The sequence below is a fragment of the Spea bombifrons genome, chromosome 10 (assembly GCF_027358695.1).
Source record: "Spea bombifrons isolate aSpeBom1 chromosome 10, aSpeBom1.2.pri, whole genome shotgun sequence".
Classification (NCBI taxonomy): domain Eukaryota; kingdom Metazoa; phylum Chordata; class Amphibia; order Anura; family Pelobatidae; genus Spea; species Spea bombifrons.
In genome coordinates, this window is record NC_071096.1 from 31,788,459 (window position 1) to 31,860,547 (window position 72,089).

The 72,089-nt window shown below is 42.0% G+C and overlaps 2 protein-coding genes across 3 annotated transcripts; both read left to right on the forward strand.

Moving 5' to 3' along the window:
- The first annotated feature begins 2,610 nt into the window (after positions 1-2,610).
- On the forward strand, positions 2,611-23,629 carry CDH5 (cadherin 5). Its single transcript, XM_053448656.1, has 12 exons — positions 2,611-2,740; positions 15,899-16,114; positions 16,642-16,930; positions 17,449-17,565; positions 17,980-18,147; positions 18,287-18,474; positions 18,560-18,813; positions 19,210-19,346; positions 19,825-19,946; positions 20,835-20,943; positions 22,241-22,489; positions 22,974-23,629. Exons 2-12 carry the CDS (start codon positions 15,920-15,922, stop codon positions 23,456-23,458), a joined length of 2,313 nt encoding a protein of 770 aa, XP_053304631.1. The 5' UTR covers positions 2,611-2,740; positions 15,899-15,919; the 3' UTR covers positions 23,459-23,629.
- Positions 23,630-30,999: 7,370 nt separating this feature from the next.
- BEAN1 (brain expressed associated with NEDD4 1) lies at positions 31,000-36,097 on the forward strand. Of its 2 annotated transcripts, none has more exons than XM_053448657.1 (4): positions 31,000-31,189; positions 32,913-33,116; positions 33,551-33,674; positions 35,443-36,097. In XM_053448657.1, the coding sequence occupies exons 1-4, from the start codon at positions 31,156-31,158 to the stop codon at positions 35,753-35,755; spliced, it is 675 nt and encodes a 224-aa protein (XP_053304632.1). In that variant the 5' UTR covers positions 31,000-31,155; the 3' UTR covers positions 35,756-36,097. The 2 variants fall into 2 exon arrangements, with proteins under 2 accessions (XP_053304632.1, XP_053304633.1); XM_053448658.1 differs by having other exon boundaries at positions 31,000-31,180.
- Positions 36,098-72,089: the final 35,992 nt, after the last annotated feature.

The window sequence follows — 72,089 nt, forward strand, 5'->3', positions numbered from 1 at the left end:
ATATTACATTTTTTTTTTTAGCATGAGTCAAACGTGGAGGTATTTGCATTACGAGAGGAAGCATAATCACTGTGGTTATTGGAAGAGTCCTTACTCAGACTGTGAGTCACAAGCAAACAAGTCTGGGAAATCCTGAGATGCCCTCAGTGGGGTAGATTATACATACACTCCAGACATATACTGTATGTAAATATATAACCACATACATACACATATGGTTTTACATATCAGGACATAATAACAATCCCCCGTTTCTTAGCAGGTCCAAAAATTAGGTTAATACCTCAGATGAAAGCAACACATGACATATTTCACTGTGTCATGATTTATTCAACAAAAACGAAGCCAAAATGGAGAAGCCATGTGTGAAAACCCATTTGTTTAGCTCTCTTAAGGTCCCGTCACAGAATTTCAATTGGGTTGTGGTCTGGGCCATAGCAACACCTTGTTTTTTTTTTCTTTTTCAACCATTCTGTCGTTTGAAAGATAATTATGTGCTGATGTGTAAAAACAAAGAATTCAAAGAGGGTGTTTTATTTATTTTTTTTAGATATGAAACTTATACAGGGTAATCACGAGTAAAAGTAGATCCAGAGTGAGTATGACTCCCCCCCATGAGATAGCGTTACTTTCGAAGTGGGTTTTTTTTTATTGTCTCCTTCTTAATCAACTAATATGGGTTTGTGGAATGGTTGGACTATATATCTTTTTTTCCAACCTAATTAACTATGTAACAAGAAATAGGGCCAGCCTGCCACGTGAGGTGGAAGCACAGTGGGGTCGTGCAACACGATGTTAGGAGACCCTACAGGAGCGACACTGTAGCTTGCGACGCATTGCACAAGAGTGTGCGAGTGAGAGTGTTGGTATATGTGACAGTAAGTGAGAGTGTGAGTAAGTTAGATAGAGCCAGCCACTTGGCTTTGTTTGCGCCCCTGGGCCAAATGGTGCCCTGATACATTTACAGGTCCCAGCATGGTTCAAATTTTCTGATATAGTGTATGAAGTCCTCCTCAACTCAGTGTGGTTTGACACGAAATAAAATCAATGTACGGTATATTTGCGTGTGTAATCCAATTTTATACATTAAGATGCCCTACAGAAGATTACCTATATTATAAGTGCTCCAGTCCACTGGTCCGTACTAACACATCTTATCAATAATCTCTGTGTCATCTCTATGCAAGTTTGTGCATTTATTTTCAGAAGTAATTACAGGCCGGCCATATATCTAAAATATAAGATCAAAGAAAAATGAGCCACCCTGAAGCATTATTTATCAAAGTCAACATACACACGTGAGTTAAAGGGACGTAATTCAGCAAGGTGTCAGTGACGATTTGGAACATTATCCATCGAGAGCACAAATAAGGTTTTCTTTCAAAATTGCGATGTTTATGTAGCCATTTTCTTGAAGGTAAATTAATCCTGTCTGAAAGGCTACTTTTGTTGCTATGATTAACATAATGGAACTGCAGTGTTCAGGCTTGTTCGTGTCTACAGGACCCCATGCTATTACGTCAATTAGATTGTAAGCTCATAGGACCTTGGGACTACTGTAACATAGCAACAGGGTTCGGCCTATTGTTTTGTTTCAAAAGAATCATGTTCTTGTCCAATATTAGTCATTTGTTTAAATAGACAGGTATTAATCATGGGTACTGAGTATTTTTCCGCTATGAAAAGCAGTGGAGATATTGGGAGTTATGGAATACCTGCAGGGAATTAATGATACTTAGTATATAATATGCAGGACATGATAAAAATAAAAACACTAAATGTGACGTCAGATCAGACCCGTCTAGTTGCCTGTTATTCCTGCTGTAAAGACTCCAACCTTAATCAGTCGTTGGTCTCGTCTTAGATTCAGGAGCCATATGCCTATCCCATGTATGATTAATACCCTCACTACTACTGCTGCGAGGCTGTTCCCTTTATCTACCACTCTCTCGGCAGAGTAAAAGTTCCTTACATTACATCTAAGCCTCTGACCCTCTAGTTCTAGATGATAGCCTCTTGTTCTAACGTTTCTCCTCCTTGGAAGTAAAAATCTCTCCTGTACTTTGTTAAATCCAATTAAGTATTTCTATCACATCCACCCTCTCTCATCTTTCCTCCCAGAAACTGCTGTGAAGTGACCCTATATCCTTCCACACTGCAATTCCCAGAACCCTCAGCCATGATCAAGCGTATCCTGTCCGATCGAACAAGAAGCTCAAAGACCCGCAAGCAGTTGCAATACATCAGGCTGGTATTGTAACGCGGCAAAGTAACTATGAAAGTGTGGCTTTTATTGTGAGTACAACGTCATCACTTGGGTCTGATCCAGAGTGTGCGTGGTTCCATTATGTCATCCACATTGGTTGTCTTATGAGGACAGCGAAAGCAAGATGTTAACTGGCTTCTGCTTTCCTTATAAGTTCACATTGTGAATTTATGTGCAATAAACAAAAAAAAAACCTGAATTGAGTTTATCTGGTTTCCTCCACTCAGCTCCATGGCTTCAAGCCTCAGCTATGCTTGGAACAATCAGAGGAAGGAAGTTAAAGAGCCAGCCTGACTCCCACCCTGAAAAGTGGACAAATGTACAGATTCAGGGAAGTTACCCACTCCACCGGCCGACCACGCTCCATGCAGGGACTCCTTTGTTCACAGTGATTTTTTGTTGGTAACTTTTGGATTATCACCTATTTTCCGCTCATCCCAGTGAAAGCGTCCATTCCTGGAACTTGTGACTCCGGTAAGCAACTGCACATAATACGTACTTTCTAATAATATGTGTGTTGCTTTTGTTAACATTCAGTTGCTAAACTGTGATCCGTTGACACTAATCAAAGCATGTACTTGGGCCGAGGAACCTAAACTCGAGGACGTGTTTACCAGAAATGATTAGTGGACCTGTCTAACCCAAACATGCCATGTCCAGGAGCTCTTGGTTTAAAACCAGTAGAATGTTCTTGCTTTAGACTGGATGATGAGAAGTCTTTCAGAATGTCATTGATTTGGCTGTTGGGTTCACATCTGGGTTACTAATTATATTTGTCCATTACTATTCATAAGTGCAGGAGTTGGGGCTTCTATATAAGAATTTAAATCAAGTGCTTAGGGCTCCCTGTGATCTAGAGTACTAATCCGAAAAGATGAGACCCATAGAAGCGAGACCTAAAATTCTCGTAAGTTACCATAATGTATTATTATTATTATTATTATTATTGTTATTTACTGTTTGATATAGTGCCATAAGATTCCTCAGCGTTGTAAAAAGAGCAGACAGGACGTAACAATTAGTATATAACTTAACACGATGACATACAGAAACAACAAATGAGGAGGGGCCTGCTCAAAAGAGCTTACAATCTTTAATGCAAATCTGCAAATGTTGCATTCCTTATTTATTTAATTATTATTATTATTTGTTTCAAAGCTGGGTCCCAATAAATAATTTAGGCTCTAGGGCCCCAATACACCTAGAGGAGCCCCAGCATAAGTGTTACTGTGCTTGTAGGGGAAAAGTATTCCAAAGGAACCCAGTTTTGTCTAGAGCCATGGACACCATGTATGGGGGCCCCGAAAGCTATAGGCGTCCATAAATATTTATTGCGTACGTACATTGTTTTTTATGTGGGTTTGTTGGAGGCTTCGGCTTTGTGCTCCACTTTATTTTCTATGTAATCTCATCTGTTTCTGCGCTACCTGCTAGGATACAGAACAGATGAATTCATTCCAAAGAATGATGAAGACAGTAGACTTTTATCGCATACTTTCTTTGTTACATTAGAGTATAACAATAATGATAACTGCTTATCGAGAAGGGTACGGCTGTATGGATAAAGCCTGGACTTTTAGAGAATTGCTCTGTGTCCAAAATGAATCCTCTGCCATTCTTTGCGAGGAAATAAAGTTGCCTGAGCATAGTGGGAATTGTAGTTTACAAGAGATCCTTTGCGGGTTATTTGTTAACAATCTAAAGGTTTGTTGGAAATTGATACTCCGGTCTATACTTAGAACAGGTGCCTCCAAATCCAAGCCCTGGGTTTAGATCTCATATGTGCCTGGGCCTATGTATCCGTGATATATATAAGTCCCATTTGCTTCTTATAGGATAGCCGAGGATCATGGGAGTTGTAGTTCAGCAACAGCTGGAAAGCTATAGGTTGATTGCTACGATAACTGCGGATGAGATCGTTTCCACCATCACTCTTTTTTTTATTTATGGTTATCCCGGAATCCGTCGCATTTTCTAATGTGATAAAAGTCATTCCGAATTAAGGAAGTCCGATGTTTTGGTTTATAAATCCCCTGCTTCAACACAGGTGATGAATGTTTTAACACAAAGGTTTGCTGTGTTAAAGCAGGGATTTTACAGAACCACTACAGATTTTGGAAGCTTCTGATGATATCTTTTGTGTCTCTGAAATGCAAACCTTTTATTTAACAATATAATATAATCTATCGCTGGTTCGGTGGTGGATCCGCTGGAGCACCACTTTCAAAAATCACCGCAAATGTGCACTCCATGACGCCAGAATAATCCCAAAAATGTTATTGTTTCTATTACAGCTGCTAAAATACCTTGTGATGGATTGTATCGGGCAGGTTTAATGCCAGGGGGGTTATTCCAGGACCGATACACATCCTGCTTTTGTTTCAAAACAAAAAAGGGAAACAGGATACGTTGTCAGCCATCACTTCCATAGATTGAAACGCAGCGGCTGCCTCTTCTCTCTCATTGGCAACAAGGTGCAATCAGAGCTGATTTTACATAGAAACAACCCAATTTTGGGTTTGCTTGCTGGGGGGGGGGCTACATCCTGTACAGCATTATAACAAATCATTTTTATACAAAACAATTATGTGGGGAGCCGAATACTCATATAGCACACTTGGCATACAAATTAACCAGGGCTTAGGGAGTCATATTTAAATTCTTTTATCATCTTTTGAAGTGATGTGGCCAAGAGAGAGCACAGCCAGGGACCCCTAGGCGTCTGTTAACCCCCTCCCCGTAGATCACTATGTTATAAAATGTAATTAATTCTCATAAACTTAAGGGTCTAAGTTAAAAAAAAAAATTACACCCATCGTTATTCCAGTGATGGGATCGTAAGGGTTTACCAGTAAAAACAGGGTTAGATCAGTAGGAAACAAGAGCCTACAAGGAGATGTCCACCCTTAGCGATATACATCTGGAATATGTAAGGAATAGAATCATAAAATAACTTTTTAAGACACTAGAGCACTAAGATCAGGATCATTAACATTTAGATCTTGATTTATAGAACAACAAAGTAAGTGAACTTGAAACTCTAGGTAGTTGTACATATCCGCATTGTCCGAGGAGCCCACGGTTTGAATATTTGTCCTCTGCTGAAGATCTTGTTCGCTATATTTTATCCATAAACTCATTTTTTTCCCCCAAAAGTTGAATCCTGTGAATATTTTGTGATTTGTAATATTATTATTATTATTATTATTAATGTGAAAATTTAGAAGAGAAGCCTTTCTAAAGAGGCTGCTTCCTGCTTCCTTCACCGCTCAAAAAAACACTTACTTGCCTTAACTTTTGAAAATAATAAATGGCGTCCGCGTAACACCTAATTAATGTTTTACGGCAGCGAGGCCAAGAAATCCTACGCGTTTTTGCTCCTTGAAGACACCGATGTTTCTATATGTTTTACGACCGTCCCTGTTTTTGCAAATAAAACACTTTTGCTAGACAGAAAATGTTAATAATTCTTCATTTGATTGATTCATTTATGAATCTCATTTTGAGCCATAAAAGGATTTTATAGATTATATTACCTGTGAAGTTTTGTGAGCCCTGCCAGACAAATAAATATTGTATAAATGTCACATAACCACATTAAGGTTTTCAATTGTCGTGTCCTATTGTGTCACAACAAAGAGAATTTAAGCTTGAGTGTTTGCCAGTGTTGCGCGGTGTTCTGTCTTCTATGAAGTAGCTTTAACCACATGCAGGCCTGGACTGGGCATCTGGCACACACCGGCATTCCTCCCAACTGCCCTGCCTTGGGTGGGACAGTCCCAAATTTGCTTCTCTATCCTGCTGTTTCGGCGAGCTCTACCTTTGTACCGCTTTTCGTGACAGGGGTGTCGGGACAGCGCAATTTGGGAGCGCAGTCCTGCAATCCCAATTTCATTCTCCTGTGTCTTTGACACTAGAGAATGCATATTATGCCAGTTTGAGTGACACTCTACCTCCCAGGCTCTGTCCCCCTCTCCCCCTACGTCCTGATTCACCAGGGGTAGAAGTTGGGTGGTATCCACAAGACGAATGTGGGCTGCTGGCCGATAGTGCCCCATACTCATACCTGGGAACTCTCCGGGTTTGACCCGGAGATTGCTGGATGAGCTTTGCTCCTCCGGTACTCCAGGTCAAGACCCAAATCCTCCGGGGTCTTGACACACCCTGCTCCCCGCCCATTTTTTCCTTTAAATGGGGGTGTCTCCTGCTGCCGTCAGTGAAAACGCCCCCTGACGTCAGCGGGAACTCCCCCCAACGTCAGCGGGAACTTCCATTAACTTCCATTAACGTCAGCTGACATCAGTGTGTAATCCTGGCTGCCTTCCGGAGCCCAGAAGTTCCATGGTATACCCATACTTACCCGATCTACCCAACCAGCAGCAGATGTTGACCTGCAGTGTGCGGCCGCCGGCTGGATATAGGCTGCCACATGCAGCGTGAGTTTACAAACGTTACGTTTGACCATGCGTATCCAGCCATATCATTTGGCAGCTGTTGGCCTTAAAGTGCCAGGGCCGCTTAGTCGCCCACAGCGTGGCCCTGACCACACAAGACAGCCCACTCCCTTTTTTGTATAAAAGCGTTTGATGTGCATTTAAGCTGCAGGAAATATGTTTCTATAAATCACTTTAAACCCATTTAAACCATTTAAATCATTGGTGCTTAAGAGTTTTAGGAGAGACCTTATTGCCCATGTTTGAAGATATGTGTTTTAAATACGAATTCTTGGGCACCATTCCAATCAACCATTTTGAGCCAAGAAAAATAGTTAATCAAGTTTTTTTGTGTAATAAATCACGATGCCTAAATATATTTAATATCAAAATTCGAATGTAGATGTAATGGAACTGACCCTTTAAATATCACCTCTTTTATCCTGTTATAATAAACACCCGGGTTCTTATAGGTGTTTTTAAACAACTCTTCGCGTTCCAAGACATTTTAGAGGGTTCCAGCGGCATCGGCCACCGAGCGAGTGTATAGCAGTGAAATCTAGTATTCAAAAGCATAATTTATTTTGTTAAAGAGAAATTTTATACAGATCTTCTAGTAAAAGGAGATGTCTTCCTGAAGATACGGTTCAAGAGGAACATCCATGAAGTAAAGGAAGGAAACGTAGAGTCATTCTCCTGGCTGGAGTTCCAGCTTTCTGATGGAGAGAAATTTTCAAACAATGCACCTAGGCGTGGCGAATAGAAAAAAATTAAAGGAACCGTAGACAGGGATTGTTTGTTAGTTTTGTATCCGAAGTCCAAAGATCTTTTGTAATTTTATGATCCAATGTGGCATATGAGGTTTACAGCTCTAAAACGTAATGAAATGAAAACCAAAACATTCTATATTGCGATGTCAACATTTGAGTGGATTTGTTAGATCACCACCCTAATTGATGTAGACTTCTGATGTCAATGTCATATGACATGGCTTCAATGATCACAAAAAGAGGGACAAGGTAAGTATCCATTTAACCTGTGATGTATACAGTAGCACATTAGAAAGCTAAATGTAGAGACTGTTCATGGGAAACCAGGGTAGTTGGCATAATAGTTTTGGTATACACGGCAGTTTTGAAGGATGTTGTTCCTTAGAAATATAGTGAAGATGACGGTGGGTGAAGACGTGCCTGTCCACCAACAATGAAGCGGTAGGCAGAGCACAAAGACCAGGAAAGAGTGGAAAGCAGAGTCCCATCCAGAGCATCCTGTTTTTGTTCGACGGGAGAAAATGAAAACAGGATACTAGCCGATGTGCAGTAAACTGCTGGATTTCACAATGACCTTTTAGGTGGGAGTCGGGGGGGCTAAAAGGATGACTACTGGCAATGCAGAATATCCTCACTTAGATACAGTGCCTAATGAACTCTGTCAAGGTCATCGCATCCCCCACAGATGTGCCACTCCCCGTCTTTAAACCATAAAACACACACATTTTTTGCTATTTAGTCTTTTTGAATCTCAGACCGTTACCCTAGTGGGTTAAATCCTAGTTTTACGATGATGCCTCAGAATGCAGCAAGATAAGGCTGTTTTGGTTGGGTCAGAGTTTGTCATGAACGTTCTACCATTCGTATACAGTCCTCAAAACAATGGATTCTAGATGGCAGTAACCACTAAACTACATACTGTAGCATAGTACAAGACCCCTACTGTATGAATATAAAGATCAGCTTACATTAAATACCATCTAAGAGTGAGCTCCCCTGCATAAAATAAATAAATAATAATAATAATAATAAAATAATAAAATAACATTGCTGTAGACAATCTTTAGTGCTCAGTTGACTTTTGGGCCACAACTCAATGGTGCCCATTCACCAAATACCCGGTTGAGAATTGAATTGGAATTCTGGAGCAAGAACACCACAGTATGCTTCATTGATAACCGTTGATTAAATATATATTGGTTTGCATACATTTCTAGCTTCTACGCCTTCTACCAGATGTAGCGCAGGACACACAGACTGACTCGGTAGTGAACTTTATGAGACTCCTTATCTCGGTGAACTCCATTTCCTGGTTATGTTTTACGCTCGTTATCCCCAGACCCATCCTCTTTATCTAAAACTTCTGACTTTCCTTGACTCACATCCCTCCCTTGGAATTCCCATAACGTCACAAAGAGCACAGAGCTCTAAATAAAGACTAAAGGGTGCTACGCAAGCACCTCCCTTCCTCTGCCAACCCAATTTTATCTTTAGTCTTCCTCCCAACGACTTTAATCTTTAAGAAATACTTTCTGGCTATACAATACCTCCCTTAGAGATGGCTTTTAAGTGTTTACATTATCTTTTGTCATTAAACATTTTCTTACAATTTCACATGCGAGTTGAAAGAAACACTCATATTAACCATTCCAATGTTTGAAATATACGTTTATGGTTAAACTTAAAAAGCCACTTCCTGGGCCATGGTACTAGAGCTGGGTGAGAGTCAATAAGCCTTTGACTGCTCCAACCCACGCTGCAAGGAGATCCACCAAGATCAAGCAACACCCAGGGAGTAAAGATGGTGGGGTCACCATGCTAACCCCAGGGCATGCCAAGTGACCACAGATATCTGGGCTGACCAACAACTTCACAGTGTGACATAAATCTGTGAGAGTAGCTTCTACATGTGTAGATTTCTCTTCCCAGAACTTCCTTGAAGGCTCCATATCCTACTCATTCACCACTTTTGACCATACTCTACTCCCAGTACCAGCTTCCCATCCGCTTTCTGTTCAGATCTGATTCCACTCTCATAAAACAGGTAAGCCGAAGGTGAAATAGAGTGGAGATGGCTTACAACGACTGGTCCACCGATCTTCTCTTATGTCTCCTGAACACGTGGACCGTTACTATTACTTGGCCATAGCCACATCTTTTTGAGGGTTTTTATGTGCTTTCATATCTCAAACAATATGATAAATTCCGTGTCTCTATGCTGGCAGAATGTTTACATGCTGCTTTTAACACGGATAAACTAAAACGGCCACTTAATGCAGGCAGAATCCCGAAGAATTGCAAACCGGCTCTTCTTCAACGTTCTATATTAGCGCGTACTTCATGCCCTGTCGCTCGCAAGGCACCTGCCCCGATAGCATGTCGTGCATATGAGCAATGACAAGCCAGCTGCCAATATAACTTATTGGGTTGAATCGTTAAAGCATCTTTGAAAATTGGTAAGTGCGTAAATGAGCCGGCACCTGCTTTGGTGCATGACTTGAATACTGAAAGATAGGCTGTGTAATGAGGTCAGCTAAGATATTTTCCTCTCTCAAATGGTTCGGTGCGAGCATCTGTCTCATGAGACAGATGGAATCCCGAGAACCCATAAAATTTTTTATATGGCTTACAAGCCGTACTGAGCCCCTCGTATAAAATGCAGATAGCGATGTGCTTTTAAACTAACAGCGTCTCGCTAATTGATTCATGGGCACGGCGAGATTAGTCTTGCTCTTATTCAAATGATTTAGAACGGTCATTGTGTTTATTTCCCAGTACACTTGTGACAATAATAATAATTAAGAACATAAAGTATTTTTTTTTTTTTATAAAGCATAATCCTTTGAGTTGGGGGAATGTGTGTTGATGTAAAAAGGCATCAGTCGTGTAACTGCCAGCCAATAGGATGCTGCAATTGTTGCACGGCAGAAGAAGGTGACATATGACATAAGTGCAGACGCTGACTGGTTCTACGTGGCCGCATGATACGTTTTTATGCTTGCAAAGCTTGTGGCCGGGAATATCCAGCTGTTGGCTGCGCACTTGCTGCTTCAGTGGCAAATCTGGTTATTAAGGAGCAATGTCGGCCAGCTGCCCATTGGGCATTTGCCCACCATACCAGGTGGCTAGCCCGGGCTTGAGTCCTATGACCTTTTTCACGGAATGAGGTTCTGGAGTGCTGCAAGTTGCCTTTTAATTGTTGAAGGTAATAGTAATTAATTAATTATTTGATTATTGATTGTGGTGGAGAGAGTTTAAAATACAGCAGCTTTTATCACACAGCTCCTCCATGTTGTGAGAAGACTTCTCATACCCACCTATTTTAATTCTGGTACTAAAGCCCCTTTCCTACGTTCACTTGCTAAACAATACAGGGGAAACCAGCTACCAGCTCTGTGACCCTAGGGCGTATGCCAGCGTTCCCTACATGACAAGCTCTGCTCTGCATGGAGATTGGCCTTATCTGTACCTATGGTCAGGTCATGCCTAGGTGCCCATCTTTCAGGAACTTCAAGCATGATGTGGCAGGACATCCAATGGCTTATTGATGCCCTTAGATCTGCTCTAGAAGGATTCTAGTACCATGACGGAAGAAGTTAATCAGTTCCTCAAACATTTTTTCGTAGCACAGATAATTGCTTGACTTCCAAGGAAGGAGCAGCCCTTGGATATCTGAAGGGTTAATATGAACTTCTCTTTCATTTCATATATGTAATTACAGGAATGGTCATCATTAAGAACACATTTAATAATACTTATTGGAAAACGCAAGAGAGAATGTGAATTTTGAAAGTCATCTCCCAGGTTGATATTCAGGCTGAAAGCATCGTAATCAAAGCACAAGTTCCCCCGGCCGGCCTTTTAATTACTAGGGCTGCGTCTGAATTAGTCTTCATACTCTCCACCTCTAATTTGAATGTAATTTAGGACCCTGAAGCGTAATAATAACACGGAATAAACAGATATGCTATATGGTAATTTAGAACAAATGGTTACCAGGGAAGCAACGTGACTTTGAAATAGAAGCTGAGATGACGAAGGTCAGTTTTCCATCTCCTCTGTCTGATCTTGCTCAGCATTGTGAGATTTGTAGTCCACAACAGTTAGAGTGGCAGAACGGGGCAGGAGGACATAGTAACAGGGTTGTCTTGGAGACCACGTTTTTTTGTGTGACTTTAACCTATTGGTAGTAGTTTATCCAGAATAGTGTATTGTTACTTCGCAATGTTACTTATATTCCTGGGAACGCTCCTTGCCCAGTCCCCTCCCACTTTTATGTTTAGCTCCACCCCTATGTACAGCTAGCCCTGCCCCTACACTAAGCCATCTGGGTAGCCTATCTTGGGAAGACCTATGAGATCTTCTTCATTCTATTGGCAGAAGGGACCTCAGAGGTCCTGAAAGCATGTGATGTTCTTTTCTATGCTGGCTCGATTGAAAAGTATCTCCTTTGACTTAAGACTTCTGCTGTTTCTACACACGTTATTGTGACTTTTAGGGCTGTAGAACCCTGTGATACCCTCATACCCAGCAAACATTCCGAGCTCCTGGAATAGAGGGGGGATCAGGGGAGAAAAAAGGGGTTTGGGACTCTTAAACGGTCAAGTCTATCCAAAAATAGGAAACTTGGAAGATGTGGTTTACTTAATGAGATGTGCCCTGACCTTTTCAGGCAGATATATATAGTCCAGGATACACAGGGGGCGAACATCACCTTTTGGAGGGGACGGCAGCAGGTTTTGTGACAGTAACAAGTGTTCTGCTGGACGGGGAAGATGTAGGGAGTTTGTCAGTTTTCTCACATTGATTGATAACTCCACGTTACATGAAACATTTCAGGTACACAGCAGTAATTAAAAGGTGAATTCCATTAAGCAAAGGCAGGGTAATAGCTAGGAGAGAATGAGTTCTTCGGAGAATTATCTCGGCTCCTGCCACACAAAAGAAAATGCCTTGGATTATTTAATGCTCATAGGAAAATAGCGCTTAGCATAATTATTAAGTGCCGACATCCCCGCAGCTTCCCGCTGCCTCCCATCGCTGACATGAATAGGGTATTATCGCTCTTCATTAAAGAAGCAGGAAGGAAATGCACATTCTCTCTGAATCTGTCCTGTTACCTGACGTCTGCCCCTGAGGGCCATAAATTTAAAAAAAGGGCCAGTGGACTTATATCTTCAAGCATCTTTGGCAAGCTTACTGCCGCAAACATCCCAGTTGCCATTGGCCTTGTGTTTAAAAAATACAATGTGCTATAAACACGAAAAGATAAAAACCACTCTTTTACACCCAAGCCCGGACTGCTCCTCTGGCTGGTGGGCTGGTGGGCCGGCGCCCCATACTAACCCTTAGCTCTGCTCCAGAGGCAGATTGAGTGTTGCGGCGTGAGGTGGCCAGCTGGTTACACCCGAACACTAGGTATATCCACGCGGCAGCCACGCATACGTCATTTAGTGGCCACTGGCCTTAAAGTGCCTCTTAACCCCTTAGGGACAATGGGCGGTCCCTAAACTTATTGAAAACAATGTATTTTGAGCCCGTACATGTACGGGCTTTGTCATTAAGGGGTTAATCATCCCCAGCCTAGCCCTAATTAGTCATTAATTTGGAACAGGATCTACACACCTGGGTCAAAAGAACTAATTCTATGTGAAAATTATAGCGGGACATATAGGTTGAAATAATCTTGAAAGGTTCCGTTTTATAATGTTTTGCTAAAGCGGGCTGGCAATTTCCAACACGCGCCGGAATGCTTTATATTGTTCTAATCACCGGTATAAATAACAGGCCGTCCAACAATCCATTTACACGGATACCAGTCCCACAGTGCTTCGCGATGCCTGCTGGTGGCCCGGTAGCCATGCATCACTGTTCACTTATCTCAGATGAGTCGGGAGCGCACTATTTTCTGCCGATGGTTCCTTTTCCTGCCGTTAAAACATTTATTGGTAGATTAGAGGTGCGCATTAGGACAGCGGTAATATCATCCCTTGCAGATCAAACCAATTTGGATTCCTCAATCCATAAGTGTCAGGAGCCTGCTGACTCATGAATCACACAATTAATTGAAGCTACGAGAAGTTGACAATACATTTGTTTTTTACGGAACAAAATCAGATTTAGGACCGCAAAGGGACAAAAAAAAAAGAATGTGCAGAGCGTGCAACTTGCATCGCAGACATGACCTAGCATCTCTCTCCGGCCGACCCCTAGCTCCCTACGCCGTATATTTAAGCAGGGTTGCTAACTGTATTGGCATTTAGACAAAGAGCTTTCCTATACTGGCTCCCGGCCTCTCCAATAACGCCGGTGGCAAAATCGATCAGTGGATATTTCTTTGCGAAAAACCTCCGAGTGCGGCCGGTTTTTACTTTATTCCTTAAACTCTAAAAACCCCTCGGTATCGGACGCATTTTTCCTTCTAATTTTTTTGATTGGAAGACATTAAGATTTTTAGACGGCGAAGACTGATCTTTAATAAATTTATAATTTCATCCTTTAATAATGATAAATAATTTAATCAATCATTTAATAATTTGATTATTTAATACATTAATGATTTAATGATGAAATATTCCCAAATTGTACATTTTTTTTGCTGGATCAACTCAATAAATGTATAGAATAATGGGAGAGTCCATCTTAATTTGCTTTTCTTAGAATCCTCAATAATATTTTTCCCACGGATTTTAAAAAGAGATGCGGTTATACTAAATACTGTGTCGGTGACTGTTCTTTTTAGTATTTTTAGTATTTAGCAAATATCATAATTATTTAATATATTATTTTTATCATTGCTTCTATAATTGGGAAATAATTGCCCCATACATTTTTTTTTGTTGCTTTATATATAGCGAATAACAATAATTGTATCTCTAATTTAAAATTGTATCCTTTAGAGAGAGAAAAATATTCTTAATTTATTTATCATTAATAAACAACAAGGGCATTGTAGAAGACTGTGTTTAATAAAATTAAAATATATTATAGTTAAATATTTTCACACTTGGGGAATCAACTTAAAAAAAGGCTTTAGTAGAAATTTCCCTTTATTAATTATAGGATTTTAAAATTCAGGGTCGTGGTTTTGCGTTTAATAATGGCACATTTATTAATTGGCTAGTTATTATCAGTTTATAGTAATAAGGGACTCGTAAAATCCAGCCGTCGGGAGTCAACTCGCTTTATCGACTTAACTAGACCAGTCGATATTACTGTATGCTTAACCTTGTTTTGACCTTGCGCGGGTTGAAAAAAAAGAGAGAAGAAGCGGTTCCTTCCAGTTTTATGAAGATGGGTTTAATATGAGGGTTTATCCGATGTAATAGCCTCCACTGGGAATTGTAAATTAAATGTCTTTCAATAGACTTTCATTGTTGCCGTGGACATTATTTTCTGTAAATACTTTGAGAGGCCGCCACGCAAAGTAAATCAATGCATCTGTATTCATGTATACAGTCCGAAGGGAAGCGTTATGTCCTAAAACATTAACTCTTTCACCTCTGGTATAGTTACTTAGAATGGCAAAAAGACATAGTAGCGTTGTACTTCCAGAAGATGCGATCGCAGGGAAAGGTGGCACCTCCAACCTACCCCAGGGGCCAAGAGCCCTAGTTAAGACTTTGGTGCTATCCCACTAGAGACTAGAGGGGCTTATCCCTTCTGCAGGGGAAAATGGAAAATAGAGTGAAATAAAGATTTTCTTTCCATTATACACCGATCAGCCATAACATTATGACCAGGTGGGATATAATAGGCAGCAAGTGAACATTTCATCCTCAAAGTTGATGTGCAGGAAAATTGTGATGGCGAGACGACTGGGTCAGAGCATCTCCAAAACTGCAGCTCTTGTAGGGTGTTCCCGGTCTGCAGTGGTCAGTAGCTATCAAAAGTGGTCCAATGAAGGAAAAAAGGTGAACCGGTGACAGGGTCATGGGCGGCCAAAGCTCATTGATGCACGTGGGGGGGAAGACTGGCCCGTGTGGTCAAATCCAACAGATGAGCTACTGTAGCTCAAATGGCACCAGGATACATCCATGGAGGCTGCACCTCGCAACTTACAGGACTTAACTGCTAATGTCTTGGTGCCGGATACCACAGCACAGCTTCAGAGGTCTAATGGAGTCCATGCCTTGACGGGCCAGGGCTGTTTTAGCAAAAAAAGGGGGGGACCTACACAATAGGAGGCAGGTGGTCATAATGTTATGGTTGATTGGTGTATAATGTATTGTTGGGTTCACTATACCTTGCTCATTGTGGTGAAACAACCCAGCCACATGGGATCAAAGACTTTGTACTTTTTTTTTTAAATACTTCATACTCTTATGCTGAAAAGTACTTATTAACTTTGACGTTGTTCCTCAGACTTTGCAGGACGCCGCTGATCCAGGTGACTGACTTATTTGGTAACAAAATACAACATTTTGCAGGTCTCCAGAGTCACAGAGAAGATGACTTTGTGGTGGCTTCGGCTGCTGATCATAACCTCCGTCCTCCTCCCACTGACCTTGTGCAAGAAGGACAATGCTGATGTCGGGAGTATATATTTCAACAACCGCAGCCGACGTGTGAAGAGGGAGTGGATATGGAATCAGATGTACATTATCGAGGAACAGATAAATCCACTGCCTCATCATGTTGGAAAGGTGAGACATCACTTTTCTCTAGCCGTATAGCTATCCCCTCTCTGCTAAGTAGACTCCTTGTAAAGTGGACCATGAGAACGTGGTGGGCCCTATCATGGAACAGGCAGCGCAAGGACATATTTGCATCTGGTTTTTATATACAAATCAAGTATTTCTAAAAATATTTATGGTCTTTATTTCCAGGCTTCTCAGCTGTGTAGCACAAGGGTCCATTATTCCACCCCGGCGAGTCTGAGGTTGGAAACAGGTTGATTGAAGACTCTTGATATAGTCATCTAGTAACAGATGGCAAACTCCAGACCATAGGATTAATTAAATGTATGATGATTTCCTTGCACAGTTAGGTTCTTGGAAATTTAAGCCTCTATGTTTATAACTACGTTATTTAATTGGGGATTCTGGTTAATGTTACTGTTGTGAGGATTTTGTTTTAGAACATTCTGATCTAAAAACTCTCTGAATGGCAAGATCCTTGCGCTGATTGAAAAGAGGATATATTGATATTAAAGGTTCATGATGTCTTGTAGCTCATCTCCAGTACGTCAAAATCGAACGCTAAGTATGCCCTCCAAGGGGAGTATGCCAACACCATCTTCAAAGTTGATGAGACCACAGGTGACATCTACTGCTTTGAAAGACTGGATCGAGAGAAGAAGTCGCAGTACATGCTTAAAGCGCTCTTGGTCGACAAACTCACCAACAAAACTCTGGAACCTCCCTCCGACTTTATTATCAAAGTCATAGATATTAACGATAATGCTCCGGTGTTCACTGAGAAGATATACAACGCGTCTGTTCCGGAGATGTCCCCGACTGGTATGTGCCTGCTTTCTTAGAGACTGCTACACCAGCAATTTTACAAAGGCACATACACAGGAACAAGGCTAGATTGTTAATTTGGGGTTCCTTCTCCATTTATCTTACCTACGAATCTTACTAATGATGAATGATGCTCCTCAAACAGATGGATAGAGCCGTATTAGTTTAAAAAGAGATGGAGCCTTTAGTTGAAGGTGATTCATTGGGCCAACATAGAAAAAGTCATACCGTGCCATAGGCAATCATAAACCCAGCGTAGCAGCAAACTGTCTCGGAGTCCCAGCTACAGCTCCCATGAACTGTATTGTTACAACGCTGTCCTAAACTCTATAAGTCCTCGTCATGCCTAAGACACCCAAGCTAATCATATTTTTGATGTTTACATAGAGAATAAAAGGAAACCTGGCCGCTTTACTCTCTCTTGTGCCATGGTGTTGAGCTTTGGTGTTTTTAGGTAAATACAAATATGTAATTTAGTACCGACATTTTTGGCTAAGTGTGCTTAATTATTTAAGGAACTCTGGTCAGCACGGTGACAGCTTTGGATGCAGATGACCCCACATTATCTGGACATGCTACTGTATCATACAAGATCATCAAAGGACAAGAAAACTTCACAATCAACAATCAGGGTCAGTACATTTATCAGTATAAGCCAATATTTAATTTGCTATCTGGTCCTTTACAATGATTTCTGATTACAGACAATATAATAATAATGAAATATCAGCTGAAATGGAAAAAAGGTGCAGCTATAAAGCCATTTTCTGTCCTCCTTTGCTGGCCTAGGTAAAAATAAATGCCTAGCAAGCACCCACCGTGAAACATTGTGCACCCCTGGTGCAGATGTTGATCCAAGGCGCAGGTCTTCACCAAAAACCCATAGAAATCTATTGTAATTGCACGGTTACACTCTAAAGCCCAACATATCTTCTCTTGTCGATGTATGACGAGGTGATACCTCTTAGATAACTTGTACGATTTACCTCTGTCAAGGTTTGCTGGGCTATTTCATATTTGTCCTTGATTGTTCTTTTTATTCGTAGGATCCATTTACACTGCGGTGCCGTATTTAGACAGAGAAGAGAAAGCCACGTATGAAGTTGTTGTTGAAGCCAGGGATTCCCCGGGTCAAAACTCAGGCTTCTCGAGCACAGTCAGCGTGATCATAAATCTGAGTGACATCAATGACAATTTCCCAACCTTCACCAAAAGTAAGCCTATCAATGTAACACATCTGTATGTAGGATTTTTGCACATTTCACAGTTTTTCTTTTGTCCGGCTGGTTGTCTAAAGAAATTAAGCCTCAAAACACACAACCTTAAATACTGAATTTCTCCTGCGCTTCCCAGGCCAGTTTGTTTTTAATGTGCCAGAGAATTTGAGAGTTGGCGGCGAAGTCGGAAGAATGAAAGTGGAAGATATCGACGAGCCGCAGAACCGAAATACCAAATTCACCTTCGCCAAAGAGAAGCTGCAAGAGCTGTTTGCGATCACGACTAATCCGCTGACCAACGAAGGAATCCTGATATTAAAAAAGGTAAAACCTCAGAATGCGTGATATCAGCGGAGGTCTGCTGGATGAGACGCCTGCAAACGTTACAATTCTGTGTGTTCCGTTTTAGCACCTGGACTTTGAAACCACTAAACAATACAAGATGACCATTGAGGCTCTGGATCCCTCCATAGTTCTGAAGTTAGCAAACCAGCCAAGACCTAAGAGTTCCACCGAAGTCATCATCAATGTTCTCGATGTAGACGAACCCCCAGTGTTCACCAAACAATTTTACCAATTCGAGGTGAAAGAGGATACAAAACTGAATACAATCATCGGCTTTGTCTCCGCGAAAGATCCTGACGCTATCGGAAGAAAAGTGACGTGAGTAACTTCTCAATAAAGACAGTGGTTTGTTTTTATTTCATGGATCAACAAGCTTCATCCAGAAAACTGCGTTCGGTGACAAATTACTATATACCGTAAATATCTACTACAGCCTCTGCAATAGAAGAAGCACAAGTCAGTGTGGTTTATTCGCTAAAAATGGAGTTAATGGGTTAATCTATTTCATTGTGCATTATATAGGCCTAAGTTACACATACAATCAGGGATTGGTCCTGTCTGTCCCATGCTTTTCTTTAATTTCTATGGAATTATTTTCGAATGCTTACTGTTTGTGCTAAATGTGTTTCTGGAATTTCTCACTCCTTGCCACAAACACGCTTACACTAAAGCAAACGTGACATGTTATTAACTCTGCTGTATTTGTTACTGCAGATATTCCATAAGAAATGCAAAAGATGACCTCATTTTAGTAACAGACAAAGGAAATATTTTGAATGGCAAGTCACTCGACAGGGAGACCAACGAATGGCATAATTTAACTATAGCAGCCCAGGAAATCGATACAAGCAGTAAGTATTCAAAATATCATAATAAAGGGACAGGGGTTCATTTATTGGTGGCTCAACGAAAACTCTTACCATACCGATTGTAGGAGTGATGTCCTTTTACTCCATGGTCAAGCTATGACTTGGAATTCTCTTTAAATTAGGAAAGTTTTACATAGGTTGTTTATTCTTATTTGTTTAATAAAAATCAAAGTCAGCAGTTAACATATTCTTGTAGATTCTAAGTTTGCGTGAGAGACAGCGTAGGGATGGAAAGCGCAGAATGATGGGATAAATGCATTAGTAAAGGATTATGTGAATTAGAGAAGTGAGGGTGGAGAGAGGTGGGGAAATGGGTTAAAGGATGAAATGGGGAGGGAAAACCAGTGCAGAGTGCTGTGGGGGGAAAAGGATGGTGGGTGCCACGGTTTGATAAACAAGCTCCCAGAAAATGTTACCTCTTTTGTTTCACTAATTAAACCACTGTCTCTGTCCATTGAAGGTCCTGTGAAGAAGGAGTCGTTAGTACCAGTTTACATAAAGGTTCTCGACGTAAATGATAACGCTCCAGAATTTGCTGAGCCCTATGCACCCATAGTGTGCGAAAATGCCCCCCACCAAACGGTAACGCATTTGAAAGGTTTTTCATCTATAGACATGTATCTGTGGTTTTGGGGGGGTACTGCTGATTTGCCACCATGACCTGGGCAGTAGAGTAAGGCGATTGTCTGGCATAATCCAGAAAGATACAAAGAAGACATTAACATAACCCCCAATTTTATTGAATAAAACAAGAGGCCATACAATTTTAATGGGCATCTCACACCCCTAAGTACATGTTGGTGGCTTGTTCTTATCCGCTGCCACGGCTCGTGCTACTTGTTTGTTCCGAGCTTGAAACTTTACTGACCTTTTCTAGCAGGCGCCAGCTCCTATCACAGTTTGCGAGATAGAAATGTCTGCTGTTGCGAATATTGATTTCACAACACAAAGAACAAACAAGTCAAATTGTATAGTTTTCAGGAAGTGATTTTCAGAGACGTGTTATCATATATTCATATAAATAACAGATAAAGCTTAGATAAGAGTTATTTATGATACTGTTCATAGAAAGAATACATGCAAAGAACAACAGAGAATGGTTGCTCTGCCTGATGGCATCATACATGGAATTACAGCTTTACCTCCTTGCTTTATGGCATCTTGAGGCTGAAGATTAAGCTATACATCTGTTTAAATATAAGTCAATGCCCAAACATCCCTCTATGTAGAGATTAACACCAATAGTATTTCATTGGGGGTAAAAATAATATTCTAAGGAAACCCAGTTCTAAATTAAATTACCCTAAAATTACATTTGTGTATTTGACATACGTGCTGATTTTTTATAGCACCATCATATTCCGAAGAGCTGTACAATGAAATATTGAACATTATGTTTGGCGCAGAACATGAGCGACTCTCACCGCCAATAAAGTGATAAAAGTTTATTTTATGTGTTGTATTTTTCAGGTCATAGTAAACATTTCTGCCACTGATAAGGATGAAATGAAACCAGGAATGAGGTTTACATATTATTCTGCAAAAAAGGAAAACAATTTCACAGTGCAAGATAATAACGGTATAGTATATTATTCCCCAGCTAAGCGTGACTATGCGTGAAGACGTTTGGAAATGTGTTTCTTTAAACCTTGAATTTAGTTTTCCAGCCTTTGGTCAATCGGAGCACAGCGGGGAGGGCGCCGGGTTCGGCAGAGCTCTATTCCCGGTGTGATGCAGCAAGCGTCTGCCCTGCCGTCCGTCTGTCGGCTTCCCGCTGATGTAGAGATTCTACTTTACAACTTGTTCTGTAAATATAAGGAAGTGACAATCGGTTTCGCTGTATTTTTAGGGAAGCTAAGCAGAGACACGTGTCCCCGTGTTTTCTACACATCAAGAAAGCAGCACAGATAAAGTTATTATAGGAGAATCAGGGTTGACTTTGCTGCCTTCTTAATGCTTAGAAAACGGAAAGCCTCCTTACAGAAGCGATTGCAAGCTCTTCAGTGCAGTCTGGAGAAGGTTAAATGGACACCAGTCTCCCAGAAATGATCCTTAACGAAGAACACATTAAAACTTTGCAGGGACGTTAGTATTTTAAAGAATGTCAAACCAAACAAATATGCATCTTTAGGAGAAGCTGCAGCAGAATATCTCCTTCGTGATCCAGGGTTTCAAGCCACTCATTGGCTTCTTGTAGCCTGCAGGAAGCTTGCTGAGCCAGAACTGGAAATTTAAAGGGAGCGTCACAGCATTAAAGTGCACATGATGGCAAGTGTGCCCCCCCATTAAACAGGTTACTCACAGGTTTTCCATCGTTTTCAGACAGCTTATGGGATTTTTTTCCATCTTCTTCCTCCATGTACCTGCGAGAGATATGTTGTTACCTCAGAGGGTTTTAAAAAAAACCACAAAACCCACTGGTTTTGGAATAGTTATTTATCTACATGTAAGTAGGTGCATTTAAAAAAACACTACATTTTGCAAAGGCCCCCTGAACCGTACGAAAAAGGGAATAAATGGGTCGGTTTAAATGATGCCAACAGGTTGATGATATGGTGACATTGTTTCTGGGTGTTAGGGGTTAATAAAGGGGTGCGGGTCTTTAAGGCGTTTTGGTAGAGGCGATGGGTGTAAGGTTCCAGGTCCAAGCAGTCGTGCAAATTCATGAACTCAAGAACGTGAACTCTGCCGTGAATGTTCTCTCACCTCTGGTATTTACGCGGGGGTCCATAGAGCGCCAGCTTCCATTAACCAAATGCTATCTACAGAATGAGGATCTTTTGTTTGTTGGCAAGTGTTACCCATTAGTAAAAATTATGGAATAGGAAAGGTCTGGCTTTTTTTTTTTAATGTTATATTGTCCTATTTTTCCCCAGATAACACAGCCAGTGTTCTGGTAAAGTATGGAGACTTTAACCCAGATGTGGCAAAAGTCCATTACTTACCGATTGTGATTTCTGACAATGGAGATCCAGAACAGAGCAGCACGAGCACCCTGACCATCACGGTGTGCAAATGTAACGAGAAAGGGGAATCCACATATTGCCAAGCGACTGCAAGACAGGCGTCCGTGTCGGCCCCCGTGCTCATCATCGTCTTCGCCTGTTTGATTCTTCTTATTTTGGGTAAGTTTTCTAGTTGCACTTTCTGCGGCCATTCATGTTACAACTTACATGATATCAGGAATGTGTCGGTTCTTGATGCCTGAAATCAGATAGGTTAATGATTACATTTCACAAATATTCCAGTTACAGGTACCCTTAAATGGCTTTTAACGACTTGGAGGTGTGCAGATATGCTCTAGAAAGTTCTAGGGATATTATGCATTGTATAGTTTTCCTTTGAAACACAAATACCTAGAAAGTGAGGCCATCACCAAAGGATGGACTCGAGGTTTAGGGTCCTCGTTACATGATTTGGGGAGGTCGGTGTCACATAGCCCCCAATATAATTATCCTTTAAATGAAGCAAGCATAAGAAAATCAGATTTTACTAGGCCCACAGGACAGGTTTGTAGAGCACGTTGTGATGTCTTACAAGTTCTTGTATCATGGAGGACTATATGAATTTAGTTCTGAGGTGATTTCTCATTTCCACGCTTTCTTGCAGTGGTCTTGTTCCTGCTCTGGAGAAGAAATCACAGGAACAATACAAAAACTTCAGGGAAAAATGTGCCCGAGATCCATGAGCAGTTGGTCACTTACGATGAGGAGGGTGGAGGAGAGATGGACACCAACTGCTACGATGTCTCCGTCCTCAATTCAGTGCGTAGAAACGTGTCCCGGTCCAAGAGCAACATGGAACCCGCTCCGCTGGTATATTCCCAGCTCCAGCTGCCTGCAAACAATGGAGAAATGCATTACGTGATCGAGGCGAAAAAGGACGAGGCAGATAACGATGGAGAACTTCTCCCATACGATACCCTACACATATTTGGCTACGAGGGGTCCGAATCCATAGTAGAATCTCTCAGCTCCTTGGAGTCTGGATCTTCAGACTCAGAAATTGACTACGACGTGTTAAATGAATGGGGACCCAGATTTAAGATGCTGGCCGATCTGTATGGTTTGGAACAGATTGAGAAATTTGATTAATACGACCCAAATACGCAACGAAAGCCAACATATTAATACAGTTTCTTTTCAGCAAAGATCTGCTTGTTTGTTCACATAAGTAACCTGAGGATGGTCACCTGTAAAAGCCAAAATGTTCCAAAGCAATCTATTACATTGTGTTATAACCAAGTATACAGTAAGGTTGATAAATTATGGTGGAATGGAGATTTCTAAACCTGCAATATGGTGGTTAGTAGATTGGTCAAATTGATTTCTGTTTGTATTAAAGGTCAGTCTCGCTAAGCTTAGTATCCTTAAGACCGTTAATACCCTCCTAATATTTTAACATTAATCCTCAACGTAAATAAATTTAATTGGGACTTTTTAAGAGAGCCCAAAAAAACATTTATGCATCTTACAAAATTCTCGCTATTAAATAAAACCAGTAAATAACTACTTAACGCTTTAATACGCATGGTAATTGTCTGTCCTCAGGGATTTTTTTGCAAACAAATACTTGAATTTTTGTATTCAGCTACACATACTCAACTCTTACCTGGCGATGCAGGATTTGGATGCAACAGGCGATTGTTCTAAAGCAGACCATGTATTAAGTCCAGGAGAGAATTCTCCGCTTTGTGATATATTATAATGAAACATAGCGGCGGTTGGGGGGGGGGGGTTTTCTACTCCACTGGAGTTACTAGAGTGCCCATTTCCACTAGAGCCAATTCAGTGCCCATTTCTAGCCACTGACATTACCACAGAGCTTTACTGAATTGATCTTAATGCAGGACTATCCACAGGGAGCAGGAATATATACTTTAAAACTTTGGAATAAGTGCAAATCTTTTCTGTCTAGTCCTTGAATTAACTTTATTTTGTATGATTTATTTTAATTGAATGGTATACAAGTGTATGTAGTGATTGTAGTGTTGGACCAGTCACCTTGACATCTCCACAGTGACATAGGGAGGATCTGGTCACGAAAGGGTGTCTGCATTAGAATTTGGACGGCCCTGATTAAAGTATAGATAAATCTGAGCATTCTTCACCCTTTGACTTACATTATACAGGGTCAGCTCAGTCGTTATAATGGAAAACGTGAGTAAGGGAGCAAACTGACAGCTCTCTTTAGTGAGTGCCCATAGTATTTGTTGGCCTTTAAATTCCACAATCGGCCCAAATTCTATTACTTATTTGCTGGCTCCAGCCACATTTTACCCTTGAAGATGCACGATATACCTGATCAAAAAGTTTCATAACTACTAAAAAGCACCAGTGAAATTCACAGTCAAAGGAATAGGATACTGAAGAATATGTTCGCACCCAAAGGTGCTGTCCACTATGCCCCAATACACAATACATAGTTTATAAACAAAGGTGCAAGTGTTCCGTAGATCGTCTACTTCTGTAACCCTTATAAACTTAGTTTATACAATACACATGATAAAATACAAAGTTGTCTAGAGATATAAAAAGGTAAAGGTTTATTTAGATTGTGCAGTACTGGAACAAAATCTGACACGTTTCACTTTACAGCTTCCTCAGATTACGGCCTGAATAGCCTGGAGTTCTGGAGAGAAATGACAAGGAATTAAGTGAAGAACAAGACGCCCTTAGTAACATTTTATAACCCGGCAGATGTAAAGGGACATTCTTAGTGAATAAAGCAGCATTGGAAAGTGTGAAAACAGATATAAATGTGTACATTTGTGTTGCCAAATGACAGATATAGGATACAGATTAGTGCCCAATTGTTAACATACAAGCAATATAAAAACAAAGTTAATAAGCAAAATATTTGACATAAATAGATACTTAGATGGTACATAACCCAACTAAGGTAACATCATATCGGAAACATTCAGATAAAGAAACAATGTCTGGCATATTGACAAAACATTCAAACAGTAAAACAGATTACAGCCAATTTCCATGATAATTTGGCACCAATTATCCAGACTACCCGTTTATTAGATTAATGTAATTTACCAAGACTGTAAAACACCAAGAAAAGGCCTGAGATCTCTGAGAACAAACTGAAATATGGAAAATATTACCATAGCATTATGTGAAAAATTCATGGGGGGGGGACAAAAAAACTTAGTTTATAGAGTGAGGTTCTAGTATGGAGGTTACAAAAGCCTAGTTTCTATCGGTAACAGCCAAACATACTTTAAAACACAAATGTTTCTTGTAATACTTACCGGTCAAGAGCACAGAACTACCTGCTTTGCCAGCACCACCGCTAAAAGGCCCCATCGTGTTCGTGCAGCCCTTTTAAACAAAAGATGGGAGGCGGGGTTTCAACAAACTTTATGTGAAGCATTCAAATAGACAATTTAAGCTTATTTTTCCAATTGAAAGCTTTGGCTGTCCATGTTACATGTTTTAAATAAAGTTGATTTTGTGTTGAATCCCCACCCCCCCTCCCCCCAGTTTTCATTTAAAAGCGGTGCGCTGACCGGCCTGTTTCTCTTATAGCGATGATAGTGGTGGGGTGAGTAGTGTGGGAATTGTGCGGTCCTTGCAAGTAAGTATCCTCTGCCTGTTTATTAAGCGTTAAAATAATTGTATTTGGAAGCAATATATGGTTGGCTTTGCTGTTGCAACTAAGGACGCTGTGCCCCTTTCCGCTTCTTCCATTTTTTTTTTCAGATTTTTTTCTCATCGTTTTTCTGTAGGACTCCAGCCTCTTTAGTCCATAATCTGACGAAGCTGTAAAGTGAAACGCTTCAGATATTCCTGCACGTTCTGAATAAGCTTTTTATTATATGTATGTATGTGTGTGTGTATATATATATATAATTTACTTGGGCTACTATGTTTATCATATAATACACAGGGCTGGATTATTTATGGGGCAAAATGCATATTTAACTGGAATACCCTCTTATGGAGAGGCAGTAAGAGGCAAGGTCTGTGGCTTTGCCTGCTTCCACCTCTGATCCGCTATTTGGTTTGTACCTTTGTTCTTAAACTTACATTATTTTCATGGTGACCGGACCGTTAAAGGCTTACATTCTGGAGTAGCCTACAAACTGTAGTGGTGTTTTGCTTGTGTCTGTGATGTCAGATTTTCATACTTAATCTTGAGACTTTTTAAGAAAATGTTTTTATAGATATAATCTTAATGTTGTGTTTTTGTAAATTGTACTTTTTTTATTGTTTTTTTTTATTTGTATTACAAAATGCATTCTTTATCTGTAAGGTTTTATTGTTGCTTTTTAAAGATTTGTATTAAAATAACCTGGAAAAAATTGCATGGGTTTCTATTTTTTTAAACCGCCAAGAGTGATCTAGTTTCTTGGAAATAAAGGTGGGAGGTTGCAATTAAAATTGAAAGGTTTGCAAATTATAGTTGCCAAGTGTACTGAATAAGTCATGTCAGTCCTAAGGATGGATTCATGTTTCATTGGCCAGACACTTGATACTTTAGTGGAATACAATTCCAACTTTGGGAGAGTGAAGCACAATTTTACCAGTTTTATCCTGCCTAATACATGTATCATAATTACAGCAGTCTGTATTTGTGGTAATAAAAAATTAGGATTTATGAATGATATAATTCATGCCTTAATAGGGTAGCCTCGTATATCATGAACGAGCTGTCGCTGTATAGTAATATCAGTCAACCATTTATGAGCAGCAGCAGCTGAACCCTAAATTAGATAATTCATAATTCAAATGTATCGCGTTTTGTTTTAGATTCACGTTTTAGAAGTTGGCTTTTTCTTTGGAAGTGGTTCAGGCAAAAGCTGGATTCTTGTTTTGTAGAGTGAAATGTTAGTGTTGCAGTCAGAAAAGGTAAAGCAATTAACAGATGCTGTAATTCCACCGAGTGATGCTTAAATCAAATCTGACTTTCACTCTCCTGAAAAGAAATCACTTTGGAATATTTTAATGGCATCCTTTTATAATGTCATACCCATAAATCAACACATGGTGGCACTGTGTTCCTCCTCGCCCATTACTCTGCTCTTCTGTTGACATTTAATAATGCAAAACAATATTCCTTAACTCTTTTGGTGATGTGCAAGCCAACAATGCAATCTTAAGTGTTAATTAAAAAAAAAAAAACACTTTACAGCATTGGGTAGAACATGAATAATGCAACCGCAGAAAATAAATTTATGTATGTAATTATTAATTTGATATATTAAGTTTCACACGTAATTTCGGCTGCCAAATTCTCTGGCAATTTCTTTGTGTAACTGGAAAACCTTTGCAGTTGTGTTTGAGAAACACAAGACAATGATCTCAAACTTTAATCCGTCGTTGGTCTCGTCTTAGATTCAAGAGCCATATGCCCATCCCATGCGTGTTTACATTCCCTCACTGAATTAAGCTCTGCCACTTCTGATGGGAGCCTCTTCCATCTATCTACTATTGCAGTAAAGTAAAACTTCCTTTCATTATATATAAGCATCTGAGCCTCTAGTGTTAGATTATGGCCTCTTGTTGTAATACTTCTCCTCATTTGAAATAAACTTCCCTCTTGCACTTTGTTAAATCCCTTTATTTATTTACATATTCCAATCCCTTTGCATTTGTATCTGTGAACACAAGATAAATTGTGAAAATTGCCTTTGTTTATTCTTCTGATATAAGAATCATTGAGGGTGTGCTACACGCGCAAGAACACTAGGTGTCGCTGTGTCCCACATGAAAATACCAAATGATTTATTATTATTATAATTATTACTGCTATTTTTATTAATTATTAATCTGCAATTTTTAAGGTTGTTATTCCTGAACAGATCAAATTTCTTGCTTAAAGAAAAGGACAATGGGCAAGTAAATGGTTTATCTTGGAATTATGTGGGTTGCTATGATCTACCCCAAGGCTCATGGATTTTTTTTTTTAGTGTCCCTTGACACATCCACCTTTAGAACCTGATTTTGTTCAACAAAACTACTTGTAACAGAAAATTATCCATCCTGGTATTAGATCATTGGATCAGCAGATACTCCTATCTCAAGGTTCTTCTGTTTTGTGCTGTGATGCTAGAAATCCTTCTTTTTGGATTAGGAAAGCAAATGCTTTCCATAACTCAGTCTTTAGAGACATGTAGAAAAGTTCAAGCTTCTATATACCCCTTCTTCATGGTGTTAGACAGACCCCCAGGGCATTGTTTTGGGAGAGGGGTAACACAGTGGGTTTTAGATGCTCTAAATGGAAGAAATATTGGCACCTGTCTCTAAACCAGTGCATTTAATATCATAAGAACTAAGGATCCCAAGCTTATTCCCGTCCCTGCCGTGTCCAGGGTCCCCAAGCAACTGCTTATGATGTCTATATGCTAGCACCGGCTCCATTTTTGGGTTGGACCATCTCTACTGATCATGTCCTTTCAAAGCATTAAAAGCAGCTTTCTATTTCTCCGCTCCGCCAGCATAGCACGGACGATGGGCTAATTTATGCAAAGGGCAATGTTTACTCGGGGGTAAAAGGTGCAATAAAAAAAAACTGCATTTCTTTTTTAATTAAGTGTTCTCCCTTTCAATTTGGAACATCAATGATAAACAGACGATACGTAATAGGTTTTATTTTCAATGGCAGCAGCCTTCTTTATCTCTCCTTTCATCTCTCGTCTTCCTCCTGGCTTCACATGTAAAGATCTCAGCAGAGCTTAGCCTGGTTCCCGTCGCACATCCCACCCTCCTCCTCCTCCTCCTCCTTCCACTTTATATTCCCAGCACATACTGTACGCTCTCCCTGTCTGGATCTGTCTCTTTCCGCCGCCCTCTGCTTCTGTCTACCTGTAACCTATAAACATTTAAAGGGCAGCAGGCCTGGGCTCCAGCGGGGAGAAGCACACCTGCCCAATTTGCACGAAGGCTAATGTTTTGCCCGTTGTGTGTTTTATACGCAGGGATTAAAGCTCTCGTCCTTCCGCTTGTGGTTCTGGATTCCTATGGCAGATGAGAGATCTCTGCAAACACTGCCATTGAACTGCATGGGGAATCGGAGCAGCGGCGGTAAGTGACAGCTGCCATGTACCTCTGTGACAGCGGGCCAATATTTAGACCGTAACTTAAATACAATATGTATCATATATGAATGTGTGCTATATATACGTAAGTTCATGTCTGTGTCTATACATATATATATATATATATATATATATATATATATATATATATATATATATATATATATATATATATATATATATATATATATATATAATATCATATGTATATATATGCTTGTGGGGTATGTGTATAAACATATGTATGTGCACATAAATGAATTAATTTCAATCTATACAGATACATTTCTGTGAGATAAGTCTAGCAAATGTATGTTTCTCTTCCAAATGATTTAACTCTTTATAGGCCCAAGGAGAGACTGCTGGATCTACCAAGCCTTAAACGTTTCTGTATTAGCCAGTATTAAAATCTAAGGAGGTATTATTATGATGGGCGGGTAGCGCACAGGCAATAAACCTCATTCTCCATCTGTAGAGACGATCTTTTGGCCAGTATGGAGTACAGGAGGGCTGTATTTACTAAGCCTGAGTGTTAAGATGATCCATTAAATGTTTACTGGGATATAAGCTTTGTGGCGGCCTGGGTTCGTCTCGCACTCTGGGCTGTAAATGAGTTTGTTTGTTGTATGCAGTGAGCGGTAATGACATTTGGAATAGAGGAACAGGTTATTCTAAAATCCCTAATGCAATTGCATTTCAGTTCTGTTTTTTTTTTTTTTCCAGCTATTGTAACCCTACATGCAGCAGTGCTGGCGGCTTCTGGGGCCCGATCTTAGAAAAGGATTATGCTGCAACCTAGAGTAGTGCAGAGTACTCATAATATCTAAAGCATACATAAAAGATACACATTTATTATGTAAACATAGTGAACAGGAAGTGATTGTGTATATCATTTAAAATGTAACAATGTATTTTTGGAGTAGGTAAACATTCTCCTTTCCAAATCACCGATATTACCGGAAATCTGATACCGGTAGAAAAAGTGAACTGAATGCAGTGTCTGCGAGCTGCAGTGAATGGGTTAAATATGAGAAGGGGATATTTGTCTATTTTAATTTCTTACATCATCCATATTTTCCCCAGACTATTTCTCGGGAAGATCTCGTAAGGCCTGCTGGGGTAGGGATTTAAATTGTTGCAGTAGAAGCTATATAGGATATATTATAAATAATAAAAGCAGCTATGCTCACTATATGATTCAATTGGGTGTTACTGAAAAAGCAGAGAAGTTAACCCTTGGTTCCCCCACTTTCCTGTTTTTTAACCCTTATCCCAACTCCTCCTTAACCCTTCCCTCTCTCCAGTGAACATGGTTCTGATTAGTTGAGATCCGTATTTAATCTTACACTGATGAATAGATAAGTAACATCTAATTATCTCTCTGCCTTTGCTGCACAGATCCCTCGTGCTGCACTGTTGCTGATACATATGTTCCTGTCCTTGTATGACTTTGACTCATTCTATAGTCTGCGGGATAAAAATGCCCTTGAAAGTCCTTAGCACTGGTTCTGAATGTATTCTAAAGATCATTACATGATGCTGCCTAGCCGCCTTTTGCTGCAGCAACCTGACATTGAGCATTATTGTTCTGCCTTTTCTTATTTTAGTGATGTCTTTTTTTCTACTATTATCTTCCAGGTCTTCCAAGAAGCAGAGCTTCCCAGACAGGTGGAGAAGACGTTGCTATAACGGAACCAAGGACCGAACTGCCCCTCCCTGGACTTGCAGCCAAATTACATGTCAATCAAACTGACATGCACAAGTGAGATTGGTAAACTGCCCCATGTCATAGTAAAGATCAGCAAATGCTTCCTGTTTCGATTAGGTATCGCTGGTTGATTTCAGTAAGAAATACCACTTAGTATGTTACATGTGATACAGAACAGGTTGGTCCGAACATTGTGTCTATTAAGGTTAATGCAGAGAAGCCTTATCCATGTACAAGACTGTCTGATCACCTTGGGCGTACAGAGAAAGGAAATTATTACCTGAGTCCCTGTGAAAGTAATCATGCGGTCCAGTCTTATGCCTTTGTGTCTCTAGGCTGAAAAACAGAAAGTGTGTTTTTATCTAATTTGGTTCCAAAAAACTTTTCCTCATCAAACATGGAGGCTGCCATTGTTGTCGGTCATGTGACAGTTTGTGACGTTCCCTGCTCAAACATCCCACTGAGCTGATTCTTTATGGCAATAAGATAAGAAATGTGAAGTTCCCCCACTCGTAGAATTGGTAAAACTGGGACTTTTGTTGCTCATTGCTAGAAATATAGAGTTTGAAGGCAGATCAGAGCCATTCCTACTTTAATCAGTCTTTGGTCTCGTGTTTTTCGGTAGTGTTCTGATTATTCCATCTGTTATGCTGTATGAAAAGGACTTAGTGGGTTTGCATAGTAAAACAGACAAACACGTACAAATATAAGATAAATTTGGTTGGGTTCACAAGGTAACAGGTTTTGGGCACTTTTGACAGAACATGAAGGTCGCCTGGGTTTGGCAGGACTATGCTCTGATATCGGGACAGTTAGGAAGTATACATAAGAATACGGAAGTCTCTTTCTTTAGTAGATAGACTTAGCCACATATATGACTCTACTCTGTGCTGAGGTTTCTCTCTTAAACGTACTCTTGGATCTTTAATGTGCTGATTCCCAGCAAGCAGGAAGCAACAAAAGCCGGCAGATGCCAGCGGAATCCTTAGGGTATTTCAAGCAAGAAAAAGCTATTTTTTTTCACGTAATTAGTAGGGTAATTTTATAATGGAATTAATTAATTGCAGCACTTAGCAGCTGCCTAAAAAAATACAAGTGTAAGGATTTGTTTTATCTGTTGCTTGTAATGTCCAAATGGGCTTAACCGTGATAATAAATTGACTTACGCGGAAAAAAATAATTGTAGAAACATGCCTGTGATTGGAAACGGCTTGTCTGAAAGACGATAGAATTAGGAAACCGCCTGCAGCTTGTGGCCACGTAATGCATGTAACACTGAAGAGAGTTTATCGCATTTGTGTGAATTGCTGCCATCTTCCCCAGTAAGGGATGCAGCCTGAGGTATCCGTACGATATTACACAATCTCACCTCATCTATATAAGGTTAGATTTACTTTATGGTAAAGTGGCTTTCCATATTTCTTTGTATCGAGTTGCAGTGACATCACAGCTTCAGTTGATGACACAATCGGTAAAAGAGACTAGGGGCTGCCTGGTACAGCATGTTACGGAGGCTGGGCCAGTTAGGGAGGTATCAGATCTTCCTTGTAACCTTCCCATTAAGATGTAGCACATTAGGGAATTTAATCACCCCAAAACTGCCCTATTCCGTTACACGATTTAAGTGAGCCTAGGCCAGAATATGCCACCTGTGATGTGGAAAAAAAAAACTTTCCAATTACTAATTACTTGTATTGATCCAGATGAAGGCAAATGCTGAAAACTTCCATTCTGTGGCTCGTTCTGTTTAACTCAGAATGAGTCTGAACTCTATTCTTATTTACAGAAATCCAAGCAAACCAGAGTAACGGCTTCCCCGAGTACTTTGGCTACATTCGGAGCGCTAATGATCCCAGTTTGCTGGTGTCCCCCATGGTTGTGGCTGGGATTGTGATAGGCCTGGTTCTCTTCTTGTCCTGTATGACCATAATCATTGGAAGCCTGAGAAAAGATGGAGGTGTGAGAGATCTCCATGCCGACCCCAGCTACGGTATGTTTCATAATCAACACTTAAAAATAGGGAGAAAGGGGGCAAGCTTTTATCCTGTTTCCCAAAATGAACCTAACTTCTTTCTGATTGGTATCATATGTTTTTATTGTTTTTTTGTTTCACAAGCTAATCATTAAACATGCTGTTCCACCTAGGGGACCTCATAATTTATCCCTAGATGAGTACCGCATCATATAATCAGTTTATTTTTCTCCTCAATGCTGCCTGTCACTTAAAAACTGCTTGAGGTACTGGAGCTGCTTACAAATAGAGAAAAAAACTACGTTTATTCAATTTATTTAGGCCAATGCATGGTATTATAAATATATTTACCCCCAACCTTTAACGCCTGGTTGTTACATTGAAAATAATGCACACAGTGAGAATATGCAATGAAAAACCCAGTTTAATACAGTTTCTGTGCCGGTTCCCAGATGGCATTTCTTACGCAGCACCCATTGGAGATTTGAGGTCTGTCTGCTCCGGGGACCGTTCACCTTCTTTCGAGTTTGGCTCAAACATGGAGTTCAATTTTACTTTCCTGGATGCTCCTCCACGGTAAGGACAGATTTTGTCATCCGTTTGAATCTTAAAAATGGGGGGAAAAAAACAGCTAGTATGGCTAATCATTTTATATACTGATTGCATAGTTTTTTTTTTTTATTTTAAAAAGGCTGATGTGCCCCTGGGAAATCTTTACCCAGGGGCACATTGGGAAATACATCATCTAGGGACAACCCAACCATCCATATTCAAGCCATCAAACTTAGTTAACCTGATAAATTCAAGTCAAAGGGATATCACAGAGAATACAAAGACTGTTTCTGTGTTAAGAAGGGACCCGAACACTGAGCTCCATTAAACAGACATTTATCTGATCTCCATCATACCTGGGGCCATGAAAAGTCCATTAACCAAGGCATTGATTAGGACAAAACTCAACCCATTTTCCAAGACACTGACTTGTTTAGACGGGCCTTGCCTTAATGGATCCTGCATGGGGTTTGTATTTTTTTCTACTGTCTTTATTCTAAGAGAGGAAATATTTGTGACAACCCGGATATATGTCTATGTTCCCAGTTTCCCCATTAAGGAACTGTGTTTTTATCTTATCTCCCCTGTTTAATGTGTAACGAGCAGAAGAACAGAACAGTCACTTTTCTTAATGGCAGAATTATTTCTGAATTTGTGGTCACCATCTGATACCTGAATAGTTTAAATAACTGTGCTGATCGAGAACCTCGGCATCGGGAAGTCATGTTGGTTTTGGCCAGCTTTGGTCTAGAGGTCATTATCTAGGAGAAGAGTTCCTCTGGTGCAAAGCTGTAGAAGTGATGCTAGCACAATGGCAACCAGTGGAATGTTCTTGTTTGGATGGGTCCGTTGGTTGCTATGGTGGTAAGACCACAGTTTGGCTGTTGTACAATGTTTAGGGAAACTAAATACACTCCACCTGGCAGGATTCAGACATTTCTACACCAGATTTTATGAGATCCAGAGGAGGTTCTATCCCACGCGGCCACAGAGGTCAAGATGCTGCAATATCTTCATATCCTCATTGGGTCCAAATTTCCAAATTTGCTTAAGATTCCAAAGGGCCTATAAATCAGTGTCCAACTATAGTGACCATGCCCCTTCTCCACATGGACCAGGGTAAATGGGCCACAATTGGTATTCATGGTCTCATATGGTTTGTTGTGGGTTGTGGTAGGTCATGTAACATCCTGTCTGTGTTGCAGTAACAGTATTTGTCCACTAGGCATTCTTCTATAAAATATGAAGCTGTGGCGGTTTGGGTGGGCCAGTTGAGTAAAGACAAGTTATGCCACTACATGTAGTAGAGTATCGAAGAATATTGCACATACCTCTAAGTAGCCAAAGGGAATAGCCTCCCTTGTGGTTTATTCTTATACGTTTTAGTTGCACATGGATTTAACCACGCAGTGCATCGCACATACATTGCCTTCCCCCTTAAACAGCGTTAACACTCACTCTTTTCACCGCTCTGTTGCCCATCATGTATTCAGTCAGTTTGTGAAGATAAAAGAAGGTAATGCCTGTGCCTCCCCATTATGTCTGTTTCTGAAGCCACTTACCTTCCAAACACCTTCCAAAAATCTAAAACGCAGCGCAGGCATTTCTGTGGCTGTTTTATGCCCTGTTTGTCACGTGGCCTGTTCTCATCTGTATATGTTTGTTGTATGTAAGCATCATTAAATCTAAGGGCTCCTATGCATCTGCCTTCTAGAAAATAAGCATTGACTCTGCATTTCACATGTTCCTAGTAGAGACCCTAATAAAGTACTATGTTCCTATCTTGTTCCAGCTATGATGACTGTGTCAGGCCTGAAGCTTCTGCGGTATACATTCCTCCTGATGACCCACCACCGTATTCTCTGGAAGACCCTTGTCTCGCACGTGAACTAGCCTTTGACGTCTCCACCGAAGAGGTACCTTGGACTTCACTGGAGAACACCGGCCCTCCCGTGACATCCAATGACGTATCCTCTGTTGGGCATCAGGCTTTGCCACCATATAGAACTTTACATAAGGAGAATGTTCACATTCCGCTAACACCAACAGACTCCTTAAAAGATGTTTCCTCTCGGAACCTTCCTGTCCCACAGCAGAATGCTTAAGCCTTCTCATAACGCTCTAGTGGATTGACCCCACACCTCTAGGTAACATGGCATCTGCTTTATACTCCAGAAGCATTAGATCAGAATTATCACCTTTACCCGACACGCAGACAGAATCCCGGAAACATTTCAGGTCGACTTCCCCCTCGTAATACGTGGCCAAAGTTGAGAAGTGCCGTTAGAGATTACCTAGCAATAAATCATAGAAGTTAGACAGTAAGGTGGCCTATATAATCGTGCCTACGTTTGTACTTTATTGAAGAGCTCACTCACTGAATAAAAGATGGCCTCACAAAGCTATGTGCAAATGTATCATTAAACTTAATATTTACACTAAAAAAATATGTTTCTGTGTGGTTTGTGATATTGCATTAGACTTACAAAGAGCAAATAGTATTTTTTACTCAACCACTTACCACTACCCAACATACGACTACCTCCACTTAAAGGAAAACATTTCTTGGCATGTTATACTTAATGGCGGTCTGCTCCAGTGCCTTGTCTTTGAACATTCCAGCTTCTAACAGGACCACCAGTAGCATGTGCAGAAAGCCATCCTGTTGACTTCAATGACAACATTTTCCTGCCGCTGATTGGCTGCTTCAAGCAGCCAATAAGTGGCACAAAATGTTTGACGTAGGAGGGCGTTCAGTTGCAGTTGTGGAGCTGCAGTTTCTTCAAAAGGTAAATATTTTTAGTTTAATATCTTTTTATTCCTTAAAATACTTTAGTGTGATCTTTTCTTTGGTGAGGCTGCCTAGGACATTAAACTGTCTCTTTAGGGAACCCCTTGGTGAAATAAACGATATTAGCCTTTAGGATGTAGCCACAGAGTAATTCAAAATTTTATCTTATCGAGAGGTTTATAATCATTGTTTCCTCTTTTCCTGTATATAGATATATATATATCAGTACCATTTAACCTGTTGTCTACGCCGAGTGTCTGTGCTAGCTGCAGAGGTCACGTATCATTCTCCGGGTGTAGAAAGACTCTGGAGGCCGTGTTGTTTGAGATAATCAGGTCAGAGCAGATTGAGTTGATGAAATAATTAAATAACATGACCTTACTGTCAATTCCTCGGAACATCCTGCCCGAGCACCAGAGGCAGTAATGATAATATAAATCTGCTGTTTGTCTGGGAAGTGAAATGCATGAAGCTGAAATGTATCTATATTTATTGATTACATTATCTGCAGACTGGGCTTTCATCCAATATTGTGCACTTTGAAATCTGAATACACAGTAAGATATATTTTCTATTCATTTTACATGAAGTTACTCATGTAGCCCATGAGCCTGCTTTTAATGGAGCTTCTCTAAAACATCTATATTTTTAAGGCATCGCTGATGTTTTAGAATAAGATTGTAGGTTCCTTGGAATCCGGTGGTAAATCACCAACCTCCATTCTAAATCACGCGAGGCTACAGGTAGACTTCCTCTCATATAGCAAATATTCCACAGGGTATTTAATACAATGGAATTAGCATGCATGTGGAATTGGCGTACACAATTTAAATGAAGGGTGTGATAAATAATGGGATTTATGTCTAAGTGCATGGAGTTAGAGTGGCTGTGTGTGTGTATGTATATGTATGTTTAAGTGCATGGTGTTGCTGTGGCTGTGTGTATATAAGTACATGGAGTTAGAGAGGCTGTGTGTGTATGTATATGTATGTTTAAGTACATGGAGTTAGAGAGGCTGTGTGTGTATGTATGTATGTTTAAGTGCATGGTGTTAGAGTGGCTGTGTGTGTGTGTGTGTGTGTATAAATACATGGAGTTAGAGTGGCTGTGTGTGTGTGTATGTAGAAGTGTGTGGTGTTGAAGGGGCTGTCTTTGTACATATCTGTGATTGTATGTGTATGATGTAAGAGTGTGTGAACGCATGTATGTGTAAAGTGTTAATGTTGACGTATATGTATAGAGTGACTGTATAAGTTACCGTAGAGCTGCCCTGACCATCATTATACCCCAACCTAATTAATTTCAATACCCAACCACAATCATTATCCCCCCAACCATCATAATCATTCCTCCCATCATATTCCTCCCCACCATCATTTCTATCCCCTACCATTATCACCACATATTATACAAAAATCACCCCTCCATCTTCATGCTTCCTAACTTAACTTATCATCACTAGTTTCCCATCGTCTTAATAACCTTCCTTCCCTTAGCATGCCCCTTAATATTCAACATTCATTTTCATTAATTCATCCAATGTCACACGTTTCTCTGCTCTTCTCCCCGTCCCCTGCCTTTGGTCTCAGTTGGCCAGTCTGTTATTGCTTTGCGTATCTGCGGGTCACCGGTGTGCAAGATATGACATCATATTCAGTGCGACGCTGACATCTGCCAAGTGGGAATAATTATACGTGCAACCGTGGACGCCAATACAACGTACCCATTATGCCTGGCCCACTAAAACTATAAATATACAAACGGTCTCCAACCTCCAGGTGGCGTAGGGACACACACACACACACACACACACACACACACACACACACACACACACACACACACACACACACACACACACACACACACGTACTGCTATAGGTGGCAGAGAGAGACACACAGAGGGACAGCTATAAGTGGCAGAGAGAGACTCACACAGGATGGTGCAGCTATAGGTGGCAGAGACACACGGGGGGGGGTGGCAGATACACACGGGGGGGGGGCAGCTATAGCTGGCAGAGACACACACAGCGATCCACAGCCAACTATCTGCTCCCAATCCTTCCCCCTCCTCCAGTTTGGAAGCTCTTTGGTCTCACGCCTCGTACTTTCCCCTCCGAGCTCTTTCCCCCCTCAGCTCAGCCTCTCTTAGGTTCCCCCCACATTTGGCCGCTGGCCGGCCGCCACTTTCTGCATTTCGTACATCTTGTCATTCAGAGCCCGCATTGTGTTTGAGGGGAGAGGCGACAAGTCCAGCTTGGGGTTCATGCTACCGCTCGAGCCGCCGCTTCTACTCCGGCTACACTGGCCGACACGTAGCAACCACTTGCGGAGACACCCACACGGCTCTGCCAAAAAGTCTGATTGACAGCGGAAGGAGCCACACGGCACCGTCCCCTGAGTGTGACGGCCAGGGGGAGGAACTATACCCTGATGGTTGATTGGATAGGGTGGGGTCAGTCTCAGGGCATTGCTCCCGGAGTTTGAATGGTAGAGGGCGGGGACATATTGACACGCTACACCCTAATGGTTGATTGGACGGGGAGGGGGCCAGTATTAGAGGACTGCCCCCTGAGTGTGAATGGTAGGGGGCGGAAGCATACAAACGAATGCACGCCGAACTATTATCTCGGCAACTGTAACTGTACGCGGCAACCAACATCAAGTTCAGCCACCGTAGATCTGCCTCGCGTTATGGCTCCCACGGTTGTTTGATATTCCCCGTGGAGTACTGTGTGCCCAGGACAAAGTCTGTCCGTGATTGGGCTTTCTTTACTAAACAGATGGTAACACCCCCCTCCGTCTCCATGGAGGGTTATTATTGGCAGGGGTCACCCTGTATAATGCATAGTGAGCGCAGAGACACCCTCTGTAATGCGGTGACATCATTAGAGCTCACTGCGAGGCCAAATAACAGAGCAGCAGTACCCCACCTCCATTCCTGCTCCTCATAACTGCACCTGCAGGGGACAAATGTACCTTTTCCCGGGCTCCACAGATGGCTCCTTGTTACAAGAACATTTTTATTCCGCCCCATAAGAGAGCAGCGAGCGCCTAGAACCTGGATTGGTGAAAAGTTCCGAATGTGTGGACCTCCCCGCGCGGAGCGTGCCGTGGTTTAGTGCCCCAGCGACAGAAGCGTAAGTGTGAGTTATATGTGAGTGAGTGCAGCCGGCCCCTCCGAGCAGGCTCTGCGATCTGAGTTGTTGCTGGTGGTGGCGGTGAGCCTGTTGGCCCCACAGCCGTTATCATTGAAAATAATATTTAACGCTGTTATAGCAATCAAATCTGAGGACCAATCAGCCGTCTGGTTATGAGATTAACCCCTTAAGGACCGGGCTCATTTTTCGTTTTCTACCCTGTGGGACCGAGGCTGTTTTGACACTTTTGTGGTGCTTGTGTTCAGCTGTAATTTTCTCCTCACCCATTTAGTGTACCCACATAAGTTATATATTGTTTTTTTCAGGACAAGATGGGCTTTCTTCAGATTATTTTGATTGTATCATCTTATTTACTATAAAAAAAATAAAAAAAACATGGTGAAAAATTGAAAAAAAAACACATTTTATGACTTTTATTTGAAAAATCTTTTACTCACCTAAAAAAGCAAGTAAAAAAACTAGCTAAATAGATTCTACTACTTGTCCTGAGTTTAGAAATACCCAATGTTTTTATTGTTTTTTGCTGTTTTTTGTAAGTTATAGGGCAATAAGTACAAGCAGCGTTTAATGATTTCCAAATCTTTTTTAACAAATTCAAATAAATTTAGTTATTTTTAAATGTTAGCACATTTTGTTATTATTTTTTTTTTTTTCAATTTTTTTAATTTTTTTTTTGAATATTTTACTAATCACATAGTGATTAGAAAGCTGGGTTCCATTGACTTGCTTGGTTGAATGCAGTACCTGTATTCAACCTGCAAGTGGAGCCAGAGTTCTCTAGAGAGTCTGGAGACTATCTAGCGAACTCTTTCTTCTTTATTGTTTTTTTTTCCGGGCCGCCGCCATCTTGCTGATGGCAAAGAACACCGGCAGCTGCGGCTGTGACCGCTCTCAGGAGCGGTCACAGCCCATCCAAAGGTAAGTGTTTGGTGTCGCTGGATGCCTCCTGATCGAGGCATTCCAGCGACACCATTTAAGTTTAGGAGGCGATCGTTGATCGCCTCCTAAACGCTTTTAAAACGGGCGTCCGCCGCCATACAATGTATGGCGGCTGTTGACGCCCCGGGGAGGGGCCAGATATGGCCCCCGATGCCGATCTCGGGGTTACTGAATGCCTCGACATCGAGGCATTACAGTAACGCCGTTTAAGCAAAGAAAGTGATCGTTGATCACTTTCTAAGCTTATTTAATTTTTTGACGGTTCAGGACCGTCAATATGTATGTATGTGTGTGTGTACATATGTATGTGTATATATGTATGTGTATATATATATATATACCGTAGTTATCAGTAGTTTCTGTAAGCTCGATGTGTTGGGTGTCAGTAGGAGAATGATTTCTGAAGGCAAATTTGTAATTTTACCAAAAACCCCTTTATTTGATGGAGCATTGAGAAGGCGTAATGCGTTTGCAGCCCTATAGCTGATGATAACGGGGCTATTATTACCCTGCATATCACGTATATATATGTATATACCCCGGAATCTGAATGTGTATGCCCAAAATATTTAGGAGTCCGGCCCCCGCCGCCCTCCGAATCATGTTTTTATAGATTACTCCCCTGGCAGTAAGTTAAAGGATGTTTATTTTGGGGTCTTATATCCGGCACCTTATGCTTTCCTGTGGGGTTGCGGTTAAGCGAGTGCCGTGAAGCTACCTCGCAGGGTCATATAACATGCGCTATGTGACCCCGCTGGGTGCTTCGTATCACCACCTGCTAAACCACAAGGAAAACATAGGCTGTCGCATTCCCGATGGTTCCCCCTCCGTGGTTTCTGGAGCCCTTCTTTAGGGTTTATTTTTGGGCAAGAATAAGTTGGCCACGCTCAGGTTTTCTAGTCGAGCATTTTATCGCAAGGACAACGTGATTTCTGGGGATTGTGCGGACGTTAGATAACATGTATGTGTTTGTATCTGATGACATGTATGTGTTTGTATCTGATGACATGTATGTGTTTGTATCTGATGACGTGACCTGTCTATGGCGCTTATTTTTTTGGCTCGCGGCTGGCACCAGAGGGCACACAGAGCGGAGGAGGCGGTTTAGTTTGGCCGACAGACGGACTTCACATGTTAACACGGCGTATAGGCTTTCAGATTTTCTGGGTTCATGTCAAATGTTTACACTTCTAGGCTTGAGGGTCACTGTGGGTGATTAAGACCGAGTCATAGTTTCCCACAAACATTCAAATGGCTCATATGCTGCTGCCTTAAAAACTGTGTTCTTACACCGAGAAAACCATTCCATATTGTTTTCTCAGTATATTTTGTGACACTAATTAAATAATCTGACGTTTATTATAATAATCGGATGGTCGTTCCTTTTTGACGTTCTGTGTAGAATTTGTATTATCACACTGTATACGTGAAGAAGTAAATCATCTAATTCTGTAATAGTGATTTTTCTTTTTATATTTTACCCACCGCAGGTAACGGAAATTGTAAGCGGAAGTCGTATCGCAGACGGCAGAAAATTGTAGAAGGGCGGCTTTGGCCAGGTATGGACATTTTATACACACAATTATTGTTTGCGCTGTTTGCCGTTACTTAACTGCCCCAATAATTCTACACCTAAGCTGTTGCTATATGTTGTGTGTTTTCTATTAGTATGACATCATTTAAATGTTTACGCTTTCATGATATTTTTTACATCATTAAAATATTTACATGTTCATTTTATTTGTGTGTTTTGCATTGGGTACTTTTCTATTAGTATGACATCATTCACATATTTACATGTTCATTTTATTTGTGTGTTTTGCATTGGGTACTTTTCTATTAGTATGACATCATTCACATATTTCATGTTCATTTTATTTGTGTGTTTTGCATTGGGTACTTTTCTATTAGTATGACATCATTCAAATATTTACATGTTAATTTTATTTGTGTTTTTTTGTATTGGGTACTCTTCTATTAGTACGACATCATTCACATATTTCATGTTCATTTTATTTGTGTGTTTTGCATTGGGTACTTTTCTATTAGTATGACATCATTCAAATATTTACATGTTAATTTTATTTGTGTTTTTTTGTATTGGGTACTCTTCTATTAGTACGACATCATTCACATATTTACATGTTCATTTTATTTGTGTGTTTTGCATTGGTTACTTTTCTATTAGTATGACATCATTCACATTTCATGTTCATTTTTTTGTGTTTTTTTCATTGGGTACTTTTCTATTAGTATGACATCATTCACATATTTAAGCTTTCATTTTATTTGTGTGTTTTGCATTGGGTACTTTTCTATTAGTATGACATCATTCAAATATTTACACGTTCATGTTATTTGTTTTGTATCGGGTTTGCAATTGAATTAGCTTTCTGTTCTGTCTGCTTAAAAAATTCTACTTCAAACTCTTCTTTTTATCCCCAAATAGTGATGAATAAATGCATGTTTGGGTCAGCTGTGTTTATAACGCTGTATATTATATAGAACATCTTTTTCATAAGCATATTTCTTCCAATCTCAATGTTATAAAACTGCATTTTTAGTGATTATTTTATGCCTGTCTAAAATCTGGACTTGATATTTATATTTTTTTATTTACTTTTTAAACCTGTTTTTTTACCGTGTATTAGACAAAATGCTATTTCCTGCTTTAAAATGTTACATTTTCAATCTTTTGTGTGTTTTGGTGATTTCTAGCTATTACGTGATTACGTATTTCACAACCAAATGTCTAAAAGATTGACATTTCTATAGATTGAAACGATTGTTCGCGTCCTAATCTCTAAACACCATGTTCTGACTTTTATACGTCGTACGTGTGATAGGAAAAATGGTGCTCGAGCGTCTGAAAATTGTCCAAATTGTGTCTAAAACTGCTTTCTAATCCATGGTCTTTGAAGAAATGTGAAATTATTATGTATAATAATCCAAGGGGTTAACTGGTGTCTAAATTTGGTGTTTTTACCAATCCAGGCAAATCCAAATGTTACCTTATTTTGAAAATTGTGATTTCAACAAATCCTTAGTAATCAGCAATGTACGTTTGTCAAAGAGCCGCAAAATTGTATTATCTGCAAATGTTTTAATTGAAATTCAGATTAAAGGAAAACCGAATGTGTAAAATGACGTGTCCAAGAGCTGACGACATATTTAAAGAATTTGTGTCCAAGAGTTGATGAAAAACGTATTATGTGACTTTCTTTCCACGCGTTCCAAGGATGGTTCGCGTCCTAATCTAAATACGAGGCGTTGTATACCTCGTACGTGTCATGGGATGAAATGCCGCTCGAGCGTCTGAAAATTGTGTCTAAAACCATGGTTTTCGAATAAATGTGAAATTCTGGTGTTTTAAGGAGAAATGTGTGATCCAAAAGAGGCTTTAAACATTGTGGTGGGTTTTGGAAACCACACTGTCTACATTTTCTACGATTTGGGTTCATGACAAACGCGTAAAACGATGAAAGGGTTGGTGTTCTTCTTAATTCTCGTCGGCGTATTTTCAGTGCTCTTTAAAAACGTGTTTTAAGTGAAAAACGACTTTTTCATATCATTTGATTTCTGTACATTTGAAGTGAATTGCTTGTATTTTACAATGCAGGTTACCTCTAGATTGTAAGCTCTTTGAGCAGGGGTCCGTCTGACATCTTGTTTCAAATCAAATGATGTCCTGTTTACCCATTGTACAACGCTACGGGATGTGATGGCGCTATATAAAACAATAATAATGCAGGTTACCTCTAGATTGTAAACTCTTTGAGCAGGGGTCCGTCTTACCTCTTGTTTCAAATCAAATGATGTCCTGTTTACCCGTTGTACAATGCTACGGGATGTGATGGCGCTATATAAAACAATAATAATGCAGGTTACCTCTAGATTGTAAGCTCTTGGAGCAGGGAGCATCTTACCTCTTGTATCTCTAAACCTAATGATGTCCTGTTTACCCATTGTACAACGCTGCGGGATGTGATGGCGCTTTATAAAACAATAATAATGCAGGTTACCTCTAGATTGTAAGCTCTTGGAGCAGGGGTCCGTCTTACCTCTTGTTTCAAATCAATGATGTCCTGTTTACCCGTTGTACAACGTTACAGGATGTGATGGCGCTATATAAAACAATAATAATGCAGGTTACCTCTAGATTGTAAGCTCTTGGAGCAGGGGTCCGTCTTACCTCTTGTTTCAAATCAAATGATGTCCTGTTTACCCATTGTACAACGCTACGGGATGTGATGGCGCTATATAAAACAATAATAATGCAGGCTACCTCTAGATTGTAAGCTCTTGGAGCAGGGGTCCGTCTTACCTCTTGTATCTCTAAACCTAATGATGTCCTGTTTACCCATTGTACAACGCTACGGGATGTGATGGCGCTATATAAAACAATAATAATGCAGGTTACCTCTAGATTGTAAGCTCTTGGAGCAGGGGTCCGTCTTACCTCTTGTATCTCTAAACCTAATGATGTCCTGTTTACCCATTGTACAATGCTACGGGATGTGATGGCGCTATATAAAACAATAATAATGCAGGTTACCTCTAGATTGTAAGCTCTTGGAGCAGGGGTCCGTCTTACCTCTTGTTTCAAATCAAATGATGTCCTGTTTACCCATTGTACAACGCTACGGGATGTGATGGCGCTATATAAAACAATAATAATGCAGGCTACCTCTAGATTGTAAGCTCTTGGAGCAGGGGTCCGTCTTACCTCTTGTATCTCTAAACCTAATGATGTCCTGTTTACCCATTGTACAACGCTACGGGATGTGATGGCGCTATATAAAACAATAATAATGCAGGTTACCTCTAGATTGTAAGCTCTTGGAGCAGGGGTCCGTCTTACCTCTTGTATCTCTAAACCTAATGATGTCCTGTTTACCCATTGTACAATGCTACGGGATGTGATGGCGCTATATAAAACAATAATAATGCAGGTTACCTCTAGATTATAAACTCTTGGAGCAGGGGTCCGTCTTACATCTTGTTTCAAATCAAATGATGTCCTGTTTACCCGTTGTACAACGCTGCAGAATGTGATGGCGCTATATAAAACAATAATAATGCAGGTTAGATTGTAAGCTCTTGAAGCAGGGGTCTATCTTACATCTTGATTCAAATCAAATGATGTCCTGTTTACCCGTTGTACAACGCTGCGGAATGTGATGGCGCTATATAAAACAATAATAATGCAGGTTACCTCTAGATTGTAAGCTCTTGGAGCAGGGTCCGTCTTACCTTTTGTATCTCTAAACCTAATGATGTCCTGTTTACCCATTGTTGGAATTTGTGCTTAAACTGTGTCTAAAATTGTAACATTTAAAGAAATTCCTACTAAATCTGGTCTCTGTTTTAACCAAATGACAGATTATGTTATGTTTTAAAATGTTTGCCCCCCCCTCAAATATCTAAAATCTTCCGGAGTTGGATTGGGAAATGTATTGTTTGTAAGACAAAAGGGTTTATTTTTTCTTCTTATTGGTGTTCAAAAATCCAACGGCTTAAATGTTTTTTAAACAGCAAATACCCAAATGTGTTACTTAAAAATTTAATTTTCAACACTTTGTCAAATTGTGTTGTGTGTGTGTGTGAAGTGGTTTTGAAATCCAGATTACAGGGCAGTCAATTAGAGTGTGATTGGTGCAAATGGATCCCACGGCTTCCGCTTGGCGGTGGCGTATTGGGAAGTAAAATGCTTTCTGCTTTCTTTGTCCGCTGTGATGTCATGCGATGTGATGTCATGCGATGTGTTTGAAATAAATGTTAATCCAGCCTGTGAAGGAATCTCTAGTAAGATGGCATTGATTAATGACTCTTGGCTTCAGTGGGACTGCCGTGGTTTCCCACGTTTTTGTCGCGGTGTTGGAGGACAGGTACGCTGTACGCTGGAGACAGTAGTCATTGGTAAACGTATCGATCGGTGTCTGTTACGTCGGCGTTAATTGCCGTTATCGCTGAGAGGCAATGAAATGTTCTCTCCCAGGAGCCCCGATACTGTGTAAATAATATGTGGCTTTATGTGTGCGATTCCAAAAGCGAGTAAAAGCTTTTATTGCGTTGCTGTTGAAGTGGTGTAAGGAAGAGACCGGAGCAGAGGCAGGGGTTCAATTATTATTATTTCTTTATTAACCACTTAATAATGTGTCCGTCTCCACTGTATGAATACAAATGGCTCCAATAACTCTTCTGTCTGAAACATTTCCTTTTTAAATCCTTATTTCAAGGTTTTCTTTCTTTACATTTCTCATTTTGAATTTATTTTAATCTTGCGTGTTTTGTTTTTTTTAAGAAATATATATATATTATTTGTTTTTGGTAATGTCTCCACATGACAAAAAGCAATTTGTTGCCAATTTTGAGATTTGTTGAAGTGATTTTGTGGTCTCAACTGTTAGCCGGGAAAATTTAAGTGAAATAATGGTGGATTTCTTCTGAATGTTTTATTTTGGTGAAATATTTCTTGGTTGTTTCTCGGGTTTATTTAACCTGTTGAAGCTCTTGATAATGTATAAAACATTGGGATTAGATGCCGCCCGTCCCGTTCTTGCGATCCGCGTGCTATACGAATAGTTACGCCTTTCTTATGAGTTTCAAATGTTTGTCTACAATAAAGTGAGTTTAAAAATATTCTTGGGGAGAAAAATCCTTCTGACATCATTTTAATGAAGTAAACATGGTTTTTATTTTCAGTCGCACGGTAAATTGATGGTTAAATGTTTTCCTTCCTTCCCTTATCACACGGTTCTTAATAATTGAATACGTTTAAAATAAAAACATTAAATTGTTATTAAATTTTTTTTAACATTTCAAAATGTATTTTTTAGGATTGATTTTTGGTATTTCATGAGTTAGAGGGGTTATCTAAAAAAAAAAAAAGTTGATTTTGAAAGATTTATACTTGTCTTTGGTTTTATCAACTGAATAATATATATATTTTTTTTTAATTATAAATAAAATAAAAAAAATAGCAAAAAGCTGTTTCCACTTTCCTGGTTTCTAATCTTTCTAGCGCTGAATTGTGAAATTGTTTTGTTAAACGTTCTTTATGTGGCTAAAATTAAACGTATTTTTTTTTTTTTTTTTTGTTGGCGCCTGTGTACAAAGAGAAAAAATGTAGTTGGTTTTTAGCCTCTATATGCCAAGGCGGTGTACTCGCCGCTGTGCCGGCTGCCGATGGAGAGAATACTGCGAATGGTAAGCGCTCAAATAATGAATTATCTGCTCTTCTGTCTTTTCAATTTTGTATAATTAAGTCAACATAAAAATGTTTTTTTTTGTGCAAAATAGGGTTTTTGTAGCTTTTTGCTGGTATGTTTATAATTTAGACTTCTCACTTTTTCACATTTTACTTAAAATTGTTATTTCATGCTAAATCTTTTTAAACTTCTTATCAAATGATCGTCTTTAAAGGCTGTGTTTGTGGTTTTTAAAGGCTGGTTTTCTTCTAATATATACATCTGTATTAGCGAATGTATTCTGAAATAGCCTTTTTCATCTTAATTTTGTGATGGCGAGTTCACAAAGAAATATTTGGCGTCTGTCTAAACGTTTCAGATATTGTGGTTAAATATTGTGTAAAATGGCGTTTGCTGTAGTTTTGGTGTTTTTGATGCGTTTCACTGGTAACGGCCCGCGTGGCAAACTGCTGTTACAGACTTATTCACACTTTCTGTTTCCAGACAAATGTCAAAATGTTGTGTATTTAAATCATTTTGATCACATCTGTCAGAAAGCAAGTTGTCTCTACCTCGTGGTTCTAAAACATTTGTGTGATGCTGAAATTATATAAAAATGTCTAAAAATGAAATTCTAACCAAAATGTGTAAAATGTTGTGTTTTGATGCACATTTCATTAATGTACGCTTTCCATCCTCAGCCGACCTGTTGAAAAACAGGACTAGCTTTTATCGCTCTTAGACCTTTTATATGAATTGTGTCAGATGTTGTTTTAAGATGTCAATGTCTTTGATCTGCTTACGCGTTTTCACACAGCAGACGTTCTTATGTTTTAGGAAATTACTTTTTTGTACATCATTTAAGTTTTTTGTCCTCAGCGTATTTAACCCCCCCCAGGGGTAACCAGGACCAGTGCCGCCTGCTGCCTTTCCCCCAGATGCCGGGAAATATCGGGAAACGCGTATGTAATGCCAAAGTTCTTACTTCTGTCCATCCGAATTTTGTTTTTATTGAGCCTTTTTAAGTGTCTTAGTAAAGACAGTTGTAATTAATAGTTTTCTACAATGGATTTATATAGAACTTTAAATAAAACTATATACCCCCCCATAAATCCAATGTATCCTACCCTGATCGTCTTTATTTTATGTTTAGGGTTTATATTCCGAGGTGGCGGCTTCTAGCAGTCGCAGGGATGTCATCAAAGAGCTGCTGGTGAGGCTGGTTTCTAACGCGCGTGCTGATTGGTGGCCGGCAAAGCCTTGTGGAGATTCCTGCTCTTGCCCTGCGGTTGCTGCCTGCTTTCAGGGGCCCCGGGGGTAGTCAAACTTACACGGCTGGTGAGCCTGGCAGCCTGCGCTGGGTGTACAGTAAGTGTGGGGGGATGGGTTGGTGAGCCAGACATTGGGTATCGGGGTGCTATATAAGATACAAAGATCTTTGCGGGGCTGTATGACATCCTAGTACTTGGGGAAAAGGCTAATGAGGCAGCTTCTGTTGTGAGACTTTAACGCTTGTAATGCTCAGCCGGCCTGGGGATGTTAGAATGGTTGTTTTAACAAATAATCTCAATGTGTTTTATTCCACTGATAATCTGTAAGGTCGCGGCCTGCGCAGCCATCGCTGGAGTTTCTTGCAGTGGATTGTCAGTGTCCATCGTCTCTATCGAGAGCCTGATGAGCGGCTCCCTCACGTTCCTCTACGTCACCAAACTCCATCAAAAGTTCACCTGGTTCTCATGGCCGGCCTCGGTGAGTGTGCGCTTCTCTTTTAATTCCCAGTTTGTAGATTTATCTGTAGATTAAGGTCCAAGACTAAGATGGGCGAAGAACCAGCCCCCCCCCCATATCGTATGAATAAGACGTTTGTTTAGTCTCCATTATTTTTGAGGATAGTTTGTGGCATTTCTGTGAAAAGCTCTATAGAGTTCTTCTCGGAGTGCCATTGGCTTACCGGCTTTTCCTCCTCAGCTAAACGTTGATCCCAACACCAAGGAGGTGCCGCAGACCATTCGACCGAGAGTCGGCAGCACCTGCCCAGTGAACAGGGCTAGTGTGCCTGAAAGATGGGCCGCGGTGAATGCAGCTTCCCTGCTTTAAACCTGTCGTATATAAAACACACATACTTATACTTTGCTTTTTCTTGTTTTTCTTTAGGATTTCATGAATTCGGTAATCGGAGTGCTGTATATGATATCAATCTCTACCGCGGCCGTCTACCACGCTGGCACAGGGGTATGTATTTAAGGCTTCTGACGCAGGTGTACCCCTGCCAGTAGCTCGTCGGCATGCCATCGCGCAGAGCGTTTATGATGAGATATATAATTTTTATATTATATATATAATACTAATATAGATGTGTGTGTGTATATATAATATTATAATATATCATTTATACCGTATTTGCTAGATTATAAACAACCCTGATTATAAGACGACCCCCCAAATCTGAATATTAATTTAGGAAAAAAAAAGCCTTAGTATAAGAAGACCCTATAGGAAAAAAGTTTTACCATTAAATGTGAATTCATATAAACTATTTTTTCCTTGCCATTCCAGGTGGCACAGGAGAAGAAGGCTCCGCCTACCAGGTAGGGCAGGAAATACTATAAAAAAAGGAGACCTCCCCCTTCCTCCCCAGTGTTGTTTCCTGCCCTACTCAGGTAGCGGTTAGGCTGAAGCTTACCTCTACTTCCTTTTTTTATTTTCTCGGAGCCCCGGGGGGGGCGTCCTTTGTTGATACCTGGCAGAGGTCCTGTGTGGATCCAGGGTTCGTGCGGCAGCCTCGGAGGCTGCAACTCCGCCTTCATCGCGGCAACGCACATGAGGCTCAGTCCTCGTTCGGCTCTGCCTACAGCCCAGGGGGCTCACTGGGATATGTATCCTCTGGCTCCGGTTCATTCCGTCCCGGGGAATCCTCAGAGGGCGTTTGCTGTAGTTTTGGTGTTTTTGATGCGTTTCACTGGTAACGGCCCGCGTGGCAAACTGCTGTTACAGACTAATTCACACTTTCTGTTTCCAGGCAAATGTCAAAATGTTGTGTTTTTAAATCATTTTGATCACATCTGTAGGGCTGCAACTAACGATTATTTTAATAATCGATTAGTTGGCCGATAATTTTTTCGATTAATCGATTATTTGGATAAAAAAATACATTATTTTAAATTGAAGAAAAATTGCAATAAAAAACGTACAATTTACACTTTCATCTCTTTATTGCAATGGCCTCTCTCTATTCACCTTCTTATTTTACTGACATAATAATAAAAGCTACAAGAACCCAAACACAGTGCTTCTCAAACTAGGTTTTAATACAAAGTTATTAGTAAATATTAATTCATATGTTAACTATTTTTCATATTTAATAAAAACTGAGACAAAAACCTTGTTTAAATTTTTTTATTTACCAAACTGCCCCCAGTTATGCACATCTGACCCCCAGCTTGCCACTCTGCCCCCATATATGCCTTATACCTCTTATATGCCAGATTCCACTGTGCCCCCTGATATGCCACTGTGCCCCAGATATGACTTATATGGCAGTGATATGCAACTGAGCCCCCTGATATACCTTTTACCCCCAGATTTGTTTTATGCCCCCCTGATATGCCTAATATCGATGTCTTATACCCCCTATATGCCACTGAGCCCCCTGATATACCTTTTACCCCCAGATATGTTTATGCCCCCCTGATATGCCTAATATCCATATGCCTTATACCCCCTATATGCCCTAAAAATTCATAATACCCCCCATACACCACTATAACTCACCCATACACCACTCTGGCTCCTCCCCCTCCCATACACCACTCTGGCCCCTCCCCCCTCTCATACTTCACTCTGCCTCCTCCCCCTCCCATACACCACTCTGCCTCCTCCCCCGCCCATACATCACTTTGGCTCCTCCCCTCCCATACATCACTTTGCCTCCTCCCCCTCCCATATACCACTCTGCCTCCTCCCCTCCCATACATCACTTTGGCTCCTCCCCCTCCCATACACCACTCTGGCTCCTCCCCCTCCCATACTCCACTCTGGGTCCTCCCCCTCCCATACATCACGTTGGCTCCTCCCCCATACGTCACTTTGCCTCCTCCCCCACCCATACTGCACTCTGCCTCCTCCCCCTCCCATACTCCACTCTGCCTCCTGTGAACCTCCGTTTCTGACTAGACACCAGGGAGCCGGGTAGAGAGGCAGAGTGGCGTATGAGAGGGGGAGGAGCCAGAGTGGTGTATTGGAGGGTGGCTCCCATACACCCCTCTGACTCCTCCCCCCTCCCATACACCGCTCTGCCTCTCTACCCGGCTCCGTTACTGAAGGCACTTTCATTGCAGCTTCGTAGAAGCCACAGTGTAAGTGAAGGGCAGTAACGGAGTCTGTCTGTGCGATGCAGACCCTCACCGGCTATCAGAGAGGATGATTCTCTGTCAGCCGGTGGGGGTCTGCATCGCACAGACAGACTCCGTTACTCACCTTCACTTACACTGAGGCCTCTATGAAGCTGCAGGGACAGTGCCTTCAGTAACGGTGCCGGGTAGAGAGGCAGAGTGATGTATGGGAAGGGGAGGAGGCAGATGGGAGGGGGAGAGAGACGGAAGTGAGAGACCGGCCGACAGTGAGGGGAATCCAGGTCCCCTGCAGCGTAGCGGGGGATCTGGATTCCGGTGTTATAATCCGATCTCTGTTTGAGATCGGATTATTATAAAGAGAGGAGTTTTTCAGAGCATTTGCTCTGAAAAAAACCTCTTTTTATAATCGATAAAAATCGATCCGATTAATCGATAATGAAGATCGTTGACAGCGATTTTCATTATCGATTATTATCGATTTTATCGATTAGTTGTTTCAGCCCTACACATCTGTCAGAAAACAAGCTGTCTCTACCTCGTGGTTCTAAAACATTTGTGTGATGCTGAAATTATATAAAAATGCCAAAAAATGAAATTCTAACCAAAATGTGTAAAATGTTGTGTTTTGATGCACATTTCATTAATGTACGCTTTCTATCCTCAGCCGACCTGTTGAAAAACAGGACTAGCTTTTATCGCTCTTAGACCTTTTATATGCGTTTTCACACAGCAGACGTTCTTATGTTTTAGGAAATTACTTTTTTGTACATCAAGTTTTTTGTCCTCAGCGTATTTAACCCCCCCCGGCATAGCCCTAGGGGTAACCAAGACCGGTGCCGCCTTCTGCCTTTCCCCTAGATGCCGGGATATATCGGGAAACGCGTATGTAATGCCAAAGTTCTTACTTCTGTCCATCCGAATTTTGTTTTTATTGAGCCTTTTTAAGTGTCTTAGTAAAGAAAGTTGTAATTAATAGTTTTCTACAATGGCTTTATATAGAACTTTAAATCAAACTATACACCCCCCCCCCCATAAATCCAATGTATCCTACCCTGATCGTCTTTATTTTATGTTTAGGGTTTATATTCCGAGGTGGCGGCTTCTAGCAGTCGCAGGGATGTCATCAAAGAGCTGCTGGTGAGGCTGGTTTCTAATGCGCGTGCTGATTGGTGGCCGGTAAAGCCTTGTGGAGATTCCTGCTCTTGCCCTGCGGTAGCTGCCTGCTTTCAGGGGCCCCAGGGGTAGTCAAACTTACACGGTTGGTGAGCCTGGCAGCCTGCGCTTGGTGTACAGTAAGTGTGGGGGGATGGGTTGGTGAGCCAGACATTGGGTATCGGGGTGCTATATAAGATACAAAGATCTTTGCGGGGCTGTATGACATCCTAGTACTTTTATGGGGAAAAGGCTAATGAGGCAGCTTCTGTTGTGAGACTTTAACGCTTGTAATGCTCAGCCGGCTTGGGGATGTTAGAATGGTTGTTTTAACAAATAATCTCAATGTGTTTTATTCCGCTGATAATCTGTAAGGTCGCGGCCTGCGCAGCCATCGTTGGAGTTTCTTGCAGTGGATTGTCCGCGTCCATCGTCTCTATCGAGAGCCTGATGAGCGGCTCCCTCACGTTCCTCTACGTCACCAAACTCCATCAAAAGTTCACCTGGTTCTCCTGGCCCGCCGCGGTGAGTGTGCGCTTCTCTTTTAATTCCCAGTTTGTAGATTTATCTGTAGATTAAGGTCCAAGACTAAGATGGGCGAAGAACCAGCCCCCCCCCATATCGTATGAATAAGACGTTTGTTTATTCTCCATTATTTTTGAGGATAGTTTGTGGCATTTCTGTGAAAAGCTCTATAGAGTTCTTCTCGGAGTGCCATTGGCGTACTGGCTGTTCCTCCTCAGCTAAACGTTGATCCCAACACCAAGGAGGTGCCGCAGACCATTCGACTGAGAGTCGGCAGCACCTGCCCAGTGAACAGGGCTAGTGTGCCTGAAAGATGGGCCGCGGTGAATGCAGCTTCCCTGCTTTAAACCTCTCGTATATAAAACACACATACTTATACTTTGCTTTTTCTTGTTTTTCTTTAGGATTTCATGAATTCGGTAATCGGAGTGCTGTATATGATATCGATCTCTACTGCGGCCGTCTACCACGTTGGCACAGGGGTATGTATTTAAGGCTTCTGACGCAGGTGTACCCCCGCCAGTAGCTCGTCGGCATGCCATCGCGCAGAGAGTTTATGATGAGATATATAATTGTTTTATATTATATATAAAATACTAATATAGATGTGTGTATATATAATATTATAATATATCATTTATACCGTATTTGCTAGATTATAAAATGACCCTGATTATAAAACGACCCCCCAAATCTGAATATTAATATGGGAAATAAAGAAAAAGCCTTAATATAAGACGACACTATAGGAAAAAAGTTTTACCATTAAATGTGAATTCATATAAACTATTTTTTCCTTGCCATTCCAGGTGGCACAGGAGAAGAAGGCTCCGCCTACCAGGTAGGGCAGGAAATACTATAAAAAAAGGAGACCTCCCCCTTCCTCCCCAGTGTTGTTTCCTGCCCTACTCAGGTAGCGGTTAGGCTGAAGCTTACCTCTACTTCCTTTTTTTATTTTCTCGGAGCCCCGGGGGGGCGTCCTTTGTTGATACCTGGCAGAGGTCCTGTGTGGATCCAGGGTTCGTGCGGCAGCCTCGGAGGCTGCAACTCAGCGTTCATCGCGGCAACGCACACGAGGCTCAGTCCTCGTTCGGCTCTGCCTACAGCCCAGGGGGCTCACTGGTATATGTATCCTCTGGCTCCGGTTCATTCCGTCCCGGGGAATCCTCAGAGGGCGGCACGGCAGGAGGAGATCTCTAACCGGCTGTGCCGGTTTCTTGGGACGCGTTCATATTATCTCCTTTCGGCTTCACTTCCGATGCAGCGATCCGGGGTCATGAGAGGTCAATTGGCTGGGAATTTCCAGATGTGAGGTTTCCGGTCCTGGGCACCTAAATGCCTCTGTATAAAACGCCAGAATGGGTAAGATCTTTCCTTGCTCTTCGTTTGTGTGCTGTAGTATTGTATCTACTTCTCTGCCATTGTGCCTGCCTGTGCCTGAGGATTGTTTACTGCCATTTCAATCATGTCAGATAAAAATCAGGATATCCCTCCTGAAGCCTCCCCACATAGGAAATCTGTGGGAAAGACGAAACACAAAGCCTGCTCATCCTGCAAAAAGACCCTGCATGACCCTTCGGCCAAAACGTGCAACTCCTGCTCTCGGCCTAAAGAAGTTTCCACGACGGAATTTACCTCCTGGTTGAAGGGGGAACTTCAGTCTACCTTTGACTGTTTTCGAGCCATGGCAAGCTCCTCTCAGGCATCTGTACCCCAGCAACAACCTTACCAGCAGGGTCCACCAAATTATCTCCCAGATAACCCGGAAGATTATTCTGCTCCTTTTTTTGAATATGACTACCAGTCGAATGACCCACAGTCTTCGGAGGAGGATGGGGAGATTAAAGAAGAAACCTTTTTCTTTCCAGTCGAAGAAACAGGGAAACTCATCTTTGCAGTCAGATCTACTTTGAATCTACAGGATAACATACCAGTTGCAAAACCAGATCCTTTTCCGGGTCACTCTAGGAAACCGCAGACCTTTCCAGTCCACGATTCACTTTCTGCCATTATCATGGAGCAGTGGAAATATCCTGACAGGAGATTCTTCACATCCTCCAGAACCAAGAAGCTTTTTCCTTTCGATGATAAGAATTCTGAGGCCTGGGAAGTCCCGAAAGTCGACACCGCAGTAGCCAAGGCCACGAAAAAAACAGCCATTCCGTTGGAGGACGCGTCCCATTTCAAAGACCCCATGGACTGGAGGGCTGAGAATGCCGCCAAAAGGTCTTTTGAAGCAGCAGCGGCGAATTTTCGCCCAGCTATTGCTATGGCGTCAGCTTCTAGAGCCATTAAAATCTGGCTCCAACAGGCGGTGGAAGACCTTGCAGCTATTCCAGGGACTGAGCAGGTCGCAAGGAACCTGTCCGACACCTGCTTAGCAGTTGATTTCATCTCCGATGCCTCCATTGAATCAGTTTGTACGTCTGCTAAAGCCACTGCGCTTTCAGCGGTTTCTAGACGAGCTCTCTAGCTTAAGTCGTGGTCTGCAGATAATGCCTCTAAACACAAGCTGCGCAGCATTCCATTCCAGGGGAGCCACCTCTTCGGCAGCAATCTTGACACGATCCTAGAATTCGCCACGGGGGACAAGCACTGGTTACCTCAGAGGAAAGGACCACCTCGTTTCAGGTCAAATTATTACAGAGCTCCAAGAGACAGAGAGTCCTACAGGCCCTCAACCTCCAATCAAGACTACCAGTCCTTTCGGGGTAAACCCTACACAAGAGGAAGATTCCAGAGAGGCAGAGGCAGGGACGGTAAAGCAGGAAAGTTCTGACGCCAGCAGGCTTCAGGTAGGGGGCAGGTTGACCGGTTTCATTCATGCCTGGGAAGAGATCACTTCAGACCCCTGGGTCCTTCACATCATCGAACAAGCCTATGCTCTGGAGCTTACTCGCCTACCTGCCTGGAAATTCCTGCTGTCCATGCCCCCTGCAGATCCTTGGAAAAGATCGGGTTCAGGGCCGGACTGGGACTGAAAAGCAGCCCTGGAAAAATTTGGAGACCAGCCCCATATAGTTTATCTCACGGTCGCGCTCTTTAACCACACGCACCCCTTATACATACCCGAGTCACACTATGTGCCATTCTTTTTATCTCATTATTTGTATTAAAATGCCAGAAAGCAAAAGTGTTAAAAGGCCCTAATAAATGAAATACATTACACAGAATGGGATCAAAACATTTACTACTGCAAACATTTTTAGATGAAAGAGTTCCATTTTATTCAGTGGAACAAAACACTGATCACATTATTCTTCACAATATTCTGGTAAGAAACTTTTATTTCTTTATTAATTCATGTAGACTAGTTTTTTCCATATTTAATAAAAGCTATGATTGAGACATGTAGGGGGTTAAAAGGCATATCATGGGAAAGAGTGGCATATAGTGGGTATAAGGCATTCATGGAGGCAGAGTGGCATGAAGGGGGTTAAAAGGCATATCATGGGGCACTCTGCCTCCAGAAAAGCCTTATGCCCCCTATATGCTTTATACCCTCCTATATGCCACTCTGCCCCATAATATGCCTTTTAATCCCCTATATGCCACTCTGCCTCCAGAAATGCCTTTTACTCCCTATGTCACTCTGCCTCCAGAAATGCCTTATACCCCCCATATGCCACTCTGCCTCCCTGATATGCCTCAACCCTCCTATATGCCCCTCTGCCCCGTGATATGCCTTTTAACCCCCTTTTTGCCACTCCACCTCCAGATATGCCTTTTGACCCCCTATATGTCACTCTGCATCCAGAAATGCCTTATACCCTATATGCCACTCTGTCCCATGATATGCCTTCTAACCTCCTATATGCCACTCTGCCATATAGGGGGTTAAAAGGCATATCATGGGACATTTTTGTTTACTTTATATGGCAAGCCGATCCAGCTTGCCATATTAAATAAAAAATAATATATGCCACTCTGTCCCATGATATGCCTTCTAACCCCCTATATGCCACTCTGCCATATAGGGGGTTAAAAGGCATATCATGGGACAGAGTGGCATATAGGGGGTATAAGGCATTTCTGGAGGCAGAGTGGCATGAAGGGGGTTAAAAGGCATATCATGGGGCACTCTGCCTCCAGAAAAGCCTTATGCCCCCTATATGCCACTCTGCCTCCCCGATATGCTTTATACCCTCCTATATGCTCCTCTGCCCCATGATATACCTTTTAACCCCCTTTATGCCACTCTGCCTCCAGATATGCCTTTTGACCCCCTATATGTCACTCTGCATCCAGAAATGCCTTATACCCCTATATGCAACTCTGGCATATAGGGGGTTAAAAGGCATATCATGGGACAGAGTGGCCTATAGGGGGGTATAAGGCATTTCTGAGGCAGAGTGGCATATAGGGGGGCACACTTACATACACACACATGCCGATTTTTTTGTTCTTAACAAATACAAAAAACATACAGTACAAAAAATACATTATTTTACTCACCTTCTACTTCTCTTGACAGCTGCACACTGTTCTCCTCTATGCTGACAGGATGCCACTGACCTGACATCCGGTGCTGCAGCAGTCTGAGCGCGAGGGGGCGGAGCTTCCACCTCACGCTGCTCCCATCACTATGCAGCCATCAGGCTGCTGGGAATGTAATCTAAACGGCCGGTGCGTGCTGATGCCGCCGGCCGGAGCTACTTTAACACTTTTTTTATTTATATGGTAAGCTGGATCGGCTCGCCATATAAAGTAAAAAAAAAAAAAAAGTATTAAAGCAGAGCCGGCCGGCGGCATCAGCACGCACCGGCCGTTTAGATTACATTCCCAGCAGCCTGATGGCTGCATAGTGATGGGAGCAGCGTGAGGGGTGAAAGGTCAGTGCGAGGGGGCGGAGCTTTCACCCCTCACACTGCTCCCATCACTAGACGGCCATCGCACACGGCTGCTGGGTGCTGATGCCGGCCGGCCGCATCGGCACCCAGCGGCCGCTTTGATTAGATTTCGGGCAGCCTGGGGGGCAGCTCAGCGGCTGTCTTCATGGCCGCCCAGCCCCCGGACCTTCCGGCCCACCGGGAAATTTCCCGGTATCCCGGTGGGCCAGTCCGGCCCTGATCGGGTTTCTTCTCCACACTCAACAACTTAATTCACGAAAGGGCTCTGGTCCCGGTTCCTCATCAGGAGATAGGAGAGGGAACCTACTCCCACGTCTTTGTCGTACCAAAGTCATCCGGGAAATTCAGGCTAATAATGAACCTACAGGTGGTGAACACCTGTATAATTTACAACAGGTTCCGGATGGAATCCCTGAAGTCCGCCACAGAGATCATTTCTTCGGGGGACTTCATGGTCACCATAGACCGGCGGGATGCCTATTTACATGTTCCCATCAGAAGAGACCACCAAAGAGTCCTCCGTCTGGCCGTTCCATTACCTCAAGGTATTCGACATTTTCAGTTTCGGGCTCTTCCTTTTGGAATTGCTTCAGCACCTCGGATCTTCACGAAGCTCATGTCGGTGGTCGTGGCCTTTCTGAGGCAAAAAGGCATAAAGGTGGTCCCATATCTGGACGATTGGCTCCTCGTAGCGGCCTCAGCAACTCTGCTCCAGTCCCATCTGGAGTTTTCTCTCAGGACCCTCCACAACCTAGGGTGGCTAGTAAACAGACTCAAGTCGCAGTTGCTTCCAAACAGACGTCGTACCTTTCTGGGAATGATCCTCGATTCACATGTACAGAAGACGTTTCTCCCTCGGGACAAGGGTTGAGATTGAGTTCACACACGCGGTCCTAACGAACAAGTCAGTGTCCATCAGAGCCATCATGTCATTGCTCGGTCTAATGACCTCCTCCATCTCAGCGGTTCCCTGGGCACTTGTTCACGCAAGACCTCTTCAACAGTTCCTGCTGGATCACTGGGATCGCTCCAGGATGTCCTTTCGCAAGAAGGTCCGACTTTCTCCCTTCGTTCGGGAGTCACTCCGATGGTGGCTGACAGCCAAGAATCTTTCCCAGGGGCTCTCTTGGCAGACGAGAGACCGGGTGGTAATTTCCACCGACGCCAGTTTGAGAGGCTGGGGTGCTGTTATGGGAAGCGATATTACCCAGGGAACTTGGTCTCCTCAGGAATCAGAGCTGCACATCAATTTTCTAGGACTGTTAGCGGTCTGGAGGGTTCTAAGGTTCTGGTCTACAATCCTGCGACACAAGTCAATCAGGATCCTTTCAGGCAACGTCACCGTTGTGGCCTATCTTTCCAAACAAGGTGGCACCAGAAGCAGGTGCCCGCAGACCCTGACCGCTCAGATCTGCCGATGGGCGGAGTTCAGTCACTGCACTCTCTCCCCGGTTCATCTCAAGGGTTCACTGAATCAGGAGGCGGATAACCTCAGCAGGAACTCAGTGCTTCCGGGAGAATGGTCCTTAAACAAAAGGGTCTTCGCCTTCATCACAAAGAAATGGGGTACTCCTCAGATAGACTTGATGGCCACGCACCTAAACAAACAGGTAAAGGAGTTTTTTTTCTCTCTCTCTCTCTCTCTCTCTCTCTCTCTCTCTCTCTCTCTCTCTCTCTCTCTCTCTCTCTCTCTCTCTCTCTCTCTCTCTCTCTCTCTCTCTCTCTCTCCAGTCGGCCGTCCCTGAGCCCTGGAAGCACTCTCACAGACCTGGGACTTCGATCTCGCGTATGTTTTTCTTCCGCTTCCTCTTATCTCCAGAGTGCTCCGGAAGATTCGGGAAAACCCCCAAAGTGTCATCCTGGTTGTTCCTTTCTGGCCTCGAAGAATCTGGTTTTCGGACCTTACCAACCTGGCTGTAGACGAGCCCATGCTTCTTCCTCAGGTGAAGGATATTCTCGTTCAAGGCCCTGTTCTCCACCCAGATCCCTCCCGGCTCAACCTCTCAGCATGGCTTCTGAAAGGGAGATCCTGACCTCAAGGGGATTAACTTAATCAGTAAGGGGAACCATACTCTCCAGCCGTAAGAGTACTACGGCTGCTAAATACCAGAAGGTTTGGGAAACGTTCATGATCTGGTGCAGTGGGCAGGAAGTATCCTCTCCATCCGTCCGTGAGGTGCTGCCCTTTTTACAAGACGGCTTTGATAAGGGGTTACAACCTGCTGCTATCAAGGTCCAGATCTCAGCTCTCAGCAACTTCTTGGACTCCAATCTAGAGCCTCTAGAGGGATACCTCTCTCTCGCTAATTCTTCTCTTGTGCCACCTGGAATGGCAAGGAAAGTGAGAATTCTTACCTGGGAATTCCTTTTCCTTGTCCGTTTCCAAGGTGGCACACTTTTACTCCCACCCATTAAATTTACTTTTGCTTGTCTATTATTTGTCTGAGTCTTTCTTTTTAACCACACTGGGGAGGAAGGGGGAGGTCTCCTTTTTTTATAGTATTTCCTGCCCTACCTGGTAGGCGGAGCCTTCTTCTCCTGTGCCACCTTGGAAATGGACAAGGAAAAGGAATTCCTGTGTAAGAATTCTCACTTTTTAATAAAAGCTATGCTTGAGAAAAATATTTTGGTTTTATTTCCTTCTATTTTCCAACCTGCCCCCCCCAGTTATGCACATCTGCCCCAGAAATGCCTTATACCCCCTATATGCCACTGTGCCACATGATATGCCTTTTAACCCTCTAAATGCCACTGTGCCCCATGATATGCCTTTTAACCCTATATGCCACTGTGCCCCATGATATGCCTTTTGACCCCCTATGTGCCACTCTGCCTCCAGAAATGCCTTATGCCCCTATATGCCGCTCTGGCATTAAGGGGGTTAAAAGGCATATTATGGGGCAGAGTGGCATATAGGGAGGTTTAAGGCATTTCAGGAGGCAGAGTGGAGTATAGAGAGTTAAAAAGGCATTTCTGGAGGCAGAGTGGCATTAAGGGGGTTAAAAGGCATTTCATAGAACACTCTGCCTCCAGAAATGCCTTATGCCCCCCATTTAACACTCCCTCCCTCCTCCAAACTTACCGGTGCTTCTGACTCCCCTGTCATGTAGCTGGGGCAGCATGTAGAGCTCTACGCGATTCGCACCGGGGACTCAGAAGCACCGGTAAGGGGGGGGGGGGACATATAAATATATATAATATAGTGATATGATATATTGTAATTTATATATACTAATATAATATGTAATTTAATGTATAATTAGTGATATATATATATATATATATATATGATATTGTAATATATATCTAACATATTTTAATATACTCATATGAACTATAATATTGTCAGATATTTTAGGCCGAAAAAAAGTATTCCATATATATGTATGTTACATGAGCACAAAATGGAGTCAGAGCCATGTTATTTTCCGTAATCATATAATGATTACTTCTTTCTGTCTTTGTTCTCTCTATAATTGAGAACAAAGAAGCATTCATGTATAAAGATGCTTCAACATATATGATCTAATTAGCATTATCTTCCACTGCATATCCTTAGGAATGTAAATGGAATGGGGGATACATCATAAGACCACCAAAGCCTAATTTACTACCTAGGAAGTAAGGTCTGGAGATATGGGTGACTACCAAAACCTGATTTACTACCTAGAAGGTAACGTCTAGTGATAAGGGTGAACAAGGATAAATTCAAAACGTACATGTAATGTCTTAACTCAGGGCTTGAATTTTGTCTAGGTGTTTGTCAGCCTGTGATCGCGAGGGCGCTGCTGTCTGCCCAGGAGTCTGGGCAGACAGCACAGCCACTCAGAGCCCGCCCCCGAGCCTGAGATCACTCCCACGGAGTGATTCTGTAGGCTGAAACCGCGATTGCAGGAAAACCTTCAATCGCGTTTTCAGCTACCACAGGCAGCTTCAGGAAACGGGGTTGAGTGTTGATTGTTAATTGGTGGTAAATATAATGGTTTTATTATTCTGAATAGAGTTGAATTTTGTCTACTTCAATAAAGAATTCCCTGTTTCTGGGAAATGGTATATGACGTTATTGTATATGACGGCTTGTGAGACTGCAGCTTATAACCCGTGATAATGACAATAATGAAAAGGTATTTTTACCTGTAGATGAAGTTTGACATTATTTGCATCTATTAGAAACTTCACTAATACTCTTAGACATTATTAAATTACTTTTAATGTGTGTGTTAGACTCATAAAGTAATAATTCATGTTGATAACTATTGATAATATACTGTATTTTAAAATTAATTCATTTTGACATGTTTTAGGAATTTTTCTGTTTTATACTATGCACTATGTGACTCATATAGATATTTTATAAATTGGTTTATACAATAAATAATATTTTTTGATTGACTATCGTGATATATATATAATTTGAATTATAATTTTCGCCAGTCTGAAAGGATTTAGGATCAGAGATAAAATATAGGGTATCTCTTTATATTAATATTGTGGATGTGATCCTAAAATAATTGATAGCATCATTATTTTGCGTATGTGATAAAATGTTGGTTTTACCTATTTTGTCTCATTAAAATCCCTAACATACATATATCTAATATATAATATATATATATGATTATATATGATATATATAATATAGATGATATTTAATAAATGTTTGTACTTTAATATGAAGTCCTGCAAGCGCTCGTATTTTCTTCAGCCCACACCCACCCTCAGTTCTGTACTCCCTTTAGTTTCTACATTTTTTGCCTCCTCCACCACAAGCCAATCAGCCCAGGACATATGCCCAGGACTGCCACTTATTGCCAAGGCTGCGTCCCTCCCTCACCCACCGCTATATATGTTCGTCGCCAGCCGGGTCCCTCACCCACCATTATATATATGTTCTCCACCACCTGGGTCTCTCCCTTACCCACTGTTATATATGTTCGCCGGCCCGGTCCCTCCCTCATCCGCCGTTATATATATGTTCTCGGCTGGCCGGGTCCCTCCCTCACCCACCCACCGCTATATATGTTCTCTGCCGGCCGGATCCCTCCCTCACCCACCATTATATATGTTCGCCGGCCGGTCCGAGGAGATCCCTCTGCTAGTCAGAAATACTGTATACGTTTTTGTAATATATATAAATAGTTGGACAGGAGGGCATTATGTCAGCCGTACGTCACTGTCGCAGCACTAATCCTCACGTCCTCCTTCTTGTAACAGGACTTTATCTGCTGCATCTCGGCCGCCGGCATATACTTTGTGGTTTCGCTGGTGGCGGTTTCTAAATATACGCGTGGAGCTTCCAAAGCAGCCTCAGTAAGTAGCAGCATGCTGTTCATACTCGCCTTTTTATGCTGGGTGTGACGATACGGATACCTGGAGCCAGTGGCGACTCTAGAAGCAATATATAGGGGGGGGCACACAAGATATCACAGTCAAACTGGTGGGGCATTCATAATTTCCAAAAGTAATGTGCTATGAAATTATAATTTTGTTATTGGGCTAAAATAATACTTGATCATTCAACATGGGAAGCCTGAAGCCACAATTGAGTGCGACTAATCCTTGAAATAAATATTATAACACAATAAATAACTTTTCCACGTAAAGGATTTCAGGGCCTTGAACGTTTTGTCCCCTGAAGTCACTACAATTTCAGGAGGGCATTTTATCTCTGGATAAATATAAATTAAATAATTCCTACTGTAAGTTAAGTGCCAGGAACAGATGACCAAACACACACACCAACACAGGCTCTGTCACACCAACACCCAGACACACACCAACACAGGCTCTGTCACACCAACACTCAGACACGCACACCAGGACAGGCTTAGCGACACCGACAACCAAACATACACACACACACCAGGACAGGCTCTGCCACACAGACACCCAGACACACACACCAACACTCAGACACACACACCAGGACAGGCTCTGCGACACCGACAACCAAACATACACACACACCAGGACAGGCTCTGCCACACAGACACCCACACACGTCAGGACAGGCTCTGCCACACCCACATCCAAACACACACACCAGGACAGGCTCTGCCACACAGACACCCACACACATCAGGACAGGCTTTGCCACATCCAAACACACACATCAGGACAGGCTCTTCCACACCCACATCCAAACACACACACACACACACACACACACAGGGACAGGCTCTGACACACTGACACCCAAACACACACCCTAGGACAGGCTCTGCCACGCTGACAACTGAACACACACCAGGACAGGCTCTGCCATACCAACACTTATACACACACACCTGAGGACAGGCTCTGCTACACTGATAACCAAAAACACACAAACAGCAGGACGCAATCCACGTCACAGACGTCTGCATCAGGATGGATTTTTCACACTGCATTGTCGTTTATACCCCCCTTAGTGTTTTTGCCCCTGCTGCCCATATATATTAATATTAGCCCCAGTTGCCGATAGCAGGTATAGATCAACACATTAACACACAAACCAAGCTTTGCATGGATAGATCAACTGAAATTCACCTGTGATCTCAGCACTGAAGGTATATATCAAATAAACAGAATCAGACATACAAATCCTGTATTTGCAGGTATACAATAGTATATGAAATGTAGCATTGCAGGTATAGATCAAATAAATACATGGAAACAGCATTGCAGGTATTAATCAACTGAATAAGACATACAGACATTGTATTTGCAGGTATACATAAATAATGTATGGAAATATATAGATTAGAATAAATATAGAATAGATATAGAATAACGCAAAAACCCTGGTAAATGCTGGTACCTAGGCATGATGGGACTGTGATTGCTGTTAGCAATCACACTCCTATCATGCCAGGTCAGCCAGTACATGCTGGTACAGGGTGGCTGTAAGTGATGTGTAGACCCCATACTGCTGGCAGCATCAATACACAAGGGGGGCAGCTAGCTAGGTTTTAGCATGTACTGGCTGACTTGGCATGATAGGAGTGTGATTGCTAACTGCAATCAAAGTCCCATCATGCCTAGGTTCCAGCACTTACACATCCAACCATTAAATGCTGGAACCTAGGCATGATGGGACTGTAATTGCTGTTAGCAATCACACTCCTATCGTGCCAAGTCAGCCAGTGTATGCTGGTACAGGATGGCTGTAAGTGATGTGCAGACCCCATACTGCTGGCAGCATCCATAGACAAGGGGGGCAGCTAGCTAGGTTTCAGCATGTACTGGCTGACTTGGCATGATAGGAGTGTGATTGCTAACAGCAATCACAGTTCCATCATGCCTAGGTTCCAGCACTTACACATCCATGCTATCACACACACACACTCATTCATTCATATACTCATTCATTCACAGATTCATTCCCTCAATCACACATTCTCATTCAAACTCCCTCCCCACCCCTTACCTGCACTGCAGCTCCTCGACGACGCTCACAGACTTCAGCAGAGGGCGCGGCCTCCCACTGCGTTCTCTGGTAAAGCACAGAGGAAGCGGGTCTGGAGCAGAGTCATGTGATGTCACGTGAACTCTGCTAGGTTCCGCTTCCTCTATGCAGTACAGAAGACCCTCCCACAGGTAAGTAGTAGGGCTCGAGGTGCGGCCCGCGTAAGATCGGTTGCCTCGGCTGCCGATCTTACTCGGGCCGCACCCTCTCCTCCGCGTTAAAAAAAATAAATAAAAAAAGAAAGAAAGACGGGATTCGCCAAATTCGGCAGGGGGGCAACAGGTGGGGCAAGGATTAACCTAGGGGGGGCAATTGCCCCCCTGTAGCGACGCCACTGCTTGGAGCAGCCTCTCCCCCAGGATGTATCGTCCAGAAAGGAGCGTTGCTGAGACCGGGGTCAAGTCGGTGACTATATCTCCCCCAGGATGCTGGTCTCAGCAGGGGAAACTTCTGGAGTGAGGCTGAAGGGTCAGTAGACGGTAGCAGGTTTGACCTGATCTGGGGTAGGCATCGAGTCCTTTAACCACTGGATAGGAAGGCATGTATTGATCCCTCTGCCTCCAAGTATAGCCTTTACAGAGGCTGCCAAGCGTTAAGCTCAATGCTGACAGATCCGAAGACTCTGCCGCAGCCCTCCCAAGAACTCTTGGGGAAGACTTCTCTGTTTATTGCAAGGCAGACAAGGTTATATAGGAAAACAAGGGGTGGGTCAAACACTACAAACAACCAAGTACTTTGTATACAAAAGGAAAGTTAACATAAGGAAATTAACTCAGGCATTTAATTAAAACAATGCAATAGTTCACACCACAACAAAGGATCAATACCATCACCTCAAGATAATGGCAGTGCAGACAGGAAGCAGCACCAATAATCATAACGGAGGAACATCAGTTTGAAAATACAAAATACACATTAACCCTTTTATGCCCACAAGTCTCAGACGGCTACCATCACACTGGGGATGGTGGGAGTTGTAATCGAACAAACATCTGTAATATTGTTTTCTTTATTAACCCTTAATCTGAGGCATTTAATCACCCCCCAGAGAGTATTGACCCCTTGATGGCACGCAGTTGGTGACAGTTGTATTTTGTTCACGTCAAGCCATTCGACAACACACAAAACAAAAGTGTAGGAGCCTCGTTCGATGGGTCTTAGAAGAGTTTAAAAACGCCATGTGGAAGAGGGGTGCTGCCACACACAAGATGGCGGCATCCATTAAAAATTAGAGTGTCTAGAGCGTCTGTCTGAAGAAAGCTCATTTTCCTGAAGGGAAAAAAAATCCCCGGCAATATGATTTGCGTGGCTACACTAAATGAGAAGAAACACAGCAAAAATGCTAAAACAGCCATTGTCAGGAAGGATACAAAAATTTAAAAAAGAACTCTGTTCTTAAGGGGTTAATGTAGTAAACAATGCTGTGCGTGGAAAGCGCATAATTCTAAAAGTACGTGGCCTTAAAGGAGTAGTCGCATAAAACAGCGGCGCATACAGCGTTTATTTAATAAAGGTGAAAGTCATGAAATGCGGCAGAGGCGACGGTCGTGTCTCAGCCGTTAACTCTTTCAGTTCTTCGCTGTGACGTAAAGCACTCGATGCAGCCTTAGAGCCGCTTGGCATCGAGGGTTCAACACGGTCCTTCTTCTCTGTTATCCAGGTCCTCGGCTTCGTCGCCACAATAGTTTTCGCCTTTGATTTCTACCTGATCTTCAACGACTTGACCAAGTTCCTTGAGAATGGAGAGCCCACGGGAGAGACGGAGGTGCAGAAATCGGACGGTACGTTGGAGTGCGATGCTCAGGGAGCTGGGACACTGGTTATAATATAACAAGAATAAAAAATGAATTACCGTATTTCCCCAAGTATATGACGCTCCTTAAAGTTTTTTTACTGGCTGCCTGGGCATGGTATGAGTGTAACTGATGTTAGCTGCTAGCAATCGCACTCCTATCATGCTCAGGCAGCCAGTACATGCACATCACTTTCAGCCTCCCTGTGCCCCCTACACACGGATCCATTCTAACATGCACACTCACTTACTCCCCCACCTTACCTGAACTGCAGATCTTCTGGTGCGGCTCGCAGACTTCCGCTGGGGCCGCTGTTTCCCTCTGCGTTGCTTGAACAGGAACAGAGCAGAGTTGTGTGCGTCGCTGCGACGGATCAAGAGATGCTGCTGAGCAACACAGAGGTCTTATACATGGGGGAAATACGGTAAATAGGACCCCCGTCCCCCGCTTTGTTCTCAGACTGAAGTCCCAGTAATTCTTGCAGTTGGTGCTGGAATTATTAAAGGGACTAATGCATGGTCTAGTACTTTGTAATGTGCATCCGCTGCAGTGCAATGATCCTACCTTCATCTGGGCTGTTTGCGCATGGTGGGGGGATGTCAGGGAAGGCAGTTCGGGAACTGATGAGCTTTAATTATCCCGCAGACTCCCCCTCCAATGCAATGGGAACAGAGTGCAGTACCGGATATATTACGGGAGGCATATATTTATATAATTCATATTATATGAACAGTCAGGCAGACAAACTGTTAAAGGGGGCACCGCAATGTGACACGTCCTATACTTCCTGCCAGCGAGCTGCAGCTTCTCCCTAAGGCAAATAGAATAAGGCTCAGATTTAAAGAATGTATAGGAAAGTACAGACATGTCTCACGATTTGCTTTCTTTTCCCCTCGTAGATGAAGAATTGGATTGAGACTCGGATTAAACGTGAACTTTACTGCAACCATCTGGGGGGAGCTTTGGGTCATTCCAAGCGCTTGAACGTCATCTCAGGCTGAAGAAACCGGATGGCCGCTGCAGTAGTCGGATGTGGAAGATACGTCCGGCGGGGGTCCCGTGAGAATTTCAGTGACTGCTACGTCCCACACACTGCCGCGGTAACCTGGGGATGGGAGCAAATATTTAACCGTCACAGTATTCTGGAGTGTTAGCGCCTTAATAGTATTTCTGGCTCGGTGACCTGCTAGACGGAGACGGGTCGTTTGCACTTAATATCTACAGCAGGTTCCTAAACCTCAAGCTCCCCCAATTCTGGCTGAGGATTCTGGGAGTTTTAGATAAAGGCTGTGTCTGTACGCAGTATTGCGGCTCTACACATGGAAGCGAGCAGGCGCGGTATCTGAGTCTGCACTCCCGGCGTATAACTCAGCTGGCTTTGTATTGTCATATAATGTCACTTAACCCCTTCCAGTAAGCAACTGGGAGAATGAGGTACAAACGCAACAAACCGGCAGCAGATCAGAGCATAAGGCAGTCATCACGTTCCAGGCGACAGCCCTGCTGTATGTAGGATGTATAACTGACTACATGCATCGCATACTGTAATCCACCCTTTTTGTCCTTAAAAACATAGAGGCCCAGGATAATTAAATCTGCAATGTCTGCTGGCTATACGGTGTTTATTCCCTATGCAGAACCTATTAGGGGATCTGGCTATAGAAACCCTGCACCTGGTATTATGTAAAGTTGGCGACATATTTTAAGTGACCAGCGTAAGTCGCTGAGTTCACACAATAAGTAAAGCAAGTATGAGTGTTCCCTGTAAAAGATGATGCGTGTTAAACATACACATGGCAGGAGTAGCACTTTATGGGGTTGAGGGTCTTCTTTACGCCCATTTCTGCATATTGATTTATTATGCAGGATCCGCTCGGTACGGTTGGCCCTGCACCATGGTTGGCAAGGCAGCATTCAGGAAAGCCATGTTAAATATGCATGATGCAGGGGAAGCTTGCCAGGGTTGGCCTTGGATCATGCATATTAAACGTGGCTTTCCTGAATGCCATCTTGTCAATTTTAATAATCATGGTGCAGGGCCAGCCCTACTGAGATGCTCCTGCATGAATCATAACCAGGAAGACTGCATTAAATATGCCTAATGCAGGGCTGGTTCAGCCGTTCTTGTCGAGGCTAGCCTTGCATTCCGCTTATATAATGTTTTCATAAAATCCATGATGAAGGGTTGGCACTGGTAGACTTCCCCCCTCAAACATGTAAAGCACTGAACACATGGCTCTAGCCACGAAAGGGAGAGGTGATGAGAGCTGTTGTTTCAGTATGAAGGTCTGGCCCTGTGTAATGTATAATAAAGTCAGTGGGACTCCTTCAGTCTGCCTGCACATTGACTTATTTATTATACATTATATAGTGACTTAAGTTAAAAAGCACAGGTACAGACATTACATGGGCATGATACAGGGCCAACCCTGGCAGGCTTCCCCTGTATCATGTCTATTTCAATTGGGGGGGGGGATACATTTTTAGCAACTGACCTTAAATAAAATATGCAGGGCTTTCTTTATCCCATCAGGCTGATCGGGGCTCCCGCAGCGCTCAGCGGAACGTAACCTCCCAGCGATGCGTCAGGTGCTATAATAAAAAGCACTGTGTATACCTGCGGCGGGTGACGCCGCGCCTTTAACTCTCCCTGCTCGCGGTTTGTGTTTCAGGGTTTTTCTGTATTGTACCGTGTTGAGAAATTTCACAAAATCTACCGTTTTTGTCCCTTCTTATATTGTCCCTTCTTATATTGTATTACTTTTTAAATAATTGTCGTTGTATTGGGAAAAAATTTCATTAAAAACTACAAAAAACTATAATGTTTCCGTTTATTAAACACGATGTGGAGATTATCGGTGGGTTACAAACATGCAGATTTCCACTGAGAAAAGTGACATGATATATCGTTAGTAGATTTAAAGTTTTAAAGGCTGTTTTGGTCCAAGTTCCTCTCGTGCCACGGAGAAGAATGTATAAGTAATAAGACCGTCATAGAACACAAGAGACGCTTACTCTCCAAACTTTCTTCTCCAGCCCAGACTGCGAGAAAGTGTGTTTAATGACATAGTAAGGGCTTCAGGGCGTGAAGAAGAGCGAAAAGGGGATCAGGGGGCCGCTAGAGAATCTGATACACTTAGGAACGGGCCCCTTGGGTGGTGGGGAGGGAATCCCCCTATGATTGGGTTTATTTGCCACAGAGAATTATTCACTGAAAGGAGAGTTATGGTTCCAAAACTGTTGGGTTCCTCCATGAATAAGTGAAAGCATTAAAGTCACAGCCCCCCATTAGTGAATAGCCCCCAATGGCTACTTTATGCATTTCAAACCCAGTATGTTTTTCCTGTGGAAAGGACCAAACTACATCTACGTTGTTCCTGGAGTAAAAACTCTCCAAATACTGCAGACAGATGAAGGAACAGCTTTCAAAGATGGCCGCCTCATCTGATTTCATGGTGCCAGAGAATAGGAATGTCGTAGAACTAACCGAGGTCAGAGAACCAGAGATCAGGAATAACGAAGAAACAAGCCGGGTTAGCAACAGGCAATCGAACAGACGCGCGTACTGAGGAATAGGCACAACCATCAGAAGTCCAACGCTTTCTGAGGATTTTAAAGAATATAATATATTCGCCAATATATTAACTGATATAATGTAATATTCCAAATATAATATATTCCGAATATATTTACCAATATATTAAATAATTGTTACCTACCCATGTAGAAGGTGGAGACCCCCCGCTTCTTACTCGCAGACTCAGCCGCTGTGAAGAAGGGGTGCACCTCCCTCCACCACTGCAGACAAGAGGCAGATCGGGGTCTATCGTTAATGCGTTAGTGGCGCCAGCGGAAATTACCTTGCCTTATAAAGGGTATTTACGCGCATGCCACATTCAAGATGGCGAGACGGATGTAACGAAACGGATCATTTACCAATATATTAAATAATATATTCGCTAATATATTAAATAAGATTATGTAATGATTCAAATATAATATATTCCAAATATATTTATAAATATTTTAACTAATTAAATATACATTTACCAATATATTAACAAATATAATATATTCCCAATGCCATAATATATTCCTGATATATTTACTAATATATTAAATATAATTTAATATATTAACCAATACAACGTAAGTTTTCATATATAATATTTTACCAATATAATATAAATAAAAATATTCCAAATATATTAACCAATATAATGTAATAGATTTCATATA

What these genes read in the sequence shown, in the direction of transcription:
- CDH5 (XM_053448656.1), top strand. Translation starts at nt 15,920, where the DNA reads ATGACTTTGTGGTGGCTTCGGCTGCTGATCATAACCTCCGTCCTCCTC. An exon ending in TTTCCCAACCTTCACCAAAA is followed by an intron (nt 18,148 to 18,286) that starts GTAAGCCTATCA and finishes TGCGCTTCCCAG; the next exon opens with GCCAGTTTGTTTTTAATGTG. An exon ending in GCTATCGGAAGAAAAGTGAC is followed by an intron (nt 18,814 to 19,209) that starts GTGAGTAACTTC and finishes TTGTTACTGCAG; the next exon opens with ATATTCCATAAGAAATGCAA.
- BEAN1 (XM_053448657.1), top strand. Translation starts at nt 31,156, where the DNA reads ATGTCAATCAAACTGACATGCACAAGTGAGATTG. An exon ending in GACATGCACAAGTGAGATTG is followed by an intron (nt 31,190 to 32,912) that starts GTAAACTGCCCC and finishes TCTTATTTACAG; the next exon opens with AAATCCAAGCAAACCAGAGT. An exon ending in TTCCTGGATGCTCCTCCACG is followed by an intron (nt 33,675 to 35,442) that starts GTAAGGACAGAT and finishes ATCTTGTTCCAG; the next exon opens with CTATGATGACTGTGTCAGGC.